This window comes from Nelumbo nucifera, chromosome 8 (genome assembly GCF_055504915.1).
Source record: "Nelumbo nucifera cultivar China Antique chromosome 8, China Antique-T2T, whole genome shotgun sequence".
In the NCBI taxonomy this organism is placed as follows: Eukaryota; Viridiplantae; Streptophyta; class Magnoliopsida; order Proteales; family Nelumbonaceae; genus Nelumbo; species Nelumbo nucifera.
The window spans coordinates 53,712,531-53,784,619 of record NC_142656.1 but is presented as its reverse complement, the minus strand read 5'-3'; the positions used below and the strand labels follow the sequence as shown (position 1 = coordinate 53,784,619).

At 36.6% G+C, this 72,089-nt stretch overlaps 3 protein-coding genes across 4 annotated transcripts in view; 2 read left to right on the top strand and 1 right to left on the bottom strand.

Moving 5' to 3' along the window:
* Positions 1 to 5,718: 5,718 nt before the first annotated feature.
* Positions 5,719 to 11,554, bottom strand: LOC104601611 (uncharacterized). The gene is made up of 4 exons (XM_010265011.3): positions 11,222 to 11,554; positions 8,824 to 8,982; positions 7,825 to 7,925; positions 5,719 to 6,894 (listed from the first exon to the last, which is right to left on the bottom strand). Exons 2-4 carry the CDS (start codon positions 8,919 to 8,921, stop codon positions 6,392 to 6,394), a joined length of 702 nt encoding a protein of 233 aa, XP_010263313.1. The 5' UTR covers positions 8,922 to 8,982; positions 11,222 to 11,554; the 3' UTR covers positions 5,719 to 6,391.
* Positions 11,555 to 26,201: 14,647 nt separating this feature from the next.
* On the top strand, positions 26,202 to 65,780 carry LOC104601609 (pyrophosphate-energized membrane proton pump 2). 2 transcript variants are annotated; one of them, XM_088893454.1, is made up of 16 exons: positions 26,241 to 26,347; positions 26,450 to 26,549; positions 27,767 to 28,094; positions 43,589 to 43,792; positions 49,863 to 50,014; positions 50,162 to 50,309; positions 50,386 to 50,518; positions 58,936 to 59,108; positions 59,764 to 59,884; positions 61,573 to 61,760; positions 61,968 to 62,405; positions 62,522 to 62,686; positions 62,775 to 62,930; positions 63,011 to 63,122; positions 63,618 to 63,837; positions 65,352 to 65,780. In XM_088893454.1, exons 3-16 carry the CDS (start codon positions 28,002 to 28,004, stop codon positions 65,449 to 65,451), a joined length of 2,403 nt encoding a protein of 800 aa, XP_088749580.1. In that variant the 5' UTR covers positions 26,241 to 26,347; positions 26,450 to 26,549; positions 27,767 to 28,001; the 3' UTR covers positions 65,452 to 65,780. The 2 variants fall into 2 exon arrangements, with proteins under 2 accessions (XP_010263309.1, XP_088749580.1); XM_010265007.3 differs by lacking the exon at positions 26,450 to 26,549 and having other exon boundaries at positions 26,202 to 26,347.
* Positions 65,781 to 68,080: 2,300 nt separating this feature from the next.
* Positions 68,081 to 72,089, top strand: part of LOC104601608 (HrpN-interacting protein from malus protein) — a 4,229-nt gene continuing 220 nt past the window's right edge. Inside the window, exons 1-2 of the mRNA XM_010265006.3 lie at positions 68,081 to 68,299; positions 68,395 to 68,504. Coding sequence (XP_010263308.1) covers positions 68,224 to 68,299; positions 68,395 to 68,504 — 186 coding nt within the window. The 5' untranslated portion in view covers positions 68,081 to 68,223. The remainder of the gene's footprint in view (positions 68,300 to 68,394; positions 68,505 to 72,089) is intronic.

Sequence of the window (72,089 nt, the reverse complement as noted above, 5' to 3'; positions counted from 1 at the left end):
TAGTGATCATCATGGTACATCATCAAAATCCATCAAAAATCCAATAAATTCTAAAAATCATATGGTATTTGCACCAATTTCAAATAAATAAACCAACACATTTGAATTACAATATTTTAATAAATACATATAATTATTTTAAAATACTATAATTAATTAATAAGTAGTATAGTAGTTAGAAAATACCGTAATTATTGAAATATTATATTTTTTTTGAAAATATGGTTAATTATTACTCTTAATTAATACTACTAATTAATAAATATAGTAACTAATTAAATATTGTAATTAATACTATTAATTAATAAATATATTATTTTTAATAAAATACTATTGATCAATTTTGATAATTAATAAATATTGTATTTATTAAAATAGTATAAATTATTAAAAATACTATAATTGTTTAAATGTAATTAAATATAACTTTTGATTAATTATAGTTTAAAAATAATTATTGTTAATTATAAATAAAATAACCATAGGTTGATTTTTTTAATTATAAAATAATTATGATTAATTATAAAAAATAATTACTACTAATTATAGTTGATTTTTGTTTATCCTATTTTCAGAAATATAGTTATTTCCTTTTTGGTTATTTTTTGATATTTATAGCTTAAATTATAATTATTGTTAATTACTATTAATTAATTGTATTGTATGATGCACGGTAGGTACGAATCGTGCACAACACGGTTCAGGTTTGAATGAACCCGTTATAATGGGTTTCGCAAAACCTATTTTCATCGTCTTCTTTGCTCGAGCATTAAAATAGGTTCTGCAATGACACAGTTATTTATTTTTCATTTTTATTGCTTTTTTTGTTGTTTTCTCTACTTTTTTTGTTATTCGTGAGTCGATTTTACTTGTTTTTGGTTATTTTTCATCATTTTATAAAAAAAAGTAGAGAAAAAAAGTATAAATGAATTCTGTTATTGTTTAACATTTTAGCATTGTGCTCCATTTTTTAAACCCCCCCAAAAAAAAACTAATAATGCACCTAATATTGCAAAAATCAAATCTATCTATCACAAAAAAAAAGAAAAATTAAAACTAATACATACCTGGTCTAAGCAAGCAATTTGAAAATGCAAAATAATATTGTGATGCTTCTTCCAAGCTAAATCACGTCTTCTAAAAAGTCAAACCTAAAGAAAAACGTTGAAGATATGAGAAAAAAAATTTTTAAGAAAAAAAATGAAACAAACCTAATAAAAGATGTTCCTAGAGGAGGCTGTAGAATTCAAATATTTGAACACAAAGGAAAGGAAGAAAGAGAAGACATGTATGGGAGTCCAAGGGTTTCAAACTTTTGTAGAAAAGCTTTTTTGAAGGCTTTCTATAAGATTTAATGGCATATGTGGGCAGGAGACACATTGGAAGTCCAAACATTACTACATCCACTTTATTTCACACTTGTTTGATTCTTTGTTGGGATAATTACGTGGATTTAAAAAAGAATAAAAAATTTAGAAAATTAGAATGGGGGTTTCCTACAAGGAGAAACGTGTTGACATGGCATGTCCCATCTTATTATATAGATATAGATAGATAACTAGATTTTAAATAGTTAAACTAACGAAATCATGTAAGAAATTTAAGAAAAAAATCTAAAAAAATAATTATAACAAAATATTCAAATGAATAATAATATTGTAAATAACTAATTTCACTTATATGAAGTAATAATTTCAGAAAATAACTTTCAAAAAATTCATATTTATTAATAATAATTTTAAAATATTAATCTATATTTATTATATATTTATCTATACCAAAATTAATATTTATTGTATTTCAAATAATTATTTATTGTTTATTGTGATAAATATATTTTCAATAATTATGTATAAATTATTTTTTGTTTTGTTAGTTAATAAAAAAATTTCAATAATTATTAGAGATTAAACTACTACTATTTAACCTTTAAATTTATTTTATTGTACTTATTATATTTTTGTTATAATTTATTGATTAATATTTAGTAGAGATTAAACTATTTATTGACTAATTTAATATACATTTTTAGTATTTATTGTATTTTTATTATCAATGTATTTTCAATAATTGTGTATTTTTCGATAATTTTTCAATAATTATTGGAGATTAAACCATTGTTATTTATTAAAGATTAGACTATTAATTTAGTTGAAATTAGGATTGTCCACAGGTTGGTTCAACTTGTTTATAGGATGTTTGGCCAACCAAATTGACTAATTAAGTTGGGGAATTGGTCACCTGAAACCAACTAGCCATTAGTGACAACCGACCAAATGGGGTTGTATCAGTTTGGGTCAATTTTCGGTTTGGTTAGTCAGTTCAAAAGACTTAAACTTAGAAATTTAAATTTAAATTTAAAAGTTATAGTGGTATATTAAAAATAGTTTTTAAAAATTAAATTTATGATATAAAATATCTTAGACTAAACAATATGGGAATTTTACTACTTTTCCATATTAAAAATTATATTGAAAAATATAAAATATTAATATACATCTATAGTTAAGTCATTTGATTTTGGTTGATTTACAAACAGCCAAAGCGAAACTAATCTAAGATGATCAAATTAAGAAATTGTTGAACCAAAGCCGACTGGAAATTTTAGAAAACTGACCAACTCAGGTTGAGTTGGTTGGGTTGGTTAGTTTCATCAATTTGATGAACAACCCTAGCTGAAATTAATTGTTTTTATTTTTGTATTATTAAATATTATTAAAAATAGTATATAAAACATAAATAATCATTAGTTATTTAAAAAAATAAAAATATAAAACAATTGTATATATTTATATTATTTAACAAAGCACATACATCATTGTCTAAGTATACCCCTTTTGTTTGATTATTGTCTAATCCTTTTCAGCTTGTACACAAATAACGTTTGTAACAGTGCCCTTCAAGTCCACACAACCATTGTTACTCGGCTTTTGAGTCAAAACCAGTGGATAATGCCCAAGAATCCTTGCCCAAATCTCCTCATTTCTCTCCACAAAGAACATAATCACAACAATGACAACGAAACACCTTAGGGAAGAAGCAGAGGCACCTTCTTCTCCAATGGAATCTCCGAATTAGGGAGAAGCACCGGCGACCCTTGGGGAAAGCACTAGCATCCTCTGCTTTGATGGAATCTCCAAATTGGGGATAAGTACCGATGTCCTCTACTCTAGATTGGAATCTCGATGGCTTGCTTGCTTTCTCTTGGACCAGTGACACTACGATCTGCAAGGTACAATTTCAATCACTTTCTCACTCTCTCCCACTACTGCCCACTCGTTAGCTATGCTCGAGACCTCGTATCCCCTTTGGCTAGAGCTTTCCGCCGAGATCTAACAAAGTTCATCACCCTGACCTTAAGCTTCCATGTGAATATCGTAATGCTCCTTTGGCTAGAGCTTATCCTTACTTCGCATACAAAGCAAACCCAGAGCAAGTTCCACTTGAACCTCCATTATGACAACATGCTCTTCATTAAAATCAATGTTGTATACCCAGCACTCACTTCGATGGGTTACAAGAGTTTGTCGTTGTAGATATCTAAGACAGGTTGGCCTTTTAAAGGGGACAAAGATGAGTCTAGAGCGACGCCAAAGAATGCATAAAGTATTATGGAGAATCTAATGAAGTTAATTTCACGGAAATTATAGCCATGCCTTGCTTGAATATTCTTTCAGTTCAAGTTTTAGTGTTTGGATCTTAGCCGTTAGTGTTTATGGGCAAAGATCTAATCAGTTTAGACATACTTTTTCCTAATCTATTACAGACATTTGAATTCGTAGGGAGCTGGGTGGCGAAGACCAAACCATGGAAGACGAGCTTCCAATTTGATTTAAAGGTTAAAATGGACATTTCATCCCTTTCGTTAGTATTTTAACGGTAATAGTAAATTTTCAGAACAATAGGGATAACATTAGGCAATAATCAAACAATAAGGGTATATTTAGTTAATTATCTAAACCATAAGGGTAGTTTAAGAAATTTACCCTTTATTTAATTTATATTCAATTTAAATTACATTCAAAATACAAAAATAATAAAAGACCATTATTTTTTTAATCATCAACTAGTGAATGACCCCATACTAAGTATGGGGAATCAATAATGTTAAATTTACGTTATGAAATCAATACTATTAAATTTATATTTATTAATATTTTAAATAATTATTAAAATTTCAAAAAAAATATTTATTTCAAAAAATAGTTTTTCAATAATTATTAGAATATGGATAGTTTTCTTTTGTTATGATACGTAGAGGGTTAATGATTGAGTGAAATTGATAGAATGCAGATATAAGTGATTATCCACTTCTGCATTTTCTGCATTTTTTTTAGGAATGGAGTGAAAATAGTGGTAGTGTGTTATGGGCTTTACTAGCAACTTCTCAGAAAATGCCACATGCTTTATAGAAAAATAAGAAGGCCATGTATTTGAATGGTGGGGAGTTGTAGCCTGGTAGTGAATTATACGTTTTAGCAAGAATCTCTTAAAAATTGCTACTTGTCTGAATGGTGGAGGTTGTAGACTGAAAGCCTTCCTTTATATATATAGATTGAAGATGTCACATCCTTTTGCTTTAATTTGGATTAAGAAAGTCTTGTTGCACATAGTATAGTGACAAAAAACTGTTTTAGCTCCAAAGGCCCATACCAATTTTCTGCATGGATCTACTCCAGAAGTTTACAACCCACATTGGGAATATCTTCCATGTCATCCATGATTACATGTTCCCAGTTGTGGCTGTAATATTTGTTGGGAGGCTAGTTTGGAAGCGTTGGATGATAGATCTGGTTTCCTACTCCCCAAGTTAACAACCCACATTGGGAATATCTTCCTTGTCATCCATGATGACATGTTCCCAACTGTGGCTGTAATATTTGTTGGGAGGCTAGTTGGAACCGTTGGGTGATAGATCTGGTTTCCTAGATGCCCCATAGACAGAAAGTAATTTCTAGTCCAAAAACTAGGGGTGATTATTTCAGCCTGTCCTGGCTTAGACCACATACATTTAAATATGTGTTTTATAATGTATACATATATGTATATGCTATTTTATGTTATATTATATGTTATATATAAATATTATAATACTACACTTAGAATATATACTATAATAATATTTTATATAATGTATAAAAACTATATACATAGCATATGGCATTTAATATATGATATTATACATGTAATAGTTTATATACAAGGTGTAGGCCCAAACGGGCTGCGACATAACTGTAGCTGCAAAACCCAGCCCGACCCGGCCCAGCCCATGATCTCCCCAGCTAAAAATAATCCTCAACATTAATAAATTCTGCAAACCACCCATGGGACTGCGATTTGCTACAAAACAGAAGCATCAAAATTACCTAATCAATCAAGAATGAATATGTACAGGCCTTTCAACCTCTGGATTTGCTACAAAACAGAAGCATCTAAAATCACCTAATCAATCAATAATGAATATGTCAATGATCCGTATACACCTTGATTGATTACATAGTCTATGGTGCGTTCACTCTTGATTGGTTATATAGCTGATGTACGGGCCTTTCAACCTCCGACATAGGGATGGCAATTTCTATCCTATCCAGTGGGCACTTGCCCCAACAGGAAGTTTTTTTTTTTTTTTTCTTTAAAAAACGCCTACCTGCTACAGGTTTTGGGGAGGATACAGGTTGGAAAGTCTAAAATTTACAAAACTATCCGTGAAACCTGCCCTATTGCCATCCCTACCAGCAAGAACGATAAAAGATTGGTTGTTTGAAAAAAAAAGCCCATGCTGTTTAGAATCATACAACGCATTGCTGGCCACATTCACACAACTGTACATCAGGAACATCAGTAATATTAAGTGCAAAAGATATCCCCAATGTGTGGCTGTCTAAACGTGGCCAGCAATGTGGTCTGGTCAGCAGGTTAGAACTTACCAAGTACTGCCAAGACTTACACAAGGGCATATTGCTCTTGTGATTTTGGACAGTTTGGGCTCTTCAAAAGCTTTGTAATGCAACAAAAAATATAAGGGTCCATTTGGTTTGTAAAAAACAGGGGTCTAAAATCAGAATTGGAATATGGGCCGCCAACTAATTGATTGGATAGAATTGAATCTAATTTCCATTCCATGTGGAATGACATTCCTCCATTCGAGGGAATGGTCATTCCCTCTCCCTCGTACATGAGAATCCCATTCTAGCTGATTCTGATTATAATTCCATCTGAACCAAACAAGCAGGGGAAATAATCCATTTTGATTCCTATTCTGATGGATTTCAATTCTGATTCCGATTCCAATTCTGAGTGTGAACCAAACAGATCCTAAATACCCTCAACTTTTAGAGAATTGGCACCTCTAACTCTTCACCCAATTAAAAAAAATGCTGTCAGGAAGAGATCAACTGATCCTCCTCCTTTTGTACAACCTCATAGCTTTTCTTAAATTACCAGGCTTGCTAACTTGAATATGCCTTGAGTTGCATGCTCGAGTAGATTCACCCTTAACACGGACTGACACAACACTTGCCTTCAACCTCACATTATGATGATGACTATGACTCCTGTACCCATCTCTCAACCCCTGCCTCACAGGATAAAAAGACATTTGCATTTGATCCTTCCTTCTCCCTTTAATTGATTTCCACTTTCTTTTGGTACTTAAACTTCCATATGTCTCTGAACAATCACCATCATCAGTTGAACCACATCCTTCTTCAATATCTTGGAAGTGCCGGCAACGGTGCACTCGCTTGGTGTTCTTTAGCTTGTGCCACAGAAAACAGGTGATATGTTGTAATGCACGCCAATATGCCTCGCATGCAGCCCACCTCATTTTACAGAGGCTTCTTCCCACACATTGGATTATTCCAATTTTAAAGAGGAGGTAGATGAACATTATACCTGAATCAAGAAAGTAAAAGAATGATTGGAATTTTTCAAATAGTGCGCTTAATTATCAATAAATAAATAATTGCATGTCACAGTAGATTAAGCTGTCAAACTTAAAATAAAAGTAAATGAACAGTTGGAGCATTTCAAAGGCATATAACTCACATAAGCTGTAATAGAAAGCATAGGTTCCCCAGATGCTTTAGACCATCTATTTCCTGTTTCTTTTATTTTGTTTTTGAGTTCGACTATGTTGCTGGAAAGACATCTGGAAACTTATAACTGATCAACCAACATCATAAAAGTGATAACCAATCAGGTGGGTTTTTTAATCAAAATTCATGGGTGGTTTTGATTGGTCAAATTCTGGCATCATAAGTTCCCCTTTCTTTTTTACTCATAAAAGAAGAGGCCATAATATTTGGCATAGTGTTGTTGAGTGTCTCTAAGAGACATAAAAAAGTTATGCCAACAAAGCTGCCAACTTTTTTGCAGATTTTCTGTCATTATATAAATGAAATAATGTATGCTTATAGTTTCTTCATAGAGTACTCTAGCACACTGAAATAGGAATGCTAGGAAACATATATACGCAGATTGTCAATCTCTTTGATTCAAAACCTGGTCAAGGTTTGTTTAACCCCCAACCCTCCAATAAAAAAATTAAACAAAGAGAAACTAATTGACTGTTGAAGATAAAGTTTTCCATTTCAAAAAGCTTGAAAAAGTACTTGGTATGTATGCTTGTTAATAGGGGAAAATTTCTCTCTTGTGTGAGAAAATGGGTTCAAATATAGTACATCTGTATTCAGTGCATCCCTCCCAAGACCCCAGATATCTTGACCATTAGGCCCTTATGCTTTTTAATATATAGCAGGGACTAGAGGATGCCCAAGAAAAGCTAATAAGACATGGACAAAAGTAAATAGAAAAGAAACTTACTTATATAGGCAAGGCCCAAAACCATCAACAGTTTGACCAGATTGGAGACACAGAAATGCTCAATAAAACAGATAATATCCCATGTTCCCAAGCAAATGCCCCTGCAGAATCAACCAGATCAAAAGTTCATGCCCTCTACTAAAATGAAAGCAACAGTTTGATAAAACAAGGATTATTGAATCTATACACAATAAATTATGACATTATTCAACAATGTAAATATTTATAGGAATCAGCTTGTTAACAAATTTCTGCAAATCAGAAGACAAAAAGATTTACTTAGAAAAGAATAATGTATAGTGGGGAGAAGTTTCAACAACCAAAGAACCCTACTCGATCCAAACAGAAGTCCTGATAATTGATAACCCTTTATCTGTCAGAATGGTTTTCCACTGCCCAAAGTTCAAACCTAATGATCTTAACCTGCTAATTTAGAGGTAAATCTGGATGGCTACTTAGGGATAAAAAGTCGGTAACAAGCTTCAGAATCCATTGACTGCTTAGTAGTTTCAACTGATGAATGCACATCAAAGAGCTTAATATACCAAATCAAGCATATAAATGGAAAAGTTCTGTAAGATGTATGATACGGGGCTTCAGGATCATTTAAGACTAGACACTGCATATGAAACAAACAATTAAAGGGATGATACCATTTATAGTTTTTTTATACTCCATGTTATTTTGGGTTTGACTATGATACCAGAAATACATGATATCCAAAAAAATTGTGACCAATCAATTGGTATCATAAATGTATTAACGAATCAGGTGAAATTTATCTAAATTCACGGATGAGTTTTGATTGGTCAAAACTCTTCTGGTACCATGTCTTTCTGGCATCATATATTTGGGTGAGTTTTGATTGATCAAAACTGTTCTGGTACCATGTCTTTCCAGCATCATTGATTTTCCCTTTTGTTTTTCAATTTAAACCTGAATTATATTTATGTACAGTTTCACAACAATGAAATATGCATGAGAAAGATGTGTCCTTACTCGCATGATCCACCAAAAACTGTTTTAATTGGAGCCACAAAAGCATTTCCAAGAATTCCACCAATGCCTGTGGCAGTCTTACTAATAACAGTTCCCATTCCAAAATGTCCACATTAACACTCCATTTAAACGTCTAGATATATTGGCACTGAATTCACCCTGTTCATTTTGAGAAAAGGACAAAAAATCAAAATTTTCATGAAAAATAAACATAGTATTTTCAAAGAACATAAAAGATGATATCAGAAACTTAAAAGTGCAACAAAAGATGATATCATCAAAAATAAAATTGCAACCGCAGTCACAATGTTCATATTCTGATAAAACTAATCATATAATCTAGTATGTAGCATGTCAAGTCAACACCATGTTGGATTTGAAAATATCACATATTCCAGAATTTGTTTTTTTTTTTAATTAGTAATTAATTTACCAGTTTGAGAATTTAAATCTGTATATCCTGAAAATAGTCAAAGTTTAAATACTTGAATGTTTCCGCAATAGAACCAGTTATGATGCAATAAAGCATATGTATCCCCATTTTTGTGCACCAAAGGTTCTGGAAATAGTCAAAAGTCTCTCGTAGATATTATTGAACCCAAAATTAATTTGTAACATGACCTCAGAAACCCAATTACTGATTAACCCAGATAACATATCGTGGTTTTCCCTTGATTCTCTGGCTCTAGGATATTATGTCAAGGGAAAATTACAGATAGGTACCCTGTACTTTGGAGGTTGTGACACTTAAGGACCTTAACTTTCAAATGCAACAACCGAGTACTCTGAACTTTCAAAAACTAATAAGTCCAGCACCTTTGACCAATGTTACAGTGAATGGTGAAATTACCAAACTGCCCATTTTAAATTCCTTTTATGTAGCCCTGATGGTGAATTTGTTGAACTGGTTTGGGAGAATGGTCAGATTATGATGCAAGGTCAGTCTCAAAAAAACCTCTTGTGAAGGGTAGTTTTGAGATTTTGAAATGTTTCAAGGTACATATGATATCACATGCTGCAGATAATTGATGGAAAGCCAATGGGTGGACTTGAGTGTTGATTTTTAAAAGTTCAGGGTACTTAATTGTTGCACTTGAAAGTTGAGGCCCTGAAGTGTCACTACCCCTGAAGTACAGAGTTCTATAATTTTCTTGCTACACCAGATACATATCATGCTGAGTGCACTGCTATGTTATTCTTGATTAGGAAAAGGAATTGATCTAACCAAGCCCAATGTAAAACTTCAGAAGTTATAACAACTGTATACTTATTGTTTTGAATCTTCAAATGATTGTAGCTCTTATAAGAGTAAATATGTATTTTTATTCAGGTTAAAAAACATACTTTCATTTTGGGGGTAGTGTTCTGAGCCAATCTGCTTACACTTTTTAGTGGGTGAGATAGGATAAATACCTATGTACTGATGTACATGAAATGGATATTCAAAGGATTTTACCAAATTCTAATCTATAGAAGAAAGTACAGATAGATTCTTATATCATTCATGGGTCAAGTTGCTCTTACTCAGTTTGGTAAGAGTACAAAGACAAATATGTACAGTGCAAATACAAGGCTTATGAATACAAAATAATACATAATACAAGGTTTTGCAGTGTAATATTTGTATTTGTACTCTTCCCAAACTGAGCCGGCCCTATCTCTAAATGCAAAAGTCTATCATTCCTTGTTAAGATATCACCATTAAACCATGGGCCTCCAACAGTCTACAAAACCATGGAGTTCAAACAAGTGAAGAAACTTCCTTTCCACAAGGCAGAAGAAAAAAATGGTTGTCTTCATGAATGAAACACAGTTATTAGTATTTTTTTTTAGAGTCCAACAACTATCACGTAGGAGAATAACAACTTTATAGATAGGAAGCATTTTTTTCCCTATAACTCGACCCACCAGAAATGGAATCAGCGCCATTTTTAGGGAGAATTGCTTTTCATCCATAAACATGTTCCTGCGTAATTTAAATCGTTCAGAATGGTGGCTATTAGTCTGGGAAGAAACTTTTGATGTAAATAAATTGAAAATCATGAATGAAGTCTGCACTTCTATCAGCGTCGAGTTACATAGACTATCTGTTCAAAGGAATACATCACCCACTTAACATAAATAACTACAATGATTTCAATTACGGTTCTTGACACAAACCGATAATGTCTATTTTTCTTGAAGACATTATATCGAACTGGTTCATTAGCAATATATCTTCTAGAGTTCAATTGTTATGCATTTTTTAAGTGGTTCCTTAAAAATCTCACTTCAGTCAATCTGCTAAGAACACATACAAAAATAAGATGCGGAGAAGAAAAGGGGTGCCAGCAAAATCTAGAACCGAAATGAAACCCTAAATTAACCAAGAGTTAAAATGACAAATCTGTTAACGAACCTGGGCCCTGTTAAAATGAGAAATCTGTTAACGCCTGGCTGCAGGTTTGAAGTCACAAAAGGTTTTCCATTTTATCTTACATACAAGGAGATTTCCAGTTACGTGAAAACGGTTTTTAACGGTCGAAATTCTCCAAGTCTCAAACCGGACGGGTGCTTTCTTCACCAACGGCTCTGAAAGTATGGCATTTAGGCCCTGTTTGGATGCACCAGAGACAGCTTTCCTTGATCTTTTGGGCTCTAGAGAACCTTCCCTGTACAACAGCTTTAAAGAAGTCGGGGTACGACACCAAATTGATGAATTGATGCTATTTGGGAGTAGGGGTGAGAAAAAAAAAAACAAAAAACCGAATTGACCGAAACCGAACCAAAAAATTGGTAAATTGAACTGATCGGTTTGGTGTTAACCGAACTGATTGGTATACATATAGTATATATATATATTAATATTTTTTATATTTTATAAATTAATAAATATGTATTATATATTTATATATATTTATAACAAATGATATACTATTTATTAATTACAATATAATATTTTATATATATTTATATTTTTTGTATATTTATATAATATATATTATAAAAATCAAAAACCAAAAAACTAACGAACTGAATTGATGGTTAATTGAACCGGTCAACCAATTAACCAACTTATTTCAATTCAATTTTGATTACTGATTTTCCAAAAATCGGTAGTACCGGATCGGTCCTAAAAAAAGCCCACTGAACCATGAGCAACCCCTATTTGGGAGGGCTCTCATGCAAAAGCCTCTGACTTTGCAAGTGCGCTCCACACGGAAAAGCCTAGAAGCAATTTGATGAAAAATCAGAAAAAGCTGGAATACATTTTAATTCAATTAATAAAACAACTTTCAGGTGAATTTATCTTCCCAAACCGGCTTTCAGAGAGTTGGGTCAAAGGTTAGGGAAGATTATTTGATTATCACCTTGTTATAGGTGATAAACCCAGCCTAGCCCATGATCTATAATATAGCTGTCAATAGACTCTGAAAGTGTAAAACCCAATACTACATTTGATCCAATTATTTCATATGTAAATATTAAAACCTACATCTGATTAATAATTAGATCAAATGCGAATTTAATCTCATTAATCCAACTAAAAATGGATATATATATATATATATATATATATATAAAGATATATATACACACACACACATTCATAAATACATATATATTTATATCATTTTATAATCAATAAATTCAACATTTGTATTTAGGGGAAACTATAGTCAAAGCGGGATAAACATTTAAAATTAGGCTGCAAGTTGGTATAGAAACCAACAAAACTCTGATAACCAATTCTATATTTCAAATTATAAAACCCTGCCTTGTCATCAGAGGTTTATGTGACTATTACCAACATAGAACTCTTAATCCCTTTTGGACACAATAAAAATCTTATACTGAAATTATCTTTCATGTTGGGTGATTTGAAAATAAACAAGAAGGGTTTTCAATTTCTCTCCCGCTCCCTCTGTCTCTCCCACTCTCTTAGCTTTAGTCTGCAGAAAAAATTAATAAATAAATAAAACCTTTGTTTCTTTCCTGCTCTATGTGTGTGTGTGTGTTTCTGTGTTAATCTATCATTTTCCTTCAATCTCTCTCATTCTCTTTTTGAGTCGATCTCTCATTCTCCCTTAATCTTTGTCATCTTCCCTCAGTCTTTCCCCGCTCCCTCTTGCATTCATTTTTTTTTTAATTTTTCTTACAAATTTATACGGTATTTGATGATGCATGATCTGGTAGCTCCCTCCTAGAGGGCAACTTTGATGCCAAACTAGCTAGTTCGCTGGGTCGAGCTGCAAATACACAGTGTCAGAGTGCTTGGACTGCTTTACCTGGGATAGGCACTCTGATGCTTAAGTCAGCGAATTGAAGATTTTTGAGAGAGCTAAAAGTGAGAGTGCTAGAGAGCTGCAAGAGATAAATCGTGCGTACCTTTTGAGGTTAGAAATGAGGCCTTTATATAGGCATACGAAACCGGGAGCTTCCTGTAATGCGTCTAAGATTCTTTGGAAACTACTTCAACCATGTTCAAAGGAGAGGGATAGAGTCTGTTAACGGTCAATCATCGTGGTCCTGGAGAAGTCAGAAACAATAACTTGCTTTAGGAAGAGGTCGGCGAGCACGTCCCGTAGGTCGCCACATGGACCTCAACCAGGTCAGCAAGTCCTCGAGGAGGTCACTCTTCACGTTGTGGTCCCTTGGAACGGTAATAAGGAGGTACTATAGGTTGGCCCTGGACGAGGTGTTGCTACTGCCCTGCCGAGTTGTGTATGAGGTCGCTAGCTGGGTCTCTATTAGGTTAGCAGAGGTAGGTCGCTAGGTCGGCGAAGGTAGGATGCCAGGTCAGCGGAGGTAGGTCATCAGCTCAACGGTGTTAGGTCTAGGGATGCCAAATTTTCCTATTTCCTTGATCCCCGCCCCAAATAGGGTAGGGATGGGGGTCATTTTCTCTCGTGGGAATGGGGATGGGGAAATTTTCATCCCCGTTAGCGGGGATTGGAAGAGCACTCCCCGCCTCGTGGGATCCCCACTAATATATATGTATATATGTACACATATGTTATATATGTATATATCTACACATACATCTATATATTAATATTTTTAAACATATGGTTGAATATGTTTTAATCTTTTCTAATAGGATTGTAAATTTTAATTATGTTTATTTTTATTTCTTTTAATAAATCAAAAAACAAAAACAAAAATATTTAACATTATTAAAAATCACGGGGATGGGGAAGGGGATAACCTTGTCCTCATTAGTGGGGACGGGGATGGGGATGGGGAGAAGCTCCCATCCCCGCCCCTCCCCGTTGTCGTTCCAAGATAGGTCGCTAAATGGCTCTCCGTTAGGTCATCAGAGGTAGGTTTCCAGCTGGGTCTCTAGTAGGTTGGCAGAGGTAGGTCGCTAGGTAGGTTTCCATCAGGTCGCCAAAGGTCAGTCTCTAGGTTGGCGGAGGTAGGTTGCCAAGTCTTCCTTATTTTGGCTAAAGCAAGTTATCGCCAAGGTGGTCTCAGGGTGTCATCCATTTGTTCTAAGATGCCACGTGTCATGATGTTAGTGGAGGGCCAAATCTACCCTCATCAATATTAATCAGACAGTATAAATGAACATAAGACCAGTTTAGTATGGTTCTAAAACGTTGTTGTCAAAATAATAAATAGAAGGCATAATAGAACTTATCGCTTTCACTTTCCAAAACCAAACGCAATAGTGTTGTAAAACTATTCTTAAGAAATTGAGAAGTCAGTAAGCGGGCTGAGTTGTGCCACTTGGTCAGTATCCTTAAAACCGCATTTACCCCTATAGTGCAACTAGGTGAATACAAATCGGTTGCAAAGACAAAATAGCCCACAATCTTTTGGAAGGAGTGCACTTGCTTATGAGACCTTCGTAAACCAAAATGAATGATGATCAGGGGAATACAACCACAAAGAACAAATAAGAGACTGTGTTGTGTGTGTTCTGGTATGTGTCACTGGGTTGACCAACACTCTAATTATAGAGTGCTCTCAATCACTCAAATGGACACAAATGTGACAATTCAGAGAGATGCCTCTCCAGAATAGTGCACCTGTTCGAAGAGACACTGAGAGAGACACAAGAGCGAAAATCCACCAAGATGAAACATTTAAAAATTAAAACAATAATCAACCTGACGGTTAAGAGATCAAATGGTTAAATAGTTAAACGTTAAGGCGTGGTGTGCGTGCACACATGCATGCTCGTGCCCATGCTTGACCTAGCTTAGCATGACTATACTCAGATTGGCATGGATGTGTGCGAAAAGCACCCACAATGCCTCCCCTTAAATGCATGTAGTGGTATATAGTACTTTCCTCTTGTGGGACCTTACCCATAGAGGAAGCAAGTATACTAATATACTCAAGTCCATCTCTTTCCCAAGCACTGGGTCTTTACCTACATGCAAGAGGAAGAGGAAAGAAAGAAAAGACAAAAGGCAAAAGTAAAGGGGAGGGATATGAGATTCTTGAAATTTTGAATCTCCCTCCTACAATCATTTCACCAAGTTGGTCAAGAGTTTTTTTTTCTAAATATTGTCAAATTTGTATAACGATTTGTGAATTTTATCAAGTTGGTCCTATGTTTATTTATACGGTTTGATTAATATCATAAATTTTATTAAGTTAGTAAAGGGACCAACCACTTGTACAATCAAGTTAAATTTCTATCAAGTTTGTGTAAATTTCCTAATCAAGAGTTTCTTGTGAATTTTATTAAATTGGTGCAATAATTTTAGAACCATACAAAGTTGGTCTCATGTTCTTTTATACAGTCTAATTAATACCGTACAAGTGTGTGAGAAAAATAAAAAGTAGAGAGAGAGAGAGAGAGCGAGAGAGACTGAGGGAAAACGATAGAGATTCAGGAAAAGGGAGAGATTGATCGTGAAAGAGAATAGGAGAGATTGAAGGAGAATGATAAATTGACACACACACACACATAGAGGGGGAGGGAGAGAGAGAGAGAGAGAGAGAGATTGGAAATCCTTTATTTTTATTTTTAAATCACAACATTAAGGGAAATTTCAATATAAACTTTTTGTTGTGTCCAACATGGATTAAGAGTCCCATGTTGGCAACAACCATATAAACCTCCAATGACATGGCAGGGTTTTTTATAATTTGAAATGTAGAGTCAATTGTTAGAGTTCTATTGGTTTCTGAACCACCTTGCAGCTAATTTTAAATGTACAACCGACTTTGACTATAATTTTCCCTTATATTAATATAATTTATATAAATAGAATTTGATTGTTTATTTATTTTAAAACTTTTTTTTTATTTTAAAATAGGATAAAGCATATTTGTATTAGTAGTAAAAAAAACTACCCTAATCAAGGTGGGGAGAGAGGAGCCTTGACAGGGTGGATCAAATTGTCATCTAGTCAAAATTCTAGTTAGAGTATCCTAACTAACTAGTAGGAAAATTTGGTTTGGTGCTAGGGGTGGATTCAAGCTGAGCCGAGGTGAGGTCTAGTAGCTTGTGCCAAAGCTTGGCTCATGGCCACCCCTACTTGCTGCATGGGTTTTCTTAATTCAATTGGGATTGTTCTAAGGTATTTTTAAGCCCAAATAGAAGTAAAAAAGAAGGCGGGGGCATCCAACTCTATTGCCCTCACCACTTCTTCCTTAAGGCTACGTTTGGAAAAGAAGCAATTAAGTGTGAACACAAATATGTATAGTGTAAAACAGTTCATATAAATTGCAAAATTGGGTTGGTTTTGCACTGGCAAATTTACCTTCTTCCCAAACACTTTAGACTTTTAGCTATAATGGATGCAATTTTTTTTATCAAAAGCCCACTTAAATGTAAATTTACTTCTTTTTTATTGATGTACTTTTACATCTTATTATATCAATGTAAATATCAAGGTTTTAAAAAATGACTTGGAAAAGGAACCGTTATGGCCACTGATTTCTGGGTTGACAGTTCGACCACCTGGTTTGAACGAACAACCTATTCTGACAAACAAATTAAAAAAAATAAAAAATATTGGGTGATTTGAAAATTATATTTGAAATTATAGCTAACTCTATTTTTCAAATTATAAAACTCCGCCATGTCATCAGAGGTTTATGTGACTATTACCAACATAGAATTCTTAATCCCTGTTGGACACAATAAAAAGCTTATACTAAAATTATCCTTAATGTTGGGTGATTTGAAAATAAACAAGAAGGGTTTTCAATTTCTCTCCCACTCCCTCAGTCTCTCCCACTCTCTTAGCTTTATTCTGCAGAAAAAAAATTAATAAATAAATAAAACCTTTGTTTCTTTCCTACTTTGTGTGCGTGTGTGTGTGTCTGTGTTAATCTATCATTTTCCCTCAATCTCTCTCATTCTCTTTCTTAGTTGATCTCTCATTCTCTCTCTCAGTCGATCTCTCCTTCTCCCTTAATCTTTGTCATTCTCCCTCAGTCTTTCCTCCGCTCCCTCTCGCATTCCTTTTTTTTTTTTTAATTTTCTTACAAATTTATACGGTATTTGATGATGCGTGATCTTGTAGCTCCCTGCTGGAGGATAGCTCTTATGCCAAACTGGCTAATTTGCTGGGTTAACCTACAAAGAGACAGTGTTAGGGTGCTTGGACTACTGTACCTGGGGTAGGCACTTTGATGCTTAACTCAGTGAATTGGAGATTTTTGAGAGAGCTCTAAGTGAGAGTGCTAAAGAGCTGCAAAAGATAAATTGTGCATACCTTCTGAGGTTAGAAATGAGGCCTTTATATAAGCGTAGGAAACCAGGGTCTTCCTGTAACGCGTATGAGATTCTTGAGAAACTACGCCAACCATGTTCGAAGGAGAGGGATAGAGTCTCTTCAATCAACTTTGATGCAAACAATATGGAAAAATGAGTATAATGGTCTAGCATCATGGGGATGTGGATGGGGATAACATTGTCTCTGTTAGTGGGGATGGGGATTTTCACGGGGATGGGGATGGGGTACCTCCGGTGACTTAATGGAGATCCATTTAGCAACCTAAGTAGGAATGGCAACGGTAGGTCTCTAGTAGGTTGGTGGAGGTAGGTCGCCAGGTAGGTTTCTATCAGGTCGCCAAGGGTAGGTCTCTAGGTCGGCGGAGGTAGGTCGCCAAGTCTCCATTATTATGGCTAAGGCAAGTCACCTAGGTGGTCTTGGGGTGTCATCTAGTTGTTCTGAGATGACACGTGTCATGATGTTATTGGAGGGCCAAATCTACCCTCATCAGTATTAATCAGACTGTATAAAAGAACATAAGAACAATTTAGTATGGCTCTAAAATTGTTGTTGTGAAATAATAAATAGAAAGCATAATGGAAGTTATCGCTTTCACTTTCCAAAACCAAACGCAACAGTGTTGTAGAACTATTGTTAAGAAATTGAGAAGTCTGTAAGAGGGCTAAGTCATGCCACTTGCTCATTATCCTTAAAACCGCATTTACCCCCTATAGTGCAACTAGGTGAATACAAATCAGTCGCCAAGATAAAATAGCCCACAAGCTTTTTGTAGGAGTGCACTTGCTTATGAGACCTTCGTGAACCAAAATGAATGATGCTTAGGGGAATACAACCACAAAGAACAAAGAAGAGACTGTGTTGTGTGTGTTATGGTATGTGTCACTGGGTTGATCCACACTCTAGTTATAGAGTGCTCTCAATCACTCAAATGGACACAGATGTGTCATTTTAGAGAGATGTTTCTCTAAAACAATGCACCTATTCGAAGAGACACAAAGAGAGACACAAGAGCTACCAAGATAAAACATTTAAAAATAAAAACAATAATCAACCTGACGGTTAAGAGATCAAATGGTTATATAGTTAAACGTTAAGGCATGGTGTGCGTGTAGACATGCACGCTCATGCCCATGCCTTGACCTAGCTTGGCTTGGCTCGGCTCAGATTAGTATGCATGTGTGTCAAAAGCACCCCCAACGCCTCCCCTTACATGCATGTAGTGGTTTATACTCAAGTCCATCTCTTTCCCAAGCACTGGGTCTTTACCTACATGCAAGAGGAAGAGGAAAGAAAGAAAAGACAAAAGGCAAAAGTAAAGGGGAGGGATATGAGATTCTTGAAATTTTGAATCTCCCTCCTACAATCATTTCACCAAGTTGGTCAAGAGTTTTTTTTCTAAATATTATCAAATTTGTTTAATGATTTGTGAATTTTATAAAGTTGGTCCTATGTTTATTTGTACGGTTTGATTAATATCATAAAATTTATTAAGTTAGTAAAGGGACCAACCACTTGTACAATCAAGTTAAATTTCTATCAAGTTGGTGTAAATTTCATATTCAAGAGTTTCTTGTGAATTTTATTAAATTGGTGCAATAATTTTAGAACCATACCAAGTTGGTTTCATTTTCTTTTGTACAACCTAATTAATACCGTATAAGTGTGTGAGAAAAATAAAAAAGCAGAGAGAGAGAGAGAGAGAGAGAGAGAGAGACTGAGGGAGAACGACAAAGATTGAGGAAAAGGGAGAGATCGATCACGAAAGAGAATGAGAGAGATTGAAGGAGAACGAGAAATTGACACACACACACACACACAGATTGAAAATCCTTTATTTTTATTTTTAAATCACAACATTAAGGGCAATTTCAATATAAGCCTTTTGTTGTGTCCAACATGTATTAAGAGTCCTATGTTGGCAACAACCACATAAACCTCCAATAACATGGCAAGGTTTTTTATAATTTGAAATGTAGAACTGGTTGTTAGAGTTTTGTTGGTTTTTGAACCAACTTGTAGCTAATTTTAAATGTACAGCCGACTTTGACTATGATTTTCCCTTATATTTATATAATTTGTGTATATAGAATTCGATTGTTTATTTATTTTAAAACTCTTTATTTTTATTTTAAAATAGGATAAAGCATATTTTGATTAGTAGTAAAAAAACTACCCTAATCAAGGTGGGGAGAGAGGAGCCTAGACAGGGGTGGGTCAAATTGTCATCTCTAGTCAAAATTCTAGTTTGACTATCCTAATTAACTAGTAGGAAAGTTTGGTTAATAAACTTGGTGCAAGGGGTGGATTCAAGCCGAGTCGAGGTGAGCTCGAGTAGCTTGTGCCTTTGTGCATGGGTTTTGTTAATTCAATTGGGATTGTTCTAAGTTTTTTTTGAAGCACAAATAGAAGTAAAAAAGAAGGCGGGGACGTCCAACTCTGTTGCCCTCACCTTTTCTTCCCTAAGGCTATGTTTGGAATAGTCGCAATTAAGTGTGAATACAAATATGTAGAGTGTAAAATGGTTCATATATATTGCAAAATTGGGTTGGTTTTGCACTGAAAAATTTACCTTCTTACCAAACACTTTAGACTTTTAGCTATAATGGATGCAAATTTTTTTTTTTTTTATCAAAAGCCCACTTAAATGTAAATTTACTTCTTTTTTATTGATGTACTTTTATATCTTATTATACCAATATAAATATCAAGGTTTTAAAAGATGACCTAGAAAAGAAACCGTTATGGCCACCGGTTTCCGGGCTAATAGTTCGACCACCCGGTTCGAACGGATGACCTATTCTGACAATAAAATAAAAAAAAGATAAAAAATATTGTTTGTTTAAAAATCAAACCAGCTAAAAACCATCTTTCATTGGGACATAAGACACCTTGGAAGACGTGCAAGTTTGTTGCATATTCTTCTTTCACAGTAGAGAACCAATTGGAGCTGCAAGAACATAGGTATGCTACTTACACCATCTTCCTAGGTTGTATGGAGACGGTGATAGCTTGGGTGTGAACACCGTGCAATCAATTGCCCTTGTGGTTGAATTTCTTATTTAAGTAATATTTTTGCTAATTGAGTTTCATATGATGTTGTAAACATCCCAATTTTATTTGGAGAGAGAAATAGTTTCTCTAGGAGAAAAATTGTATTTTGTAGTTTTATTAGGTTAAAATGTTCGAAATTTCCCTACTGCAATTTACATATTTTTACTCCAAATGTTTTAAACTCTAATGACACAAGTACATTGAGGACTTATTGTACGGAACCAGTAACGATGCATGATGCTAAGTCATCTTCAATTCCAATGATCTCTTCTGCTCAATACTCTCTTACTAAGAGGGAATGGCTCTCCAACATCATTCAGTAGTGTAGTGTTATGGAGATTCATGGTATATGATGTTGAATAAGATTGAAAGCTCCTTTGGAGTCAACAAGGCCTTGCAATTTCTCAATGCCCCAACAATTGAAAGATGACCATACAACATCTTATCTCCGATGCCCCAAAACAAGCCGTTTTGATGCTAATCATCTAAGGATGGGTTTCTTCTAATGCAACCCCAATGGTTAATAGCATTGTATCATGACCTTATAGTACATGGATATGGTAATGCGTTACATGAAAAGCATTGCTTGTTTGCCAATGGAGGATTGTGCTAATAATGGTGATGATAGGCAACTGCTTGAATGAGAAACACCTAAACACTTGGGCAAGAGATAGTTCGATATATCTAAAAGAGGAATTGACATAAGGATATGGCAAAGACATAACCAACCCGCATGTTAAGCCTCCCCTTCCAATATGAATCATGGTACCAATCACGCACTATCCCCATGAGCAAGTGTGTGCTCACCATTTGATATTAGCCAAGGTAGTCCCTATGTTGGTATTAGGAGTGCTAAAGATAGGCACCCAAGGAGGTTGGCCATCCCTTTTAAAGGGGACGTTAAGCCTTTTGAAGGTCTATCTAAAGAATACATCAACATAGTCCAAGAGTACCAAACATATCAAGTCTATTTAGATTGTTCTCTTGTTAAATGAATATTAAGTTTCTCGGAGAGTGCTATCACCCATGACCTTGTTATTGAAGATGTTGCCTCATTACTCTTGTAGCCTTCTCAAATGTTGATTGGGCAAGGTTATCACATAGTGATTTTTGTATATTTTTGGGCCTCAACTTAAATTCTTGGCATTTACATAAACAAAATATTGTTTTCTCATGGAGTACTGAATCTAAGTACTATAGACACTGCTACAACTAAACTTATAAGGGCTCAATTTATTCTTTGTGAACTTAAATACTGTCGAACTACACCATTCATTCTTTGGTGTGACAATTTGGGTGCTACTTTTCTCACTTCTAATCCAAATTTTTTATGCTTTCACAAAGCACATATGGACTAAATTAAAATGGGTTCAAGCCAAATCATTACGTGTTCTTTTCATTCACTCTCAAGATCAAATCGTGTGCATTTTAATGAAGCCACTCTCAGCCACTAGCTTTTGCTTCCAAAGTTACAAGCTCACTATGGCTATGTTTGGTTTTAAGGAAAAAATAGGAAAAGGAAGGGAAAAGTAGAAAAACCTTTACAAACCTCTTATGGGTTGTCCTACCTTTCATTTCCTTTTCCTACTTTTTTCCTTCAAACCAAACACAGCCTATGGGTCTAACCCCATCGGTGGGGTGTTGAAGGATATGTTGGCCAAGCTTCACATGGCTAGATCGTTTCATGATGAGTTTCAATAAAAGATGTGTAATAGTGAACCATTGTGTATACTCATTTTATAATAATAGTCAGTTCTATAGTATAACCCATATTCAAATGTATACTTAAAATATACTGATAATATAATACGACACTCAGACTTATTGATTATCTTCTCAGATTATTCTCTTATTCTCTCTCAGTCTTTTTACACAATCCTTGTTGAAATATCAACTTTAAGTGTTGTCTCCTATTCTTCTTCCTTTTTCAATAATGAATCATTTCATAGTATAGTTCATTAGTTGACATTTTGTCAAATACTAATAGCTAAGAGAGAGAATTTGAATAAATTTGTGGATATGTATGCATAAGAATTATGTAGGCTGTATGCATGAGGACTGTGTAGGTTGAATTTAGCTTTGACAAACTCCAATGGATAGAGATATGCACCACATATAAAATATATTGTCCACAATAATCCAAAACTTAAAACCTTTGGGGCAAAAAGACGAAAAAAGTTAGGAGGGCTTTTTAGTGGAGTTCTAGTTGGCTCCATATAGACTCGTCCTACATGTGCCCCACACCACGTACATCTCACCATGCATTTGGAACATCTCTTGTATTTTCAAGTGGAGGTGTTCCCAATGCATGATTGGGATGTGTGGGGCACATATGGGGCATTTTGTGGGAAGCCAATGCATATTCTTTTATGTTGTGTAGGGGTGGATTCGAGCCGAGCCGAGCCGAATAGTACCAGGCTCGAGCTCAGCTTGAGATTATTCTATAAGGCTCGAGCTCGAGCTCGGCTTGAGTCAAAAGTTTATAAGTTCGAGCTCGGCTCGACTCAGTTCGTTTTATATTTTATAAAAATATTTATTACATATTTTATTATAAAAATAAAAAGTATATGTAAAAAAATTATTTTATATTTAAAAATTAAGAATTATAATAATTAATAATTATAATATTTTTATTATATATATATATATATTATTTTCTATAATTTTATTATATATATTATATATATTCGAGTCGGCTCGCGAGCCTCACAAGCCGAGCTCTAGTAGGCTCGAGCTCGACTCGTTTATTAATCGAGCCATTGAATTGGGCTCGAGCTCGGCTGAAACCAAGCCGAGCCGAGACAAGCTCGAGCAACTCGTGAAAATCTCGGCTCGTTGCCACCCCTAATGTTGTGTCACAAATGCTTTTGACAATAAATCAACAAAATTTATAATTATCCTATTTAATTACAAGGTTGAAGCGGTCCCAAAATTAGGAGCTATTTTGTGAAAAACTTTTAGTTTATTTTCTGTCAAATCAAACACAATCTTAGGTTAAAAATAAACACAACCATCATTTCTCCAAGGGAATATTTATTAAAAGATTTTCTATATAAGTAAATAGTTGTCTTTTTGAAAATGTTCTTGTACGTAGTAAGCTTGGCTTCAAATTTATTAGTAATTTTAGAGCAAACAATTTCAAACCATCAACTTATTCACCACTTTATTTGTTTCCTTTTAACCATGAGATATGATTTTGATGATATCAAGTATGAGTTGTAAGTTTTCTTTAATTTTTCTCCTTTAAAAACTAGCACTTTGATATCAGCCATTACATTAATTCTCGGGTTGGATTTAGATTGTATATGTTTGGTAGAGCTTTCACTTATTAACTACACATTTGTACTTGATTCGTCTTCAAAACCAAGAAAAATAATAATGTCAACTGTTCATGACAAGTAGGCGCCATTAGCGCCACATCAGCAGAACATTGTTAAAATGAAACTTTCCCCAACGGTAGCCGTACACATAAATCAATGCCAAATTTTGTGAGTATCTATGCATATGGATCACCATGATGGGCTAAATGTTGATTTGACAATGTCATGACAGTGTTTTGATAAACACCTATTACAAAATGTCTATGGAACAAAGCGCACACATTAAAAGGTGGAATTGGAAACAACAATTCCTGGAATCTCTTTATTCCATAGTTTGAGCGTGTTTTCTATTAACATGAATTGGGATGGATTCAATGCACATTTCCTATTTTCAAATGAAAAAACAAATATTTCATAGTGAAAAGGTCATTTAAGTAAATAGGCTGCAAACTATAAGAGTGTTTCAATAAAATTAAAATGATAAGTTTAAGTAAATCAATAAAACTATAGAGGGTGTTCTAATAAATGACCCTTATTTTTATTTCAAAATTTATCTTTTTGTTTGATTGCAGTACAAACCAAATAAATATAAGACCTGGAATAGAATAAAGTAAAACTCAAAACAAAATTTAACCAGAATTTGCATTATTTTGATTTGCACTCCCCTACGTTTGTACCAACACAAATAAAATTGCACTGCAACCAAACATAGATGTTTGTAACTATGATTTGTATTTGTACATGATATAAAATTTGTACTCTTTCTTGTCTAATTGCATTCATTGAAGGTGCAAATTCGCACTTTACTCTTACCTCAACTTTTCTCTCTCACACACACACACATACCTACACATGCATCATATAAATGGGAACCATATCATCCACCACACGTTATCACATTCAGTCCCTTGTTATCTTTTTGACTATCGGAATATTGATTGTGGATATTCTTTTACCCACATCCATGGCCACGTTATCACATTCAGTCCCTTGCTTATCTTTTTGACTAACGGAATATTGATTGTGGATATTCTTTTACCCACACCCATGGCCATGGTAACATCTCAAGTACATATAGAGAAAGCTCAAAAACAGCTTGGGCACATTTTTTCAAATTCCAAACAGTTAATGTTTTCCCCTCGTATTTCCATTTTCTTTCCAATTAAGGAGGGACCACTTTCATCTTATTTCTCATAAACAAATTAAATGAAAACAAAATCTAAAGCAAAACTAAACCACAATTTACGTTTAGCCTATTCACACTCTCATACATTTACACCTGTGCAAATAAAATTCATATGTTTTTAATTAATTCTAAAAATAACCTAAAACAAACCAAAATTTACACTAAATTTAAACGTAAAAAAAGCAAATTTTAGTATAATCGTGCCCTTAGTGTCTCTTTCATTTGATGCGAAAAGGTTGAGAAATGAAGGAAAATATAAGAAAACCTATACAAAATTTATAAAGATTTGCCTACATTTTCCTTCAAACCTAACAGCCTAGGGTAATTAGCCATCATCGGGCTCCATATAAATCCGCCGACAGCTGAAAGTCAATCCACGATCAAATGCCAAATAAGGTTTCCATCTTGTTATTCATGGATTGGCATCAACAATCTTAAAGGTGGGCCCCCGGTCCCACCCCGATTATTTCATGAAACAGGTGTCCATCAATCACGATGCTTTCCCTTATCATCTTGATCATTTGACTGTTGGTAAGGAAATCTTTTAATGGGTCCCACGATCCCATTAATCAACCGTTCTGGTTGACAAAAATAATCTAAACTATTGAAAACTTCTCTACTCTTATAACGGCCAGATTTGCTCCACCTCACATACTCTGAAATCATTGGATATCGAAATCTGACACTGCACGTCAGCGACAAATACGTGGCTAATTTCAGAAAAGCATTTAAAGTTTCTGCACGGACGGGGTAAAGCAGAGAGGGATTGGGAAGCAAAAGCAAACCCAAATCCACCTTTCCCTGCACGAGTCCGTTCAGTGTTCTCAGTCTTTCAGCGTTAGAGGGGGTGTGCTTCTAAGCTCGCAGCGCGCATCAGGAACACGTTAGAGATAACTGATGACTATTCAAGAGAGAAATTTGTTCATTGGCACACTAATCAAACTTTAGGCCCACCAATTTACCAAACTCCACTACTGAGAAAGTTCCCAAATGGTGTTAGAGATAGACGCGTCTGACCAAGTGACCGGTAGCGTAATGTGCACGGATACGCGCTATGTGCACTCTAGTAATGTGATGCTTTTCTTGCTATCTTACGCTGAAAACTGAATTTAGATTTTGCGATGGCCATTTTTTTTTGATTAAAATAGGAATGAAGAAGAATATTCTCTTTTCTCCTTAGTCTCTGCAAATTTACAGCGATATATTAGAACTTGAAAGCCCTAGAGGGCGAGCTTGAGCTTCTGTTAATGGCGGTTACAGAAGTTCTGCCCTGTCATTGAATGGTAAGTAGTCGAAGTAAAATTTTCTAGTTTGATGTTTTTTTTTTTTAATTATTAGTTTATTTAATTCTTGGATAGTCCGTTTTAAAGTCAGCTTTTCCTTAGTCTCTTTTTCTGTCACTCTCTTGGCCTCTCTCCCGAGATCTGGTTTCGATCGAAGAGAAGGATGAAAGTGTGGTTTATGTATTGCTGTAGGAGAGAGTAGGTAATTTGATGAATGTGAACTCTTTCTGATTAGTTCTTTTTTTTTTTTTTGCATTAATTTCTGGATGAACGCACTGAATCTATGACCTCGCATTTAGATCTTAGCATTTGCATGAATCTAATCATGTGAATTTTAGTGAATTTTACGGTTCTGTGTCACTTGGAACCTTGGGATGAGAATTATTTTGTGATACGAATGCATTTCTTTTGATTTTAGTTGGATTTAGAAATTTCGCGCTTTCGTGTTTGGGTTATTTAAGGAGAGGTACATGAGATTCTCTTTCTCTCTCTCTCTCTCTCTCTCTCTCTCTCTCGGCAAAAGAACTTAAGTATAAACAAAATGGAAAAATGATTGAGCTGCCGCAGAACGGATCATAACTTATTTTCTTATATCATGAATAGGATGCCTCCGAAGGTTAAGTGAAGTAGAAAGTAGAGGCTTGATGGGTGTCTATCAGTGCTCAATAGTCTGCATCCTCGTTTGCTTTCCCAGAAAATTAAAGAGATTCAATACATACCATGGATGGTTTTGAAATGAGTGGGAGGGTTTGATATATAGACCAAAGAGTTCTTCATTTTGATTAAATGAGATCAGAAGCTTTGGGTTTGCTTTAGATATCCACTTATCGAAAGTTTTTGTGATGGGAGGACTAGAGGAGCTCAGTATCTTTCTTTCCTAGTTGATTGAATTTAGAGTTATGCTGCAGTCCAGTTTTTATAGATGTAGATTCAAAGCTTTAACTTTTAATCCTTGATTCATTTCTTAGGTTTGTATGTTTAACCTTATCTGATAGGAAAATTTGTTCGTTTTCATTTTCTATTATTAGTTTTAGAATGTTTAATATGGAGGGAGATTTGATGGTTAAACTCATTTTCATTTATGGTAGGCACTAAAAGGGTTACTGGAGTTTCTAAAGTTTAGCCTCCTTCAACTCTAGGCCTGGTAGATTCATTAATAACATTCTACTTAATAAATGTGTTACTGTTTGAGTCCACCATGGAGAAAGGAAAAAATTTGGAAAGAAAATATAACTAGGAATTAAGTTAATGATTAAAAACTCTTGGGAGTTAAGGAGTCCATTTAATATGTATGTCAATTATCATTAATTTGCACCAATGCAGTTAACACTACAAATGAAAAAGTATAATTAATTTTGTTATTCTTTATGGTTATGAAAGGTCAATGCATGATTTTTATGATGGCAATGGCATTTTCAGGAAAGATGATCAGCACAATCTGAAACCAGAAAATTTACAACAATTGGAGGACATTTGATCTGGAAATAACACTTGATATCTCATATAGTTGCATGGGATTAACTTCCGCACTTCATTGTTCATAATAAGATCATACAAAATTCAACGACCAGGTTCAGGGGGTGACTTGCCCCAGGGCGGCGAGTATAACCCTTTCTCTGTAGCCCGAAGAGTGAATTCCTCTAATGCTGTTGCGATGGAGGGAGACTTGGAAGATGGCTCCATGCTTTCTTATCAAGATAGACCTAGGACCTTCCCTACAATGCGTAGTAAACCTTATAATCCATTGGTAAGATTTTGTCATTTGTTCTTCTGTACTTGTGATGTTTCTTATTTTATTGCAAAGGTTGCAAATAAAGAGTACATTTTCTTATTTGTTTTTAGCAAATTAGTTTTCTTTTTTTTCCCTTTATATACATCTATTGTGGAAAAGGACCTTTCCTTGATAATATGTCTTTGAAAAAGAACAAATTTAAACAAAATTGGGGTGGCTAATGTGTCAGGATTCATGTAGCCAACCCCATATAGTTGGGACAAGGCTTGGGTCATGATGGTACTTCCTCTGATTGCTTGCTTGCATCACTTTTGGGTCTCTTTTGAGATTTGATCTAAAGAAAGTTCATTAACAAAATAATTATCTAAGATGGTTGGTAGAAGTTGATTGATCTTAAGAGATTAATGAAACATTCATCACAACGACCTGAATTTGATGCTATGCTATCCGGATACAGCAAGGATATGAGTGGATGTGGTAGTGGATATGAAATTTACACTAAGATTTGAAGGATCTAATATGACATGATACCCTAGTACAGGTATCCAGGTAAGTAGGTAACATAGATTTGATGATTTGGACTTTTAAGTAGGGTGTTGACTAGGGCAGATCAAGGAAGAAAATATTGATATGCCTGATACCAACAATTGGGTAATGGTGTGTATCGATAAAACCATTAGTCTTGACCTTTATTTTTTATTTGTTTTAATTTTATCAGCATGGGGGGGGGGATGCCTTCTATCATCCCAAAGTTTGAAAAACCCCCAACCCTGTGTATATATTGGTCTATTCATTTGTCTCCATGACCACCAGTATGGATATGATATGCTTGATATGAGGCATATTGTCTCGATATTTGATCCTTGGGGCAGATGGGGGGGTCTTTCTAGAAGTTTTAGAATGGGGAGGGTTGATAGGGTGGTTACCACTGAAATTTGCAGATGGTACTTTTTTTTTTGAAGGTAAAAGTTATTATTATATTAAAGATAAAAACTAAAAGTATATAGAGCTGCACCTCTAAGGTAAAGAAGGCAAGCTCAAAAAATGAGACATTGAGAACATGCTCTACGATTCTATGAAGCCTGGCAGGGATAAACTAGGAACTGGGGGAGGGGTGGGGGCATAGCAGAGTGTGCACGAATTTTTGGGATGTCAAGTGGCTACAAGACTGCTTAGGTATTTTGGACTTCCATTGGGTGGGAGTTGTCTTTTTGGGATGCGGTAGTTGAGATTTTTTTTTTTCAAAAAGTTGGCTGCTTGGAAGAAGAATTGCATATTGGTAGGGTGGGAGTTGTCTTTTTTGGGGGTATAACTCTGCTAAATCTGTCTTCTGCTATCCTGTATATTTTCTTTCTGAAAAGATACACAACAGCATTCTACAAAAGCCTTTACAATTTTGTAGAGAGACTAGGCTGAATGGGCCTAGTGCACTATTGTCTTGTTATTAGTGTTCCCTAGTTGTTTTGTTTGATAATGGGCCTGTTAATCTTTTTTTTTTGTGTCTTTTAAGTATGTTGATGAGCCGGTCACCCACTTAAGGGTAGACTTGTAATTTGTTCAGTTTTAGTAAGATTAATAAAAGATATTAGGATGCCATGGAGGGAGGTGTTGAAGGTAGAAAAAATCATGAGGGATTTCTTATGGGAGCTTGGGGAAGGAACGAAGGATCATTTGATTAAATGGGAAGTTGTTTGTAAGAGTAAGGAACAAGGGGGATTGGGAATAGGTAACTTAGGAAAGAAGAATATAGCTTTGCTGGGTAAGTGGCTGTGGAGGTGGCCATTGGAGAGGGAGAGACTTTGGCATGAGGGATGGTGGAAAGCATTTATGGGTGAGCTGACAATGGTTGGGATTTAGGTGTATCTCACGGTAGGGCTGCAAGTCGGGCCGGGTTAGGTCGGATTGAGGCCAACCCTAGCTCAACCCTAAGTTCTAAACCCCCAATCTTAACCCTAACCCTAACCCAACCCGACTTTCAACCCGACCTACCCAACCCTAGCCCTAACCCTAACCCTAACTAAATACCTCCAACCCTAACCCAACCCAACCCAAGTTGGGCTCAGGTTGGGCCCAACCCAACCTTCTTCCCATTCCTTAAAATCTTGTAGAACTTCTTAATCTAAGATCTTAACTCAACTTTCACCACATATATTAATCCTATGTTTTATTAGTATTTGTTTGTTGATATTTTTATTGGTTCTCTAAGTGCAAAATTTAGAAAAAAAAAGTGTTTGAAATGACTATAGTTTATTGTGAGTTATGACTTATGATAGATCTTTTATAGGTAGCAAGCTATGGGTGGCAAGCAACAGAGAGGAAAAAAGAATAAAATATTCAAAAAACATAAAATATGTTATTAAGGTTTTAGTATTTCCAATTAGGATTAAGTGAAGTGATTATCTTAAAAGAAATAAATGATAGTATGTGGTGGGGGCTATACAACTATCATGCATCTAAACAAATCAATGTATGATATATATATATATATTTATTTATTTATCTATGATATGTACTATAGAGTCGGGTTCGGGTTAGGTCGGGTTACCCGAGGGGTCAACCCTAACCCAACCTGAAGTAAAGTCGGGTTCATAAATTTCAACCCCAACCCGAGCGTCAACCCATCCCAACCTAACCCGACCTTTTTGGGTTGGGTTCGGGCCAACTTGGCCCAAGTTGCAGTCTTATCTCACAGGCTACTTTGGCTTCTCCCTGAAAGCCATGCATGGTATTCTCCCCCAGTTCTTAAGCCTAATAAGGTATGACACTTGTATTTGAGATAGTTTTGTTTTGGAAGATCTTCGGTTGGCAACTGTACTCTCAAGGATCTATTTCCCTTTTTATACTCTATTTTAAAAATATATAATGCTTTGCTTCTTTCTCCCCCTCGATTGGTGTTAGTTGGGATTTAGGCTTGAGAAGAGGATTGAGGGACAATGAGTTTGATCAGGTTGCCTTACTCCTAAAAGTCTTTGATTCTTTTTCTTTTGGAGCCACCCATTCAGAAGATAGGTTTGGACCCCTAACCCTAAGGGCCTCTTCTCTTGTGCTTCTTTTTGTTCCTCCTTGTTCTTGGATACATCTTCCCCTGTCTTCTCCTATAATAAGTTTGGTTAAATCCTATTCCTCTCAAGGTTCAAAATATCAACACGTATCGGGAGCTTCCCAATACGCCTCTACAGAGTGTTTCGGGGTTTTGACCGGTTCAGGGGGTGGATGGACCTTAAACCGGCCCCTCTGAACTGGATTTGAAAAAAAAACTAAAAAAAAAACCACCAATATTGCTTGATATGTCTCTACTGGCGTATTGATATTTTGAACCTTGATTCCATCCAAGGTCGGACTTCGGAGCTCTTTGTTGGGAAGCTTGTCATGGAAAGTTAAACATTTTGGACAACCTACAAAAAAGAATACCCTTCCTTTGTCTTTCCCTTGGTGTATTATTTGCAAAGCTAATGGTGAGAGTTGCTTCCATTTGCTAATCTCTTGCCCTGTTTTTGCTGGTTTGTGGGAAAGGTTATTTGCCCTATTTGGTTGTAGGTGGTCTCTGCCTTTGTCAATCAGTAGTCTATTTGACCCTACAACCTTCAGATGGCCTAAAAGAAGGGATGGGATCTTGTGAAGATGTGCTAGGGCTTCTTTGGCGTGGACAATGTGGGAGGAGAGAAATGTTAGAATTTTCAATGATAAGGAGAGGAATGGGGAGGCTATCTGGTACTGCATTTTAAGTAGGGCTCTCCATTGGGCTAAAACTTTGGACATTTTCCCCTTTTTTCCTATGATGATATTTGGAGGAATTGGGGAGTTGCATCTAGGAGCTTGGGGAATTTGGGACCCTCAGGATCAGGGATTGGTGTTTTAAGAAATGCGGATGGGAGTATAGCTGCTTTATTTTCAGGTCCTATAGGTGTAGGGGACTGTATTCAAGTTGAGTGTCAAGCTGTTGTGCAAGGGGCACAACTTGATAGAGAGTTGAACATTGATAGACTGCTAATTGAAGTGGACTTGAAGCTGATAACTGGGTGACTAAGGAATCAGGATACTGTTGTTTAGATCTACAGGGAAGCTATGAAAAGATTTAAATGATTGACATCCAATATGATAGTAAGAATTCAGTGGGAAAGGAGATCGACTAATGGGATAGCTGATTGTTTAGCTAAGCAAGGGGTGCATAGGGATCATCTTTTCTGGGCTCACTTCTGCAATCCCGCTTCCTTATGGGAAGCTCATTGTATAAGTTGTTTCTGCTGAATTATTAATAATTTCTTTTCTATTCTTATAAAAAAACGAAATTGACCCAAGACAAACTCAACTACTTTAGGACTAAGATGAACTCATAGGTGACCCATATAAAAATTCAAATATAGATTCTAACTTCTAAAATAAATTGAATAACCAATTAATAATCCTATTAAAACTAACATATTTTAAAGACATTTGAAATTACTAAAAATGATAAATCACTATTTTACTTGCTATAAATGATAATTATGGAAGAGACAGGACGCGCTCAGAGGATAGGTGTGACTTGGAATGTCCAGTTTCTTCATGTTTGGAAGAGACTGTTCCTTCTAAAGTGGAGAAATTGGAAAGGGGGGAGACAATGCCCCGGAAAGAGATTGCTAGTATCGGTGCTGAGCCAGGAACTGAAGGCAATGATGGAGGAAAGGAAGACTTAGCTGATAATGATTCTTCTGGTGGACAGGTTGAAAGTCAGGACGAAGATGGCTTATCTTATGAGGAGGTTGAGATTGGAAGACTGGGTGTAGATCTGGGTTGAGGGAGCAAAATGGAAGAGAAGGAAAATTAGAATGATGGGATAATCAACAAGAAATTACACAATATGAGAAATCACATAGTTCATGTGACACAGAATTTTTCTAGACTGAAACTCAGCTCGGCAGGGGCAGGACCTACTAAAAAATATAAATGTGTGTACAGAAGGAAAAGAGTGAGGGTTAATGGGACATCTGGTGCTGATCATGGGGGGCAATAGTGCAAGATCAACTGCTGTCCCCCCTATTGTTGAAGGAACAACTGGTCAATAAGGTTTTTGATGCCAAATCTGAATCTGGTGCAACATGGTTACTACAGGAGAATGAAATTGCTGATGGAGTTACGGTGAGGTGACTATCCAAAAATTAGTTGATAGGGAGGCCACAGTCGGGAAAAGCTTGGTTTTATTTTTCTGGGGTGATGAGGAATTTGCTAGGAGGGCTTTTGAAGAATTTGGAAGAAAAATAAGAGGAAGAGAGAGCGAAGACCAAAGCGCATTTGAAAGGGAGCAAGGAATGGGACGAGGAATTCTCAAATCAAGAGGATGTTGTTGAAAGCTTGTATTTTCCTAAGTATAGTACCGCAGGGGTTCTATTGTCCTTTTTACACTTTTATTTTTTAGTTGCTGTCACCCTAGTATATATAACAAAATAGCTGGTTTTGACTCTCAATCTTTTCTCCTCTCTTCTGCTCTCTTTCTTCTCTCTAGATCCTAAAGAAGAAATTGAGCACAGCTTCCCTGTCTTCTCCATTCGCCAGATCCAGATCGGACTGAAGTACCCTCTCTCCCTTCTTTTTTGTTTTTTTATTTTTTTCTGGTCGTGTGCCAGAACAGAACCTGTAATAGGTTCAGACAGTTAATGTGAGGTGAGCAGTCCCTTTTTCTTTCCTTTTTTGTGGAGTTGGCTGATCCCTGTAAAACTGTAGGTCGTGAGGACCTTTTGTGGGCTGCAACAGCAGCTTTTATGGTGAACTGGAGGTCAGAAAGTGACCTGTACTTGCTGTAACAGATTTTTTGTGCTGCAACAGCAGCTTTTATGGTGAACTAGAGGTCAGAGTGTGACCTGTACTTGCTGTATTTGCCTTCCTGTTGATGCGTAGATTAAGAGATGACCTGTATGCATTGTGGCAACACTTGTGTTAATTCTGTAGGTCGAAGGATGATCTGTTAGTGCTGTTACAACACCTGTGGCAACACTTGTGTTAATTCTGTAGGTCAAAGGATGACCTGTTAGTGCTGTTACAACACCTGTATTTTACAGAAAAGAGGTGTCTTCTGAAAAAAAATGGTTCTCCTTGGTACCCTATGTTGGGATTTTATTTTTAAGGCTGTGTACCCTTCTAAGAGTGTTTTATTGAATATGAAATCATGCGTGGTGAAGATTCTGCTACATCTAGTGTTTCCTCAATGCCGAATGGAATGAGTGGGGGTGTGGACCTATCCTTTCCCATGGCTGTTATTCCTCTCGACGGTTTAAATTATTTGGAATGGTCAAGAGGGATCAAGTTATACATTACTGCAAGGGGGAAGATAGGTTATATAAATGGGAGAATCAAAGAACCCAATTCTGTGAGTGCTGAATACGACAGATGGAACTAGGAGAGCAGCATGGTTATGTCCTGGCTTTTAGTGTCTATGCAACTCCAAATAAGAAGGAACTTTATGTGGGCTGAAACGGCAAATGAAATTTGGGAACAGGCAAAATCAACCTATTCTGAGCTGCGTCACTATGCAAAGATTTATCAGTTACAAGCAGAATTGTCCCCTTGTAAACAGGGGAGAGGTGTCTTTCTGTGTACTATTCCGACTTGACCTCTGTCTGGAAGGAGCTAGATCATTATCAGAGTGTTGACTGGAAGTGTGATGAAGATGCAAAATTATACAAAAAGCTTGTATCTCAGCAGAGAGTGTTTGCTTTTCTACATGGCTTGAATCCAGCATATGAATCCATTAGAGTTCAGATCCTAGGTAGGAAGGATCTTCCCTCCGTCAAGGAAGTTTATGCTCTTGTACAATCAAAAGAAAGTAGAAGGAACTTGATGAACAGTTCTGGAGGAAATGCAGTTGGGTTGGCAGCAAAAGGAAGTGTGATTACAGGTGGTGGGAACACTTTTAAGAGAGGGGACTCAAAAAAGGGCGGATGACAAAGACAAACTGTAGTGTACTCATTGCCAGAAACCCCGACACACCCGAGATACATGCTGGGATCTCCATGGGAAGCCAAAATGGGCTCAAGATTTGAATAGGAAGCAAGGTTCAGATCTAAATAAAAAGTTAGGACAGCAAAGTACAAGAAAGAACACTATGGCAAACATGGCCTCTCAAGAAAATCAGCCCCCCATTACTACTATGATACCGACTCATGTCTCTGGATCCGATCCAAAGGAGGATATTATTAATTCCTTTCATGACCATTTAGAGCTCTATGGTAGAGGAATTCATCAGACGGATGCTCCTCCCTTAACGTCATTTGCGTTTACATCAGGTAACTCTGCCACAACCTTCCATGTTGCATCTCATACCCCTGATACTCCCTGGATCATTGATTCTAGAGCGTCTAAACACATAATTGGTACGCCCTTTTACTTTCACACCTATCACCTCCTTTTTGGAAGAGACAAGGTGAGACTAGCTGATGGATTATATACTATCATAGCTGGTCAATGAACCATTTCTCATCCTTTTGGCCTTACACTCTCTAATGTTTTACATGTCCTGAAATTTCCCATTAGTTTGTTCTCCGTTAGTAGTATTACAAATTCCTTAAATTGCTTAGTTACCTTTTTCCCTTCTTACTGTGTGATTCAGGATTTGGTCTCGGGGAAGACGATTGGTAGAGGATGTATGGTGGATGGACTTTACATACTGGAGAATAAGGCTGGTCTTCCATGTTGCCACAACCTTCCATTGTCGTCTTGGTCATTTATCTTTTGAGTCTTTAAAAGTGGTGTTTCTAGAATTGTTTAAGTTAGTGTCAGTTTCAGATTTTTCTTGTCAAACTTGTCGATTGAGTAAGCAGTGTAGAACTCATTTTTCTTCAAAGAATAATAAATCTGAATTTCCTTTTCACATTGTTCATTCTGATGTGTGAGGCCCTGTTACTTTACCATCTGAGAGTGGCTACAAGTATTTTATTACCATTATTGATGATTATTCTAGATATACATGGGTATATCCCATGCGGACAAGGGATGAAGTACCAAAAATTATCCAAGACTTTCTGCGGATGATTTTCACCTAATTTCAAACTGAAATCCAAATTTTTCAATCAGATAATGCCAGAGTTTTTTCATAGTGATTTCACTGAATTTTTTTCTTCATGTGGTTCACTTCACCGTAGCTCTTGTGCTCGAACACCACAACAAAATGGTGTTGCCGAAAGAAAAAACCGACACTTCCTTGAAGTGGCTCGGGGTTTACTAATCCATATGAATGTCCCAAAACGATTTTGGCTTGAGGCTGTCCTTTGTGCTACCTATCTCATTAACCGTATGCCCTCTCGTTGGTTAGAGTGCAAAGCCCCACATCAGCTTCTTTTTCCTAAGGCTCCCCTTCTTTCCATTCCTCCTCGTGTGTTTGGTTGTCGTTGTTTTGTCCAAAATCTGTCACCCACTTGTGGAAAATTACACCCTCATGCTATTCCTTGCATCTTCCTAGGGTATTCTTTCACTCAGAAGGGATACTGTTGTTTTGATCCTGTTTCTCGGAAATTTTATGTTTCCATTGACGTCTCTTTCTTTGAGAGAGAGCTTTTTTTCCCTGTTTCTCCTCAGGGGGAGTGTAGGAATGAGGAGAAACTGGTTCAGCTCCCTCCTCTTCCTTTTTGTGTCTTCTTTCGTCGTCACAAAGGCCAACCAAGTTCAAGAGCTGTGGAGAACCTAGAAGCCGTACCTCCAATGCCATCAAACTCCCTGGGAGCGGGTCATACTCATTCAGGTATCTTGGTTCCTATCGATGTCTCTAACCCTATTGCTATTGATACCTCTGTTGCTAATGACCTTGACCTTCCTATTGCTCACAGGAAATGTGTTAGATCTTGCACCACTAAACACCCCATTTCTCACTTTGTTTCTTATGAAAACATTTTACCCTCTTTTCGGGCTTTTCTCACTTCCATTGACAGTGTTCCTATCCCTAAGAATGTGGCAGAAACTCTTTCAGTACTTGAATGGACAAATGCTATGAAGTAAGAAATTAATGCTCTACATAAAAATGGCACATGGGAACTAGTAGATCTTCCTAAGGGAAAGGATCCGGTTGGATGTAAATGGGTGTTCACAGTCAAACATAGGGCTGATGGCATTATGGAAAGGTATAAAGCTCGTTTAGTGGCAAAGGTGTTTACACAAGTGTATGGAGTTGATTATGCAGAGACTTTTGCACCCGTTGCCAAGATGAACTCCATTAGAGTCTTGTTCTCCCTTGCTGCTAATCTTGACTAGGATCTACATCAGCTTGATATCAAGAATGCATTTCTGAATGGTGACCTTGAAGAAGAAGTTTACATGGTACAATTCCCTGGTTTTCGGGCTCAAGGCAATGAACAAAAAGTGTGCAGGTTGAAGAAGTCTTTATACGGGTTGAAACAATCATTGAGTGCCTGGTTCAGCAGAAAAGATACAAGCAATGCCAATCTGATCACACATTGTTTGTGAAAAGAGGGGAAGGGAAAATTGCTGCTTTGATAGTATATGTTGATGATATAATTATCACTGGCGATTGGAAGGATGAAATCCAAAAGTTGAAGATTTTTCTTACTACACAGTTTGAGGTAAAGGATCTAGGTCCTCTAAGATACTTTCTTGGAATTGAAGTTACCTGCTCGCAAAAGGGTATCTTCATTTCCCAAAGGAAGTATGTCCTAGATCTACTCCGGATACAGGAAAATTGGGAGTGAAGCCAGTTGATTCCCCTATTGATCCTAACCACAAATTAGGTGACTGTCAAGGTGAACCTATCAAGGATGTGAAACAGTTTCAGAGACTTATAGGAAGATTGTTATATCTTTCTATGACTTGCCCCGACATTGCTTATGCAGTTGGTGTTCTTAGCCAGTTCATGCATGCTCCCAAGACCACTCACCTTGAAGTAGCAGAAAGAGTTCTCAGATATCTTAAGAAGTTCCCAGTCACTGGTTTGTTGTTTCAAAAGCACGGACATTTGAAAGTTGAAGTGTACATTGATGCAGATTGGGCAGGATCCCTAAATGACAGAAAGTCAACTAGTGGCTACTATGCTTTCATTAGGAGTGGCTGGGCAATGGCTCATGGAGTGGCTGAAATTATGTGGCTAAAGAATCTGTTGAGTGAGTTGGGTTTTCCAGTGAACAGACCTATGACCCTATTCTGTGATAACAAAGCAGGCATAAACATTGTTGCTAATCCAATGCTGCATGATAGAACTAAACACATCGAAGTCGACAAACACTTTATCAGAGAGAAAGTTATCACAGGGGAAGTGTGTACTCCTTATGTCAGCTTTGAGGATCAACTTGCAAAATCTTTACAAAAGGGCTACACCATTCTCGACATCATGACTTATGTGACAAGTTGGGCATGATTGACATCTATGTCCCAACTTGAGGGGGAGTGTTGAAAGCTCGTATTTTCCGAAGTATAGTACCACAGGGGTATTATTGTCCTTTTACCTTTTTATTTTTTAGTTTCTGTCGCCCTAGTATATATAACAAAATAGCTGGCGCTGCCAGCATGCTTTTTGACTCTCAATCTTTTCTCCTCTCTTCTGCTCTCTCTCTTCTCTCTCTCCTCTCTCTTCTCCTCTTCTCCTCCATCACTGCATTGATAATTTACAGATGAAGACCGATGTTGGCAGCTAGAAAGGTTTTGCTTTTGTTTTAGAGTTAGGTGGCGGTTTCTGCTTTAAGGGTGTTTGTATTGGGTTCCTTTTTTTTTTTTTTGGAGTTCGTTTTGGTTTTTAGCTTGTGAGGTGTAGTATGCTTAGGCCTGTTTGGGTTTCCCGTGGGTGCTTCTTGCTCTAGGTGATTTTTTATCACCTTCTGCTGTAATCTTTTTTCTCTTCAATAAAATTTCCTTTTATTCTTCAAAAAAATATGAAAATGACTATAAATAGTAAGTTACCATAAATAGTATTCCTATGACATCAACAAACTCAAAACATCAAAATCTAAAATGTTCAATAATTATTGCCATTTGAAAAGGAATTTGGAGAATGACTTCTTTCTCCACGGATATCTGTTGGTTCTTTCCTTGCTTCCATGCTTAATTCCTTCCTGGTTCAGAAAACTCGTCCTTGAGTTTTGAAGCGTGGAATGATAAGGATCGTATCAAGAACTCTTGAAGAAACTACATAGCACTATCAACAGGATCAAGTTTGATTTTGAAAAATTTTCAAGAGCAATTGAGATTTCAGCAACAGGAACAACCATCTCAATTTGTTGAACTTCTTTTTGAACTTGTTGAATATCCATATTTGGCTTGCGAACTTCCAAGCCACAGTTTAGATCTGGCAGGAGCCCGCATAGGCCACAGTTTAGATCTGAAATCTGTACACTGTGCCTATCCAAGTTAATTCTCGACAAGCACTTATTTAGTGCCATCACCCAAACCAGAATGTTTGACTCAGAAGGGGCTACAGTTTGGATCTGATATCTGTACACCACACCTATCCAAGTTAACTCTTGACAAGCACCTATTTAGTGCCATCACCCAAACCAGAAAGTTTGACTTAGAAGGGCTGACTGAGTTCCACAGTTGCTTACTTGGGAAACCAGAGATATTTGTTTTACTCAGATTTGATGCCAAGGAGGTCCAGTAGCTAGTCCATCTCCCAATCAAAAAGATTTTATCTGAAGAGGGGGCACCAGGAGATTGAGTTCCCAACCACGTCATAGGAATCAACAACAGAAGCCTCAGGACTAAGAGCAGATTGAAAGAGAAGAGGAAAGGCTTTAGCAAGAGGAATGTTTGAACACCAGGGGTCCTCCTCCTTGCAAAACTTCAATCTATTCCCCTACCAATCCTGAGAGCTAGACCACCAGAAGTAACAGGAAAGGATTTCATAATTCCTTTCCACAGGGAGCATCCCCAACTCTGAAATGGATATAAGGATTTCTAGTTACCCCAATCCACCCCATATTTAGAGGCTATTAAGGTCCTCCATCAAGCATTCCTTTCAACACCAAACCTCCAAAGCCACTTACTGAGAAGAGCAGTGTTAAAGATCTTTAACTTATTCCCAAACCTCCTTCCTCCACAGGTAAACAAACCTGATCCCATTTGACAAGATGGATTTTTCTTTCTTTTTTCCTGTACCTCTACAGAAAATTTCTCTGAAGGGACTCTCCAGCTTCTTTGCTACTTTGGATGGATTGGGAAAGAGAGAGAGGAAGTCGGTAGAGAGATTTGGGAGAGTACTTTTTAAGATGGTAACTCTGCCCCTCGAGGAAAGATACTTAGCCTTCCAAGAAGCTAATTTCTTTTCCATCCTCTCCACCACTGGGTCCCAGATAGCACTAGAAGTACATTTGGCCCCAAGAGGGAGCCCAAGTATCTCCTGGGGAGATGATCCACTTGGTAGGCCAGAACCTTGGTGGCCAAATCTTTCAGACAGTCAACCTGGCCCACTAGAAAAAGAACACTTTTCCCCAAATTCACTTTGAGCTTAGAAACAACTTCAAACCAGCAAAGGATGCCAAGCATAATCTCCAACTGATCTCGAGATGCATCAATAAAATACAAAGTATTATCTGCAAACTATAGCATGTGCACTTTTTCCCCCTTGGATTGAATTCAAAACCCTTCCACTAGCCTTCAGATACGACCAACCTACTGGATTGAAAGAGTACTTCCATAAGACAGATAAAGAGCAAGGGGGAAAGAGGCTCCCCTTGTCTAATACCTCTCGAGCTCTGAAAGAAGCTTGCAACTTGTCCATTAACCAAAACAGAGAACTTAGGGGAAGTAACACAAACTTTCATCCAGTTCCTCCACTTTTGCCCCAAGTTCATTCTTACAAGCACAAAATCCAAGCATCTCCAATTTACATGGTCATAAGATTTCTCTAATCCAATTTGCAAATCATGCCTAGTGTCCCAACTCTTCTCCTAGAATCATTGGGCTCATTTGCTATAAGTACACTGTCCAACATCTGTCTCCCTGGAAAAAAGTACTTTGATTTTTAGAAATCACACTAGACAAGACTTTTTTCATCCTTTCAGCCAGAACCTTTGCCAAAATTTTATAAAAACTGTCGAGAAGGCTTATCGGCCTAAAGTCTTTGATATTAACAGCCCCAGCAACTTTAGGAATAAGGGGAACAAAGGTGGCATTCTTCCAATGAATGTTGGACATCTTTCCAATTCATCTCTAGGTTTTGTTCTAATAGCTCTTGATTTGTCTTTGAAATCAATTTGATGTAGGATTGGAAGGAGAAAGTCCTACTGGGTTTAAAATGATAGGAAGAAGAGAGATAGAGAGACAAAATAAAAAGAAGATCACTCCGTTACCTGTGGTCAATTTCAAAATGAACTTTTCATTCCATTAATTCCACTCAAAAATTCCCAGTTACAAGGACTTTATTTATAGACTCAAAATATGAATTTAGATGTCCTTTTACCCATAGCTAACCCATATGGATACACAAATAAGGGCTCTAACTCCCAAAACAACTCTAATAACCAATAACTAATCCCCTTAAAACTAGCATATTATAAAGACACTAAAATTACTGAATCACAACTTTACTATAATAGTAATTATGGGAATTACTATAGATAATAAGTCTGAAGTTCACCATAAGTAGTAATTTTGATTTTTACTGATGATAGGCAATTTGTAGAAAACTGATACTTTATTCCTAAGATATCAACAAACTAAAAATACCAAAATGCAAGAACATCCAACAATTTTGAAAATTACAATTTCATAAGGAATTGGGAGAAAACTGACTTCTTTCTCAATGGAATATTCCTTGCTTCCATGCCTGCATCAAGTTGCAAATCAGTGTTTTAAGGATCAATTTGTGAGAATGATATTGTGGCTTCTATGAAATTACAATTTTCCCACCTGGTTTGCTGCTATATTTTGTGATCAATGAATCATTGTGGGTGGTTGGCAATTGTACTTCTTAATCTAATGTTTTAATGAAATTACTGTTTCCAATAAAAAATAATATTTTGATCAATGATCCAAGGTTCAAAGTATCGATACACCCCAATATGGTGGAAGAGATGTATTGGTACTATGAACTTTCCGTTTTTTAGTTGTTTCTTTTTCCAAAATTTCAGAAGTGTGTCATAAAAATGTTATTTAACTATTAAAACAAAGCTTTTCTTAAAATCTGTTAAAATAGGTGTGTCAACCACCTGGTTAATGATACACCCGATTTGGGGCGTTTTGTGTCAAAATTTTGAACCTTGCAATGAACCATGAAGTTCATGTTTGAAAAGCTAATTTACTATGTTATATGTCGTAGCTATGATTTTTAAACTTTATATTGTAGGACTTGAACCTACAAGGCATGAAGGCAATAACCTTCATGTTAATAGCATAATGCTCTAACCAGTGTTGCATGGAATCTCACAAATGGATGACATCTATGTTGTGCACACAATGGAGTCTGACACTCAATGAATTTTTTATGACACTTCTATGTAACATTTCCTTTTCATCTCCTAGATTATTTGATATTATATATTAGTGAACAGTGAACAGCTAATGTATAGGATTGCCATTTTTCATATAAAACATCACTTAGTAAGGGAGGCAACATTTTTGGCAGGTACATAATGCTAGAATTTTGAAAAAAATATGAACTTTTTTAATTACATACTTTTCCATGGATGTGTTTGCAAGTCCATGTTTTCTCATCTTGCTGAGTCAGACTCTTGGACATGCATCAGATTTTGACCCCTGTGCCCATGTCCATGCAACATTGGCTCTAATTAATTGAACAAACAGGGTTTCACTTCTTCCAGAATTTAGATTGCGTATTATTATATATATTGGTGAACATATTGTTATATATTAAGTTTCTTGTTTTTACATTTTTTTTTTCCATAAGTGACCCTTCATTTTGTACCTAACCATGGATTTCATGCCTCAGGATCTAGGGATACCTTGCATTCTAGTTGCACATCTTACTTTTAAACACTGGTGGCAGCATACTACCCAATTAGTTTTTGGTGTTCGTTTTGCTTTACTATACATGCTATTATGTACATGTTGCTTTTTGATATATGATACAGTACTGTCAGGAAAAAGAAAGGAGTGTTTGACAGAAAGCATTATTGTTTATTCTTTTGCATGCTTTGAAGTTCTTTCTCTTCATCCTAATAAGAAGGCATGTATATTTGAGAATTTTGTGGCTTCTATAATTTTTAATGGCAATACTGGTGCTAGCTTTACAGGTCTCATCTGTCACAGAGCCCATAAACCACAGAAGGAAAAACTTAAATGTTTTTCTTTTTTTTTTTCAAACATTTTTTTTTTGGTGATTTAAGGTTTCCGTGGTGGAAACTATTGTGACAGTGGCATTGGTATAATTGGCAACCATCTGCTATATGGAAACTGAAATCGAGAACATTGATGTCTTGGCCCTTTTACATTACTAATTTTTCCCCTCCCTTTTTCAATATGAGGCTTTATTATGGTGATGTTCTTAATGTGTTCTGTCGTGACTTACTATTACCTTTGATGATATTTTTATGCTAACTATTGCTTTATCTGGTATTTTTTTGATTCCTTTGTTTATGCAGATTTTTCGGATTTTTATGGGTTTGAATGTCCGTGTCCTTTTTGTTCTTCTGCTCTTGGGCTTCGGAGCTGTCTTTTATATTGGAGTGAGTACTTCTCCAATTATTGTTTTTGTCTTCTCCATATGCATCATCAGCTTCATTTTTTCCATTTATCTTGCTAAGTGGGTGCTTGCAAAGGATGAGGGGCCTCCTGAGATGGCTCAGGTACATTTCATTTCCTTTATAACCTTGTTTTATTTATTTTTGATAAGATGGTAACCTTGTTTTATCAATTGACAAACCAATATGCCAAATATTAAAAGTTCATAAAATTGATAAAATAGTAGCTTTTTTAATCAACTTCTTGAATTTTTAGTATTTGGCATACTGTTGTTATAGTAACTCCTTTGGACGGTTATCTCTATTGGGATTTTGTTTATTATTTGTTGTATAATTGAGCAGTTGAATATAATATGATATATTGACCTGGTTTATACTTATAATACATCCATATCGACTAGAAAGTAAAGGAAAAATGTGGACATTTCTTGTCCATAAGTCATTATTTCAGTGTTTTAAAAGTGTGCAATGAGCTTAGGTGCATTTATTTTTGATAAGATGGTAACCTTGTTTTATCAATTGACAAACCAATATGCCAAATATTAAAAGTTCATAAAATTGATAAAATAGTAACTTTTTTAATCAATTTTTTGAATTTTTTAGTATTTGGCATACTGTTGTTATAGTAACTCCTTTGGACGGATTGGGATTTTATTTATTATTTGTTGTATAATTGAGCAGTTGAATATAATATGATATATTGACCTGGTTTATACTTATAATACATCCATATCGATTAGAAAGTAAAGGAAAAACGTGGACATTTCTTGTCCATAAGTCATTATTTCAGTATTTTAAAAGTGTGCAATGAGCTTAGGTGCATTTTAACTTTTTAAGGTATACACCTCACTTGAACCCAGGTGGCATCACTTTCAAAAGGCATGTGCCTAGGCATGAATGCACACACTTAATATGTTTGTTTTTAGTTATTTTGGGTGTATTCTTATGTGTTTAAAACTTTGTATTGATCTATTAACTTCGAAGTGGACCTCTTATTGTTGCTTGTGTACTAGTAATGGTATACTAACATTTAAAAGAAGATCTTTTGAATACCCAAAATCCTAGTTGTTATGAGGGCTGTGAGAGTTGATGTGAGTGAGGTGGGGAAGCTGGAACTTTGGAAGAAAGGATGTGGGTTCTCTGAGCGAGCTTGGTGGGAAGGTTTGTGGGGATGGAGCTGGATGTGGAGAAAGTCGAGGCTTAGGTGGCGCTCGAATGGGGAATGGAGAGGGTGGTGGGAGTGCAGAAGCTGTACGGTGGCCTGTTATTGTTTATGTTTCATAGCAAACAAGCTGCAGAATGGGTGCTTGGTTGGGAGTCATCGAAGAAAAGAGAAGTTGATCTCAGGTTGGATTGGTGGTTCCTGGTGGCAAGGGAAATCAAAGAAGAGATGCTTAGTGTGGATAGGAGTCTTGGGCATACCTATGCACACGTGGAGCATACTAACATTTGAAGAAATCTGTTGAATGTGTGGTAAGTTCTTAAGCTTTGACCAAAAAAACAGAACTTGGGAGAGGGTAGATATGGCTCGAATCCTGGTCGAGGTTTCTGATTTGTCTTCCATTCCAAGTGGTCAGGAGTTGCAGTATGCAGGGCAAAGTTACAATCTGAGGATTGTGATTGAAGGGGCAGACAATACAAACTCTCAACCTTGAGGGTGGGGTCTAGGAGTTGCCTAGAGAGAGAAGATCATTGGCAGATGGGGGATTTGGAGAGAAGGTGATGTGGGCGCCGGCAGCAGCAGTAATTTAGTGTTCTCAGCAGCAACAATTTAGTGTTCTCATCCTATCTTATCTATTCAGTATTCTTACCTTATCTGCTTTCAGTAGCAGGGATTAGTAGGAGTCTTATCTATTCAGTTATCTTATCTTATCAGTTCAGTAGGATAGATTAAGGGAATATTATCTTATCTAATTACAGTTCTTATCTTATCTTATCAGTTCAGTAGGATAGATTAAGGAAGTCTTATCTTATCTTATCAGTTCAGTCTTATCTTATCAGTTTAATAGGAGAGAGTAGTCGATTAGCAAGGAGTCTTCCTAAAAGTAGGATTCTACCTCTTGTAATCTCCTATTTAAGGGGCTGATATTATTCAATAAACATATCAAAAATTTCAGTCAAGAAAGAGAGCAAGGAGAGTTAGGTGATCTCTTGGACAAATCACCATTAGGGCGCCAAGATAGGTTCATCAAGAGCAGGGAGGAACAAGGGAAAACAGGAGGTTTTCCCCATGGACCGACCCGTGACGAGATCCTATTCCCGGGCCCATAACAACTTGGTATCAGAGCAAGGCGTCATGGGTGACCTTGAGCGATTGACGTCTAGGGTTCATGATCTGGAGCACAGACTCGTGGAAAACAGCAAGGAGGTGCGTGAGATCAAGGACGGCGTCTGAGAATTAAGGCGCTTGATGGAGCTGTACTTTTCCAGCAAGGAAAGGAACCCGGAAGGGGCTGCAACCACAACCGGCCGCCGACCAGACATGGCAGAATCGTCCAACGAGCAGCAGGTCGTTGCCCTAGTGCAAGTTAGCAACACCCAGAATGTTCCGATTAAGTAGGAATCCGGTGTCATCGAGGATTCCATCGATGAGAGTTCAAAGAAGAATAAGAGCAACTACTCCAAGGTCGTCATCGCTGGTGAAGGAGCTTGTATGCCTCATGTTGTGGCTGCAAATGTTGCAAAAGAGTGTTTGTTAGCTGCAATCAGATCAGATCCTAGGGCTGCACATATCTGGGTGAATCTTGCTAATGCATACTATTTGGCTGGTGATCATAGAAGTGCTGGAAAGTGCCTGGAGAAGGCAGCAAAATTGGAGCCTAATTGCATATCAACTTGATATGCTGTTGCGCTTCATCGTATCAAGAATGCAGAAAGGTCTCAGGATCCCACTGAACAACTTTCATGGGCTGCGAATGAAATGGCTTCAATACTCAGAGAAGGGACTCTACAACAATTGAGCTTCAGATAGCATGGGCAGGACTTGCCATGGTTCACAAGGCTTAGCGAGCTCTGTACGCACTAAAGCAGGCAATAGAAGAGGATCCAGATGACGCTGTTTAGTGGCACCAGCTTGGCCTTCACAATCTTTGTACTCTACAGTTCAAGACATCTCAGAAGTACCTTAAAGCTGCAGTTGCCCGCGGCAAAGAATGCAGCTATGCATGGTCAAATCTTGGTATCTCACTGCAGCTGTCTGAGGATGAACCCTCTTCATTGGAACCCGATCCAGGAGGGCAAAATCATTCCACCTATCCGGGATTCCTTTGACTGTGTTTCAAGACACCCATCCTGAATTTGAGCTTGAGGACAAGCTCGTAGTCTAGGAGGGGAGTAATGATGTGGGCGCCGGCAGCAGCAGCAGTAGTTTAGTGCAGCAGCAGCAGTAATTTAGTGTTCTCAGCAGCAACAATTTAGTGTTCTCATCCTATCTTATCTATTCAGTATTCTTACCTTATTTGCTTTCAGTAGCAGGGATTAGTAGGAGTCTTATCTATTCAGTTATCTTATCTTATCAGTTCAGTAGGATAGATTAAGGGAGTCTTATCTTATCTAATTACAGTTCTTATCTTATCTTATCTTATCAGTTCAGTCTTATCTTATCAGTTTAATAGGATAGAGTAGTAGATTAGCAAGGAGTCTTCCTAAAAGTAGTATTCTACCTCTTGTAATCTCCTATTTAAGGAGCTGATATTATTCAATAAACATATCGAAAATTTCAGTCAAGAAAGAGAGCAAGGAGAGTTAGGTGTTCTCTTGGACAAATCACCATTAGGGCGCCAAGATAGGTTCATCAAGAGCAGGGAGGAACAAGGGAAAATAGGAGGTTTTCCCTGTGGACCGACCTGTGACGAGATCCTATTCCCGGGCCCATAACAGAAGGGAGGAAGGAGACAATGAGGGGAAAGGTGAAAAGCTTTCTAGCTGTCCCCTCAGTTATCTTTATACTTAGTTTTGTAGTACAAAGACTAAACAGCCTTTCATAGGGTGTCTGGAACTAAAGGGGTCACAAGCTGCTTAAAAAATAAAAGAACAAGTGTGCTTAACCCCAACAACTAAAAGAACATAATAGGTAATAAAAACATAAAAGATAATTGGGCCCATATAGCTATCCGGCCACTAGCTGAACTGTCAACACCTTTCACCTTAGTTCTTTGTCTATCAAAACCCTCAAACTTCTATTCTAATGAGCTTCTTTTCGATTACTTTTTCTTTCTTCAAATGAACTGTTGACGTGGCTTGTATCTTGAGTGAAACATGGGCTAGCCCCCTTCTCATTTTTAGTGGGCTTTAAAATATTAGCACCCAACCCAACAACCAATTTTGATTAAAATTCAAAATTCCACTGCCATCCTTTAATCTTCGGGAAATTACTTTTTTTACCCCTGCTAATCCCTGTCCTTTCAACTTTCTCCTTCCCTTTCATCCTTGACTTTTCACTTCCCTTGTTGTCCTGTGAAACCCTAACCATCTCCTTCAGTTCTCTTTTCTCTCTATCCCTTTCAAACAAGTTATCAATTGAGACAAAAGTTAGATTTGCGGCTTCCTACCATTATCTGCAATTCGTAGGCTTCCCCGGCATGGACCAGATTTGAATTTTCTGTTTCAATTAGAATCTTTGCAGATTGCACTTGTTCTCAAAGTCTGTTATGGAAGTCATAACGCTTGAACCTCTCACAAGCATTCCCTATTTCCTTAAGAGTCTGAGTGCTCCATGCACGTAGAGGTATTCTAAAAACCTCTAACCATACAAATGTTTTCTGCTCTGTGATTTGCGCAACATGCAGAGACCACTCATCCAATCTCAGTTCAGGTATCTTGAGGACCCCTCCCTTTCTAAGCATGGGCCAACTTTGTCTTTTTTTTTGGTTATTTGGACCAATTTGGTCGACATTTCTGAAATATAGGAAATGTCGACTGGAATAATGTAATTTTTATATTACCATCCATTTTCATGTTGGTGAGCCTTGACATTGACATATGTTGGGCGACATTAGCGAAATGTCACGACATTTGAAACCATGGTAATCATCCTTTTTTATTTTAATGAAAATTTCTTTTTACTATAAAAAGTCTTATTTCTTCATGACATTCACATTGGTCATGTGTGTGTGTGTGTGTAATAAACTTCATTAAAGAGGGATTAATATACACATTTAGATTATGAATAGGTATTAAAATATATTTTCTTAAATAGTTTATTTCAATTTATCTCAATTTATTGTGATAAATTGATACTTAAGTTGTTTTTCTTGGTGCTCTGTCTTAATAGACCTTTTTCAGTCAACTTTTTTCAATCCACAAGGAAGAGATGGAAACTAACGTGGAGATGTTCTGGAGCATCTGTTTTGTGGTCTATTTGAAAAGAAAGGAATAGGAGATTGTTCAGAGACAAGATCCAAGATAAAAATACGATCATGGACATATCAACATAAAAATTGTCCCTCGGCTCAGAACAGTGGGGTTTTTGAAAGAGTTTCGCCACTGATATCACCCATGGCTGACATTTGGATGGCCAACTCCTCTGTATCTAGGGTTGCTGTCATCTCTCAACTGAACCTCAGAACAGTGGATCAAACTTAACTTTGATAGTTGCAGCAAGGGTAACCTAGGCCAATCAGGGATAGGAGGAGCATTCAGAAACCATATTGGAAACATTCTCTCTTTTCTCTGGAACAATTAGGCTTCGGAAACCCAACAGGGGCTGAGATACTAACTGTTTTACAAGGTCTAAGGTTGGCTAAAGATCTGAACTATACTGATTTGAAAATTGAAGGGGACTCCAAAGTGGTAGTGGACTGGTTGCAGAATGAGGATAAGGTTTCTTGACAGTATAGAAATGTAATCAAGGAAATAAAGGAACTCAAAAAAACAGAAATACTATTGTAGCATGGGTCCTTAAATTGGCTAATGGGTTGGCAGATGCATTGGCAAAACAAGGGGTGAATAGAGAGAATTTATTTGGGGTGGGGAAGGGAGTTTTTGATGTATACTATTTCTTATCTGACCATCCTAATCTATGGGATGTAGCCAGTTGTATATTATTCTTCTCCACTTCTGTTTTAATGTAGTTATGTTACTCTAAAAAAACCTTGTCTGTAGTTTCTGTTTTAAAGTTCAAAAAATGAAAATTTGAAACTGTGAACTTTAGCTGAGTTTACCATTCTCCTTTTAGATATCAGATGCCATACGGGATGGTGCAGAAGGCTTCTTCAGGACACAGTACGGGACAATTTCCAGGATGGCATTATTGCTAGGACTGGTTATTCTTAGCATATATCTTTTTCGCAGTACAACTCCTCAACAAGAATCATCTGGCATTGGGAGGTACTGTACCTAATTTCTCTCTATTAGGTTTTATTATTAGTTTCTGACATTTATGTTCCATCATTAGGATATTACGTTTTTGTTTCATGTTTTTATAACAATTTTCTTTTGGGCTTTTCTTTTTCTTTTTTTTTTTTTCTGTTTCAGGTCAGCATCTGCATACATTACAGTTGCTTCTTTTCTTCTTGGTGCTCTATGTTCGGGTATTGCTGGGTATGTTGGAATGTGGGTCTCAGTACGTGCAAATGTTAGAGTGTCTAGTGCTGCAAGACGTTCTGCTAGAGAAGCATTACAGGTATTTGCTCTACTTACTCCTTTATCTGTGCTCAACTGAAAACACATTATAGATTTTGATCATATTTTGTGCACAGGTGGCTGTCCGTGCCGGTGGTTTTTCAGCCATTGTTGTTGTTTGTATGACTGTGGTAGGAGTGTCCATCCTTTATGCCACATTTTATGTTTGGTTAGGAGTGGGTTCACCAGGTTCAATGAAGGTCACAGACTGTAAGTGTTGACTTAACCACCACATTGATATTTATTTGTTGTCTGTTATGATGAGGGCTACTTGCTAGAAATGGTTATCTTTTTCTTTGTTACAATTCATGTTCTATCAAAATTGAGGTACCCTTGACAAGTATATCTTTTTGATCACGCTAGTGGTGTTTTGTCCAATGCAAGCCACTAGACTACCCTTTCTTTAACAGTTACAAACTTACAATCAAGGAGATTCTTATAATAATGGTATATAAAAAAAGGACAGAGTATAATATTAGAACTTGGACATTGATAAAAAACTAATGGTCTGTTCTTTTATATAGGAGTGGTGAGAGCACCCTGTTTCTAGTGAAGGGTGGGTTAATGGGCTACAGAGATGGTTAAAAAACGTGTCTGTTTGATAGATTAAAATAGGACTTGGAGCTAGTATGATAACAAAATGTTCATTTTGGAAAGCAGTTTACAAAAGGTGAGATTTGGGCTTTAGAAGAGATGCAGGAAAATAGTTGATTGAGTAGAATACGATTGGCTGTAGATGTGAGATAGGTAGGTAGGTCTCCAGATGAATTGGATACTGTTCCAATTCAAATTTGCATCTGATCCGCTTAATCTGGATTTGTATATCCATTTTTTTTTAAATAATCGAACGATGGAATCAAATCCAGATATTACATGATTCGATCTGCTAAAAATGGGTTCTTTGGGTGTTTTGATTTTGATGATGTTTGGTTTGGTGGTTGGATACTTGGATCTGCCATTGCACAGGCTCCTGCAAGTGCTGCACCGAATAAAAAAGAGCTCAATCCATATTCTCTGAACCCAGAAAAAATTTCAGTTCTGATGATATTTCTTTGAATTTTTGTATTACCGGTGGCTGGTTGTTTCACTTGTTCACTGTTCTTCACTCACTCACCAATTATCATCCTCACAAATTTGGTGAATCTGCTAATCAGGTATATTTGACTCTGAACTGATGACCCTCAACTCCCCCAACAACTCTAGAGCTCTCCCTCTTAAGTCTGTCTCACCAACAGCCAGCCGCCTCACCACTCTTCGCTTGCCATTCCTTATAGAGTCGCAAGCAGTTTCACCCATTTACGACTCTTCACTCACTAGCCAACCACTATCATCACAAAGCTGATACTAATGTCTCTATTAGTCTTTTTTTTGTGTTGGTATTTTCCATTTTTCTTCCCTTAAGGCATAGCCAAGAAGATGACCAAATTTCAAAACCCTACACCTCTTTCACTGTTTTCAGATTTGCATAATATATTTGTCTGGAGCGCATACCATTATGGAGCACTGGATCTGTACATTTTCTACAAAACTTGCAAATTTTAGAGCATGAGTATTTAGTATTTTTAGAGCACTGAAATTTCATATCTTCTTCTCCTTGTGATCATTTTGTAGTTGGGTGTAGTTTAAAGAATTGCTAGAAAGGGCAACCCAGTGCATGAGGCATTGCTATGACATTCAAATCAACTTAGATTGGAATTGGATATCTAATTATTAAATTGAATCAAATTCAAATCAGGAGATCTGTATATCCATTGGATGTGAATCAAATTATGATATCATGATTTTCTTATTGAGTTGAATTCAGATATACCCCTATCTGCATTTGATTCAATATATTTGCAGATCATGTAGGATTTGGTCATGGTTAGATAGGCTGTTTTAAGCTCAAAGTGGAAATGAAAGAGATCTGGACAGTATATCAAAGATGCTGAATTGCAATTTCAACAACAGGAAGTATAGAAATGATATAAGTGAGGAGGAAAGAGAAATATCTTGCCATGTTAGAACTTAAGCAGAAAATAGAGAACAAAGAGACTTGGGGAATAGGACTAAAAAGTTCTTTGATTTTTCCCTGAAATTCAATGTTTCTCTTCAGCATCTGCAAGCATTTCCTTGAACAGTATCAATAAAAACGATTGGATCTATGGTATGTAGAAATTACAAAATAATAATACATATGATGAAATTATAAAACATGAGTCCATTGCAAGCTGTAGATGCAGCTATACAAGATTTCCATGACAAAGAAGAAATTCAGGATTTGCATCTGTTGTGTTTCTTCCAAACCTTTTCACCATCCAATAGCATTTGAGGAACCTTTCCAATTAACAGAAAGAGTTTTGTGTTTTTGTTATAGGTGCCTGTTTATGGGCATTTTTGTTTGTTTGTGTTCTATACTAATTGAGGTTGTTTGTGTAATCTTGTACATTAGTATATAACCTAATGAAGTAAGCCACGATTGATTTTGAGTGACCTTCTAACAAGCTGCTTCTTCTAAACATTGTTCTATCACTATCTAGGAAAAATGTGGGATTGGAGAGAGAGAGATGAATTTTAGGGCACATCTAAGTGTGCCACTACTCGGTTCTAGTTAATGGGGTTGTTAGGGAATATTCCCTTATGCATAAAAAATGGATTTTTCCCTGCTAAAAGGAGTATTAGATAAGGAGACTCTTTATTCTTTTTTCTGTTTACTCTGATAGCAGCTGTGCTGAGCTGGTTAATTTCTAGGCTGACAGTTGTGGTTTCAACAAAGGATACACAGGTGATGTCATTTTGTGTTGCAAGGATAGGGAGAGCCAAGAAATTAGAAATCTTAAGATGTTGATCAACTGGTATGAGAGGCTATCTAATCAAAGGGTCAACGTGGGGAAGAGTTGCATAGCAAGAATGTCAGGGAAGAGGTATTGCAAGAATATACTTCAATAATGGTGTGTGTTGTGTCCACTTGCCATTTAAATACCTAGGTCTCCTCTTGTGTGGCAATCCAAAAGCTAACCTTTTGGGAGTTGATAGTGGAGAAATTCTCTAAGAAGTTGGCAACCTGGAAGGAAAACTATCTATCCTTGGAATGAAGGATCATCCATATAAAATCCACTTTGGCTAACCTCCTACTTACTAATCGTTTTTAAGATCCTTGTTAGGGTGGTGTTGAGGTTAGAACAAGTAATGAAAAACTTCCTTTGGGAGCTTGGGGATGAAAATAAAATTCACCATGGCAATTGGGGTTTGGTTTCTAAAAGTAAGATGGAGGAGGGGGTATGTTTAGGGAAGTTGGTTTAGAAGAATATTGCTCTACTAGGTAAGTGTAATTGCTAGCATACATAGGAGGGGGTATGTTTTAATTCTATTGGAGTGGGGGATTCTGTTAATGCAAAGTCCAAGCAATTCTACAGGAGCAGAAATTACTAAAGAGTTGTGCTTTGAATAGTTGCTAATTGGAGGGGACTCAAAACTGGTAATCAGGTGGTTGCAAGAACCAGAGCCCGCACCTTGGTCCTATAGGGGGGGCTTTGAGAAGATTCAAATGGCTAACCACAAATACAACAGTCAGAATTCAATCGGAAACGAGATCTGCAAATGGGTTGGCAGATTTTCTAGCTAAGAAAGGGGTGCATAAGAATCAGTTATTTTTGGCTTGTAATTTTTGTCAAGGTTTAAAATGTCTGTCGATGGAAGTGTCGCTTACCAAAATATAGGACATATGTCGGAAATGTTGAGGGGAAATATTGTAAAAATTAGAGGCATTGTGGAAATATTATGAAATATGCAATGATAATTTGTAAAATGATAAAAGAAACATTAATACATATTTCTAGACTATTATCTTATTCCCAACCATTATATAAAGCTAAGAAACTAAGATCAATAACAAATTAGTAAATGACGATTTACTGATTTATTATGCATTTTGATGTTTCTTCAAGGTTATCCGATATTTTCTTTTCTTATTTTTAATTCTGATTTATTATAAATTCTAATATATTTATTTCACACTAGTAAATAGAAATACATTTATTCTGATTTTTTAAATATTAAAGTTATAATGCATTATGTTTTATTATAAATTTAATAAACTGATTCTCCTTTTTGTAGTATTAAGATTATGATAAATTCTGATTTCTTATAAAACTTAATGAATTTATTATGATTTTTAATACTAAATTTATAATAAATTATGATTTAGTATAAAATTTAATAAATTTGTTCTGATTTTTATATTAAATTTAGAATATAATTTATTATAAAATTTAATCAACATTTTCTGATTTTAATAAATATTTTAAAAATACTAACTAGTTAGTATTTTATTACTTGAAAAATATTTTATGTTTTATATTATAAAGTAATTAATTTATTCTTTTATTTTTATTTTTTGTTAATTATTTTTTATAAATATTTTATTTGTATTAAATAGAAATTATTAATAGAATAGTTTATATTAATATACTGTATTATATTAATATAATATATTAATGTACATTAGTTGACATCCTGTTGACATAATAGGAAAAAAACCATCTTTTTTTTTGGTTATTTGGACCAATTTGGTCCACTCCGAAATATAGGAAATGTTGACCGAAATAATGTAATTTTTATATTACCATCTATTTTCATGTCGGTGAGCCTTGACATCAACATATGTTGGGCGACATTAGCGAAATGTCGCAACATTTGAAACCATGATTTTTGCTTTGTTTTGAGCCTGCATCTTGTGCCTCTTTGTGGGAAGCGGTCATGTTGTATCTTTCTTATTGATCTTTAGTAAAACTTCTATTGCTTGTCAAAAAAAATCCTGTTCAGCATAATCATATGGAGCATATAGAAATAGATAGGCACTTGTACATTAGGAGGTTTCTAGTGCAGAGGTTTGCCAATTGTTTTGAAGGTCAGGTGGTTGACTAGTTGATTTAACCAAAGGAGTCCCTCAGTTGAAGTTAGAATGAAATTTGCACAAGCTAGGGATGTACAACATTTTCACCTAGCTTGAGGGGTGGTGTTGAGAGATGCTTGTTTATGGGCTCTTTTGTTTCTTTGTGTCTTACACTAATCAGGGTTTTTTTTGTAACCTTTTACATTAGTATAAAACCCAATGAAGTAAGCCATGACTGATTTTTTTTTTTCTTTTTGAAAGAAGTTTAAAGTATTTCATTAATATGAAAAATGAATACAGTAACACAACTGCATAAGGCACTGTGCAGAAGCATTATATCTCCTATATAGATCACCCTATAAGATTAGATACAAAAGTGCATTAGAATCAAACATGGAATTGTAAGGAACATCCTTGAAATAAACTTTCTTCTCTAAATATTGTTTTATCTCCATCTACACTCACAAGTATTCTTGAGCATCAAATTATTATTGCTTATTGGAACTCATGTTGGTAACTGTTAAGTTTTATTGCTTTTTTTTTTGTGAATGATTAGGCAATTTTGTTAAAAAGATAAAAAGGGAAGTACAAGCAGCCTTTGAGGCACGAGATGCTACCTCCCCAAAGGAATGAGTACAGACCCAAAGCACTATAAGACTATAAATTAGCCCAATACAAAGATGCCCAAGAAACCCCTTGCTTAGCCAAAGAGTCTGACAAAGCATTAGCTGATCTGCTGACCCATTGGAAATTGACTGCCATGTTGTAATCCATTTTACTTTCCTCAGAAGATCTCTGTAGCCCCAATTGACAGTCCCAATTCTGCAGCCAGCTAACTATTACCTTGGAATCTCCTTCAACTACCAGATCTGTTAAGTTTTATTGCTTGAGCATGAATAATAAAATATGTACGATGTGCTAGGCATCCCGTGTTGTGGGCTGGAAAATGCTAAGCAGCCATCATTTTTGTTGTCAGGATTACAGACTTCCCCCATGGGAAGTAATTCCCCAAAACAATCTTTTCCTGTTTGTTTCTTGTTTTGCTATGCCATTGTCTGATCTATGTGTCCATTGAAATCTTTCTCCCAGCTCTTCAGATAATCTTTTTACTTCCCTATCTTTTGCCTATATATCCATGGGCTTGTTGATTGAATCATTGAATTAGTGCACTATACCTTAGAGTTGCCTTCTTCCACTGTGTTGTAGTTCAAGGTTTTTTCAATCCTCAATTCCCGCAAAAACAACAATTCAGCCCTTTTAGAGTTCCCAATGCCTATAGGTCCAGAGTATAAAGCTAATGCAATGCTATTCTTGTCTCTAGACAACCTATCAGCGCCTAAAATTCTGGGGCTTCCCAAACTGCACTCATCAAATTTAAGTTTCTTGAGGCTTAGTTCTGGTGGGATTTAGTAGTTTATCATGATCACCTGTCAATGATGAATGTGCAACAGTATGTCATTTCTGAATAGTGTCATTTGTGGAGAGAGGCCGGAAAGCTTCCATTGTTTTCACCAAATGAGTTACCTTAACTGAGATTTAAAAAGTAAATTTTAGCTGAAATGACATTGAACATTTAAGAACATTAGGAATTCTCAAGATCCCCTTCCAAACTGGGGCTGTTCTATCTGGAAAGGAATTATGAAGAACCTTACTGTTATCTCTGGAGGTTTGGTTTCAAGGTGAGTAGAGGTGACAGGCTGAGATTTTGGAAGGACCCTTGGTGTATGGATAGTCCCTTGGTCGAGGCCTTCCCTCTCCTCTTTCAGTGCGCTGCTAACCAATATTGTCTCGGTGGCTGACTCATATGCCTCTGATAATTCTGTGATTTGGACTCCTTAGTTTAGAAGAAACCTGTTTGACTGGGAGTTGGGTGAGGTGTTGGAGTTGCTGGAACTTTTTACATGGGCAGGGTATTGATGTCAATTGGGAGGATGAATGGATTTGGAAATGGAGCGAAGATGGCTATTTCTCAGTCAAATCCCTGGCTAAACTCAGCAGCTCAGGCTCTACTGATTTCCCTAGCAAGCAGATTTGGAATCCAATCTCTCCTTCGAAGTCTAACTTCCTTGTTTGGTTTATGGTTTTAAACAAATGCCTTTTCTAGAATCAGCTTGGAAAGGAGAGGTCTGCAGCTTTTGGATTTATCTTGTGTGGTCTTTGTGGACTCAATGCCCGAATCTACTGACCACCTTAGCATCCATTGTTCTGTTTCTTCCAAGGTGTGGGAACACTTCCTCAATGCTGTTGGGATCTGCTGGGTCATGCCAAGTTCTGTCAAAGATCTACTGTTTTGTTGGAAGATCCTAGGCTTGAAGAAAAAAGGAAAGCTGGTTTGGAAAACCATTCCTCCAGCTGTCCTATGGTCAATTTGGTCTGAAAGAAACAATCGAATTTTCTGTGACAAAATGAAAAGTCCAGATGAATTAGTACAGTTCGTGGTTTGTAAACTAGTGTCTTGGGTGTATATAAATCTTGAGTTTAAGCACCTGAATGTGCCTGAGTTGTTTCGGTCCCAGGCCCTATGGAGTCTGTAATCTGTGTTGATTCCTGGCTAGTCTCCTTGTGGCAAGGAATCTGTTGCATCTTTTGCTCCTCTTATTAATAAGTTTTTTACCTTTCAAAAAAAAAAAAAAAACATTAGGAATTTGTAAGAGCACTACCTAGTATTTTTCTTAATAACCTAGAGTGGAAAGAGTCTGCATGGTTGAGTCTTTGTAAATTTTAGTTGTAGGTAGGGTAAGGCTTGGTTGGGGGATGGTCTCTTTGAAAGACAGAGAAAGACCGAGAATTTGGAGCGAGAGTCAATTTCAGGCTAGGGTGCTGGTTTGAATGGTAGAGTTGGGAGTCCAAGGCTAAGAGTGCTTGAGTGCTGAATGACTTCCAATACGAGGAGGATCTCTATTTATGGGGGAGATCCCGAGATCCTAAAAGGTAGGAGATAAAGGTGCTTGTCACTTATCGGGAAAGGGAATATTGGATTTGCTGTCAATCATTAAGTGCACCACTGGGGTTTTGCCACATGTCTCGTGAGGATCTTGCTGAGGATCGACTTTCCTTTCACTCAGGAGCCCTCATTACTCACGTGTGCTACCACCTCTTGTGTGCCTTACTTAATTGACGTGGCATTAGTGACGTCACTGCTTGGCGGGCAATGCCTTGTTAGCCCTACGTGGTGTCTTGATGCATTCCTTAACGGGTAGAGGGTTTATCGCAGTTCTGAGCATGTGCGGGTCTCGTCGCGTGTTTGGCCCAGGTTTTCCTTGGCTCGGGCTGCGAGTGGGCTCGTCGAGAGCGCGCGATGAACCGTGGGTTTATCGCGGTTCTGCAATGTGCGATGTGGGTTCATAGCAGGCCTATGGTGCGTCGTGGGTTCATCGCAGGAGGAAAGTTGACTGTGGGCTGTTCGCATGCGTCCATGTGGTGTCAATACAGTGTTTTAATGTTCTCGGAGGGTTTGGATGAACACTATATACCTACAGTAATAATCTTTTATCTTGTTCTTTTCTTTTTCCCTCCTTTTCATGCACAAAAGTGTATAATAACTTCCGCTGATAAAAAAAAGTGTATAATTACTTCCAAGTTGTATGTAAGAAACTGCAAAATTGCTCTTTCAAACTCACTGTACTCTGGTTCAACTTATAGTTTTACAAAAGTATCCAATACTAATGGCAAACTGGTTTTTTGCTTTTTCTAACCAGTTGGTTTTGTTATTTTCTTTGATCTGTTGTTTGACATGTATATAATTTTGTTGTAGTGCCTCTTCTCCTAGTGGGCTATGGTTTTGGAGCTTCATTTGTTGCTCTTTTTGCTCAGTTGGGTGGTGGAATATACACTAAAGCAGCTGATGTTGGAGCTGACCTTGTTGGAAAAGTTGAACAGGGAATACCTGAAGATGATCCACGAAATCCTGCTGTCATTGCAGATTTGGTATTTGAATTTTTGGCTGAAGTTTATCTTTATTGGAAAATTTGTTGCTTCAGTGCATTATTTGCTGTTGTTCATAATCCATGATAACTAAATATTTTGAAATAAAAAAGATTACAAAATTGAAGAAACTACAATGCAAAACAAAGAATGTAGCAACAGAATAAGTACTACACCAAGACTAGATGGCTCTGGCCAGCTATGCTTGCAAGAAAATAATGCACTTCTAATTACCACCAATTGGGGTTATAAGAGATAAGGAAGGTATTGTAATGACACAATACTTGGGACCTTTGGGAGTTGGGGATGCTGTTAAGGCTGAACTTTATGCTGTTCTACAAGGAGCTCAGATTGCAGAAGATTTGAACTTAGAGAGTTTAGTAATTGAAGGTGATTCAAAGGTGGTATTGGGCTGGCTCGCTGAACCAGAAGCGATTACCTGGCATTATAGGGATGAAATAAAGAAACTTAAATTTGAGATGGTTCAACCTCAACCAACATTTTATTTAGCTCTGGTCGGTGGGTGTGATATTTGATACTCTATAGCCACCTGAAACATCATTTTTTATGTATCCTTCGCATTTTTTTAATTTTTTTATGAGTGCATTTGTAGGTTCTAGTGGAATGACTTCTAAGTATCTTCATTGTCATGATCAAGGTTGGAGACAATGTGGGTGACTGTGCAGCTCGGGGTGCTGATCTTTTTGAAAGTATCGCAGCAGAAATAATTAGTGCTATGATACTTGGGGGAACAATGGCTCAACGTTGCAAGATTGAAGGCAAGAACTTGCTTCATTTTATTTTTTTTTAAGTTTTAGTGATTTCTATTGCTTCCAACATTAGTTCAAATTTGGAAGTGCTCACCTTTATTGTCTTTTGTTGATTCCCCTGTGAGATAAACAGTCAGATCTTGTCATATACTTGAACATAGCTAGCCTTATTGCTAAAAATGTCTCTTTGGGTTGACATGATGCTCATGGTGGGTAAGGTGTGTGACTTGTGAACAAGTGTGGCATTACAATAACATCTGCTATAGTTGTTTTTCCTTCCTTCTCCTCAGAGTTTTGGTCATATCATGAAGTTTTATTTCATTATAGGATGGTTTAAACTCACTTTTTTACTGATTTTTCATTCATATGTATTTATTTGTTTCTTGTGAAAGTAGAAGCAACATCCTTATGAGTTGCCAGTTTATCCCCAGGTCCCTGGAACCATTTCTGTTTTATTTTTTGGGGAAGTTTGTAGTGCACCAATAAATGTTATATACGTAAAGAGCAGCCATTTTGTGGGTATTGGGGTGAGAAAAATGTTAGGGTACTTGAAGATCAAGAAGTTGACATTGATTCCTTCATTGATCTTACCATGATTAGAATTTCCCATTGGGCGTTGACTGTGATGAATTCAAAGGAATATCAACAAACAGCCTATGGAAAGGATGGCAAATGGTTGCAGCCTATCAAGTTAGGAATCAAGAAAGACGACAAAAGGTGTGCAACTGAAGCAGGGAAGCTAAAATTAAATTTCAATAACTGTAGTTTAGGTAGACCAGGGGCTTCTGGAATTGGTGGTGTGATCACAGACTATGGTAATATCCTCCTCAGAGATTCAGGGCCAGTGGGCCAATGTAGCTTGCTTGAGACAGAAATCATAGCTCTCTTAGAAGGCCTAAAGTTGGTATCAATGTATGGACGCAGACCTAATCATTGAAGGGGACTGTCAAGTTATCTTCAGTTTGATGAGAAAAAGGTGATGACATTCCTTGGAGGTACAGTGTCCTAGCTAGAAAGGTGCAGGGTCTAGGTCACAATCTGAATAACTCGTTCAGACGGGTGAATGGGTCCCTAGATCTACAAATGCTTTGGCAGCTTGTTACCTAGATACAGCAAGGGCATGGCTGAATATAGTCTCAGGTATGAAATTTACACTTAAGAAGTATCTGAAATGGTACAACATCCTTGTACAAGTATCCAGATACCATATTGTATGGGTAACCAAGGAAAATCTTGTATGGCAAATGCCTAGACCAGGAAGTAACTTGTAGTACTTATCTCACAGGTTTCTGCTGCCTTTGGGTTTCTTCTATCCAGATTTTTGGGTAGTATGGTGATGTTATGAATGGAATCTACACTGTTATTTACTTATAGAAATAATATATACTGTTATTTATCAAAAATGTATCTATTTCTTTTTTAGAAAGCAACTATTTTATTAGAATGATTTTTTTTTTCTGGATAAGCACCATTTTCATTTATTCATTAATTATAAACAGAATGTACAATGGATTATAAAGCAATGGAGAGCGTAGAGTGCATTTCTCCCCCAGTTTATCACATGGCAAAACAGCCCAGAAAAATTAATTTCCATGTCCCCTTGCTTCACAAATATCATGCTTTGCCTTAATATTCCTGTTGGTGATTCATCAAAAAAAAAAAAAAAATCTGTTGGTGATAATGTTTCCCCCTTGCAGATCCATCTGGATTTATCCTGTTTCCTCTTGTTGTTCATTCTTTTGACCTGGTGGTATCATCAATTGGAATACTATCAATCAGGGGTACACGTGAATCTGGAGTGAAGTCTCCTATAGAGGATCCTATGACAATTCTTCAGAAGGGCTATTCAATCACAATATTTTTGGCTGTTATTACGTTTGGAGTGGTAATCTCTCATCTACTGCCATTGATTTATAAGTATATTCATGCAGTTGGTGTTATACAAGTGCTTCTGTTCTTCACTTAAATTTATGTATATGAATGCATTTTTTTGAAGACAAAATTTTAACTTAATGTTGCACATGTAAACTTTTTACCTGTATTTGCTTGATGTTATCTGATTTTCTCTTGGGTGTTTTACTTCACTTTGCAGTCCACTCGTTGGTTACTTTATACTGAACAAGCACCTTCTGCATGGCTGAGCTTTGCCTTGTGTGGCTTGGTTGGAATCATCACAGCCTATGTTTTTGTTTGGATCACCAAGTATTACACTGATTACAAGCATGAGCCTGTACGCTTACTAGCTATGTCAAGTTCTACAGGGCATGGAACTAACATTATTGCTGGCATTAGCTTGGGTCTGGAGTCAACTGCTCTTCCCGTTCTTGTTATAAGCATATCTATTGTCTCAGCTTTCTGGTTGGGTCACACTTCAGGCTTGTTAGATGAAAATGGAAATCCAACTGGTGGTCTGTTTGGTACAGCGGTAGCAACTATGGGTATGCTTAGCACTGCTGCATATGTTCTGACCATGGATATGTTTGGTCCAATTGCTGATAATGCAGGTGGAATTGTAGAGATGAGTCAACAGGTACCATCTTCTGAAAATTGGTTCAACCTAGAAACAGTACTGTGTTATATTCGGGTTCTGAGCTTTTGACCTTTTATCATTTTAATTTACTTTAACGTAAGGTCCATCCTTTACAGCCTGAAAGTGTTCGTGAGATCACTGATGTTCTTGATGCTGTTGGAAACACTACTAAAGCTACCACCAAAGGATTTGCCATTGGATCTGCTGCACTTGCATCTTTCCTCCTTTTTAGTGCTTATATGGATGAAGTAGCTTCATTTGCCCATACACCTTTCAAACAGGTATGGTGTTTTTTTAATGATGAAATTATTTCTTAAATTCCAATGCTTTTACATTATTTCTCATTTTCCAAGTGTCAATAATTTACAGGTTGACATTGCAATTCCTGAAGTTTTCGTTGGTGGCTTGTTGGGTTCAATGCTTATTTTCATCTTTAGTGCATGGGCTTGTGCTGCAGTTGGTAGAACTGCTCAGGAGGTTGTTAAAGAAGTAAGAAGACAATTTATTGAGAGGCCAGGTATAATGGTAAGTATATAGTTCTGTAATTATATGTAAAATATTATGAACGTGGATTGTAGCTCTTACAAATGCCACATGAATCCCAGGACTATAAGGAGAAACCAGATTACGGTCGCTGTGTTGCTATCGTGGCATCGGCATCTCTGCGGGAGATGATAAAGCCTGGTGCTTTGGCAATCATATCACCCATAGTTGTTGGTCAGTTATCTGCTATCTTGTTTTGGTTGGTTTGTCCATGCATAGACATTGTTATTGTTACTTTGTTCTCAGTCCTTTTTCGTATACTTCTGTTGTTGCTTTTTCTGATAAAAGGTTTATTACTGTTGTGGAAATTTCAACCAAAAGGATAATGATCTTAAATCTGGACCATTGACATTGATAACTTTTTAAGCACTAAATCATGAAACTTGGTCTTTAAAGCTTCAAATCTTTGGTTGCTTTGGTACCTTTTCAAGTTACAGTGAACTGTGAAATTTGGAGACTGGATCCTGATATTCCCAAGTTGCTTCAATTTAATCTATATTTGCATTATACCCATTCCAGATCCTTTCTGGGTCTGGGTATCATAGTTGGAATCTGAATAGACTGTTTTGGCTGAGTTATATATATGACTTTGTATACTTACTGCCATATTAAACTTCATATGCAAGGATTTGGACTTTTCCTGAATACTCTATGGGATTTGCCTTGCAGGTTTTCTGTTCCGGATATTGGGGCACTTCACAGGACATCCTCTACTGGGAGCTAAAGTTGTAGCTTCCATGCTCATGTTTGCTACTGTATCTGGTATTCTTATGGCCCTCTTTCTTAACACAGCTGGTGGTGCTTGGGATAATGCAAAGAAGTATATAGAGACTGGTGCTTTAGGAGGCAAGGGGAGTGATAGTCACAAGGCAGCAGTTACTGGAGATACGTAAGTTTTGTTTCATCGTCATCACCATCATTGTTATTCTTATTGTTGTTGAAAACTAGATTACAAACTATCTGCATTTTAAACAACCATTTTGGCACTGCAAGCATGCATATGTTGATATGCTTACGGTGGCCATGTGCATGCCTTGTGTACAATAATGCATGTCGCCATGTCCCTTGCATATGCATATCTTGATGGGTAGGAGCTTGTAAATATAATGGTTTTTTCTTACATGGAGAGCTGATGCGGCCAATGCAAGCCATAGATTTGATTAGCAGCATTCCGGATTATCCCTTTTGAAGTTTTCCTCACCCATGCCATCCCTATTCCAACAAATGTTTTTGATGCCTGACTAGGGCATTTAAGATTAATATGAGGCCATAAGTAGACTGATAAAATAGTAAGAAAATGGAAAAAACCAGGACCTGGATGAATGTTTCATGGCTATAGCTGTGCAATTCATGTTTGGGAACATGAAAGGAACTTGGTTCAGGTTGAATATGATTCAACCAGATGGTCATGCCTGGTTTTCAAGACATTGTCCCCTACTGTACATTGGTACCTATTATACATTGCTGGTCAGTTGAATGAGGAATAATATCATTAAGTCAACCATTTGTCAATTGATAAAAAAGTCCATTCCTAGTCAGCATTCCTTGGTTATTGGATGGCTGATATTAATCAAGTTTAGTTGTAACTCAGCTTATGAAAGCATGTTCTCATCTTTTAGTAATAAGAAAAAAAGGCTTTCTTTTCACCACATGGTGCAATACCAGACTCTTTTAGGCTGAGGTAAGGTGACAGCGCACATGGACCTCACTGAACCTGCTATGTCTGCTTCCTTGGGCAAAAGTAGTGAGGAAATCTGAATGCTGTTGACTAAAGAAATCATCATCGTTTATTTATCAAAAAAAAAAAAAAAAAATCATCATCATCATCAATGCCTTATCCCAACAATATGGTTATATGGGTTTGACTGTTGACCAAAGAAAACAAATTTAATTTCTTTTTCATGCAAGTGTGATGTGCTATTGATGTTAGCCTACCTCTTTACCATGACAAATTTAGATTATTGGCTTTTTGTTCTTTTGTCATTATCAAAATTTGCAGTAGGGGTGCAGAATTACCATGGTTGATCCACGTAAATCAATGTCCATCTTGGGTTTGCTTTGCTTTACTATATTCTGTATCCATCCTACTGACAGGATTGCACAAGGATTTATTATGGTTTTTTCATCCCTGATTTTATTTATTATTTATTAAGTTGTACCCGCAATCATGTTAGAAAATTGGTGGTCTTTTTCCCATTTATTGCATAGTAAAATAAGAAATAAATACAACCTTGGTTGCTAATTGTATCTCGGTACATCTAATTTTCTTCAGTCAGTCTATTTGGCAATGTTGTAGTGCCATCTAGGGCTGCTTTTTTTTTTTTTTTTGGTTTAATAGATGTTTTCTCTATCAGACTATGACCCCAGTGTAGATGTCCTAATAGGACCCTTTTACTTTTGCAGGGTTGGAGATCCATTCAAAGACACAGCTGGGCCTTCACTTCATGTCCTTATCAAGATGCTCGCAACCATTACACTGGTCATGGCACCTGTCTTTTTGTGAGGAATTTTTTTTTATACATTCTCTCTTTTATCTAACCTTTAGTGTATGATGCTCACTCCCAATCAAGAGTTGCTGTTTTGAGAATGAAGCGTGCCAGACCCCCCTTGATCCATATTGATGGTGTCCAATTTACAAGTTAACATATAGTACTCCTTTTCTTTTCCTTTCTTTTAAAATAAGTTTGTTAGGACTACCCATTTTGGTCGTGACACTTCTTAATCGAGGAGTATAGCTCATATATTCTTTGCTTAAACACTCTTTACATGGCTGTAGATTGTAGTTGTATGCGGTTATCAAGAATATATAGAGGGCCAGATGAGCATTTCATATGTACGTGTTTTAAGCGACTTGTGTTGAGTTGTGACTTGTCTTGTTTCCCCTGGAAACGGGAGTGGGGATTTGTAAATTAGCTCTCTGTGGATTAATGTCTCCAATCCCTTGCAGTTGCTCTCTAGGTTTTGGGCCTCGTGGCATTTTGAACGAAGTTACGACTTACGAGTTCTTTCAGAGAACTCAAAACAAAATTTAATTTTAGATTTGAAGGTCTTATGAACTCGGCTGTAATGTTGTTTCCCTTTGTTGATGGCCACCGTCCCATGCGGACAAATAATGACTTAATGAGCTTAATTTGGAATAGAAATGTGTCTACCCCATATATATGAAATATTCGTGTACAATTTGGGATAATTCGGAATTGCTAATGAAATATATTGGAAAAAGTGAAGTCATTAAATATAACACGGTAAAAGTTTGGCCAAATATGTATGTATGTTTGATACTTGTGTAAAAGTTGGAAAGGAAAATACTATTCCAAGATGCCCCTGTTCTTCTACATGGCTCAAAGTAGTGACATTTACAGTCCACATTCCTTTTGTGCTGTTTTTCTTTTCAATTCCACAAATATAGCACTGATATTAATGTTTAAACTAGAACTGAAAGGTATCATCCAATATCGGTACAGCCTCTGGAGGCATTTTCTTTTCTTTGCACAAGTTGGGGTAAGCTAGAAGCGATTTCCTATAGTCATAACTCATAACCAGATCAATGGAACCGTACTAGATGAAACAAGGAAGATCTCTAGAGTCTAGACTTCGAACATTAAGACCTTTCTGACAATGCCATTGTTAGAAACTTTCCCGCTAATTTCTCTTAACATCTCATCTCCTCCCTCGTTCTCTTAAACTTTGAGGGTAACGTAATTTTGAAAAAAAAAATGTTCATTTCTTAGTGGCATATTTCTGATACCATGGGGTTTGGCGTGACTGCAAATGTGCGAACCTGGCTAAGTAACCAATTACGAGAGTGAATATGCCAGTCATGGTAAGGGGATCTCTGGAGTGGTTTTGAAATTTAAGGGTAAAGTGAAAATGCGAGTTTTAGATAAAAACTATATACACATATCTGCACACATGCATCCGTACATAGGTGCTTGCATAAAAATAGGGGAGTGAATGCATTTACGGAGTGTTCAACAATTTGAATTGTTTTTCTTGTTGTTGGTTCTAAAATCAAATCAAAATCATCTTTTATGAAAATAGATTGTTTCTTAAAACAAAAACACAAGAAACATGTTCTTGGTTGTATATGTGTTTTTTATTTTCAAAACTGAAACAAAAAAGGTGACTTCAAAAACATGTTTTCATTTGATTATTCAACATGATGTTCTATAAAATCATATAATTTCTATAGTAGAAAATTTATTTTTGTTTTAAAACCCAATGCTTTGTTGGTTCCAAAACATGTATTGTTTTTGAAACAAAATTAACGTGTTTTTTTACTTTGTTAACAAAAACAGAGTTAAGAACATGTTTTGGCCTTTTTGCTGATGTAACAATTCCAACAAATGAAAACAAAAACATTCATGTTGTAAAACACTCCCTTAGTTTCCAAATAAAAAATAAACTGAAATAGTTGTGGATGAATTCAAGTAGACCTATGTTTGATTTTTTTTTCTTAGAAATTCATAAAACCAGAAAATTCTAGAGTTGAAACTTGGGAAGCAATACAAGAAGAGAGAATAATAGGCTAATACATGGTGGGGGTGGGGATATGCTGTGGGACGTTGTAGGGGGCTGATTTGAACTTCAGATATGAAGTTGAATTGGGTCTGGGTTGGGTTAATGTTGCAGATTAGATATGTGTAGCCAAGGCCTCAACCCTATCCCAACCTCAAGTTAAGTTGAATTCATACTTTTAACATAACCCAAGTTTTAATCCAATTTTTTTTTGTTGGGTTCGGGCTAGTCTAGCCCAAGTTGCAACTAACAACTTAATGCAAAAAACCTCAAAAAGCTCAAATTCGCTTTCGTTCACTCAGAAAATTGGCTTTCTGGTGAAGTTTGTTTTAAGAGTTCGTATCGTCCATAGTTATTATTGAGAGATATTTCCGATACACGGTTGGGATGTGATGTGGGGAGCAGATGCTAATTTTTGTTTTAATAGTTTCTTCAAAGCAGCTCAATCAAAACAGCCCTCAGGGGCATTTTTGAGAGTTTTCAGGTGCTTAACTTTGCAAGGTGGGCTCCACCCGGACAGCTCATAAAGAATGTTCAGTGAAAATTTTGAAACTAGTAACTCCTTCAAAGCGGCTCTGCGAAAGCAGCTCAATGAAAGCTTCAGCCCTCCCAAACATAGTTGAAGTGGTTCAAATTCCTTAACGCTAATACCCTGCTCTGTCATTCGACGCTGAGCTGCTGAGGGTTTGGACACCCTTCACCTCGAGAGTGGCTCCGGATCTGCTACAATTTAACTTCTGTTTATTGGTGGCAAAAGATGGGAAGCAGAGGAGTTATTGGGGATAAATGGTCAATGAGGATCCTGTGGTTATGTGCAATCGGAAGTGCCATAGGTTTGTATTGATGCTCCGCAACTGCATTTGGCACCAATTTGATATTCTACCCCCAACATCTTGATTTCTTTGTTTTCTACTATTACTGTTTTTAGGGTTGTGGATGGTCGGTGTAGAAAGACAGACCCAGAACAGGGAACGGATGATGGCTGAAAGATTGAGGGCCATAGACTCAGGCGCAGACAGCCAATCTAGTGGCGAGGAGGTTTGAGAGCTGGGATATTCCTTTTTCAGTGTTTACTATTATATTTTTAACTGGAAACCTTCTTTTAGCTGTGGATTACTTGTTCTTGATACAGCAATTTCCAGTCAGAAACATCTTGTCTGAGTTTTTGTTAATTTTTTTTTTCGGCTTATGAATAAGCAAAGTTAGCTTATGAGAAAGATCACATCCTTGTTTTTGTTTTTAACATCAAATGTAGATCTTTGATGAAATAATCTTCCAACATCACTTCCACAGGCTTATTTTACCTCTTTTTATATAATTTTCACTTTATTGGATGTTCAAGAAGGCAACTGCATCCATATTCATGCTTCTAAACTGGGAATGGTGCAATGGTGGGCATCTATGCCAAGTTTGGCTGCATTGAAGCAACTGTGTTGGAACTGCATGTGAGAAGAATCTTGTGATGGAAATGTTGGAGCTGCCAGCGAAACGTTTGACAATATAACTCAAAGGGATTTTAGTTTGGTGGGCCACCATGACCCCATGTTATACTAATCATGGAAATTTGCAAGCTGCACAGGAACTTTTTGATTGGATGTATCTGAGGGATGTGTCTTCTTGAAATGCATTGCTTATGGCTTACTCTCACAGTGGAGAGTATAAAAAAGTTCTGGTACTTTTCAATTATATGAAAGTGGAGAATGTAGGGCCCAATCAAGTAACCATGGCTGTTGCCATTTCAGTCTGTGGATGCATTGGAGCTCTGAGAAGAGAAAAAGAAATACACGAGTGCTTTAAAAATCATAGTGGCATGGAAATGAATACCCACATCTTCAACTCTTTGGTTGACATGTATGCTAGATGTTGGACAATGATGCTTATCAAGTGTTTGGCAAGATGCCTTCAAGGACATAGTGTGTTATAATGCAATAATTGTAGGTTTTGCTAACCATGGGCGTGCAGAAGATGCCCTCAAACTTGGAGTTGTTAGTTGGTCTTTTGCAGCCAGATGCAGTCACATTCGGGGTGTTTTTACTGCATGGAGCCATGCTAGCCTGCTAGATACGGGTAATTAATGTCTTAGTTGCATGACTGGAGGCTTGAAAATAAAGCCTTTGGTTGATCACTATGCTTGATGGTTGATCTTGTAGACCATGCAAGATTTGTTGAGGAAGCTTATTGGTTTGGTAAAACAATGAAGGTAGAACCTCATGCTAGCATATGGGGGTCGTTGTTTATGTGAAACTTAGTGCGATGCTGAAATTGGTGAAGTTTCTGCAGGAAAGCTTCTCAATAATGGGGCCAGAGGATCCTGCTAAATATGTGCTGTTTTCTAAGATTTATGCTTTGGGCCAATAGGTTGGATATTGTTGCAAAGGTTGATGTTGGATGAGGAGAATCCGAAACATAAGGGGATTGCCCAAAACAGAAAGTTGCAGTTGGATAGAGGCAGATGGGCTTGTCTACAAACTTTAGCAGGTGACAAAAGCATTCCACACCAGAAGCATATCCATGCGACATTGAGAAATCTGTCTTTGAAATTATGTTGAGTATTAGGTATTGATTTTAGTTAGTTTTATATGAGCAGGAGTATTGAACCTGGATAAGGGGATTTTTTTTTTTTTTTTTGTTTTAGATGCCTATATGGGTAAGTTTAGGCTGCCTATCTCCAGAAATGGATGGTCTTTTAGAATTGTGATTAGAAGGATTATTTTGGAGATTGTAGACACTGATTTGTGAGGATACACCTTTGGCTCTGTTTGGGAATAGTGCAAATGACGGTTCAGTGGATATATGTACTCTGGCTCAGTTTTGCTGGTGTTTGGCAAGAATGCATTTGTGTCTTGACAATGACAAAAAAGACAGATTCCAGTACATGTTTGCATTCAAATGAGAGCAAAGATTGCATCCAAAAAATGGATGTAAACTTTGCACTCAAAGTTGATCGATGTTAAAAAGGTGTATTCCAGTTTTGGGATTTGTGTTTTGCACCTATCACAACTAAAAATTGTTTGGCAAGAAAATAACTTTATCAATGCAAAACTAAACCAACATGTACTGGAATGCATGGACCAGAATGCACTCTATATATTTGTATTTGCACTCTTCCCAAATAGAGCCTTTTAGTGTTTCTCTGTTCTCTTTTTCTTATCTTGATTAAATGTCAAGTGCTTCGTAATTATCCATGTTTGTGGAAAAAGTAATTCTTTCTTCTTCATCAACACTAATGGCTGAGGATTTAAAAACCCAACATGATTATGCTCAGGTATATATGATTCTCATTTACAACAAGAAAAGGTAAATCTGATTCTACATTTGTCTGAATGTTGAACAGTTTTGAGTTTTGGGGTCACTCCAGCTGTAAATGATACCCGTGTTCTCTAGGTTATATATGTCTCCCAAGTCTTAAGAATTGAAATCATTTTGGACTTGTTGCGTAGTACTTGCTTATATTTTTTTAATCTTTTGATCCTTAAAGAGTTAATTAATCATATAATTTGAGCACCTAGCCCTTTTTTTTTGGGTTTAAAGAAACTAAATTAGTCCCCTCTAATCTGAATGTTTAAGCATATGTCGATCTGCTGGGACTCTAGATGCAACTCAACAGGCTTTTAATAATTGCAAGCATCTGTTTTCAGACACCAAAGTTTTCATTGTTGGACACCTGTAATTGTCAATTGCTTTGTTAAACAGATGCAGAATTGTAGATAAATGTTCATATGCTATATTTTATATAGTTACATTATATGTTTTAAAAATCATAATTGTATTGTAAATCATAGAGAAAGTTGAATCAAATCAAATCATGAATTATATTGTAAATCATAAAATTGTTTCCATTTTTTACAAATTGTCAAAAAATGAAATATAGATAAGCAAAAAAGGCTAAGTACACATAGAACAGCCTTTTTTTAGGGCTTGGGCTGTTATTGTTGGTTCATCTTCTAGAAGACAGAAACCTGCTGAGATGTGGTCACCCCCATTATGTGACTGGAAGAAACTGAATTTTGATGGGAGTTGTTTGGGTAACCCAGGCCCCTCAGGCATGGGGAGGGCGGGGGGTAATGATAGCCTTTATACTCAGGGCCTGCTGAACGGGGTGGTGTGGCAAGAGCATAACTGTTAACTACAGTATACGGGGTTGAGAAGGCAAAGGAGCTGGGCATCAATAGCCTAGTCATTGAGGGTGATTCGAGAAATGGCTGAAGGAGAGGAGGTGACATGGGGTGGTGGGAATGACTTCAGGCGTTTTAATTGGTTAGCAAAGGATTTGATTATCAAAGTTGAGTAAGAAGAACTGCCAACAGCTTGGCAGATGGTCTAGCTAAGCAAGGGCTACGCAGAACTCAATTGCATTGGGCTCAATTGTAATATCTGGGTGAGGTCAGCTTTTCCATAGCTGTGCTTTTCTCCTCTTTTCACAACCTCTTGTTGTACTCATGCCTATTTTTTATTAATGAAATCATTTCTGTGTTGCTGATTAAAAAAAAAAAAAAACAGTGACTCTACCAATTTTTAATCCGTATCTACTTATATACCTAAAACAATAGTAGTTATCATTTATACAATAGAAGTATAATCAAGTTTGACTTGAAACTCAAATAACTCACATACAATGGCATT

What these genes read in the sequence shown, in the direction of transcription:
- LOC104601609 (XM_010265007.3), top strand. Translation starts at nt 28,002, where the DNA reads ATGGAGGGAGACTTGGAAGATGGCTCCATGCTTTCTTATCAAGATAGA. An exon ending in GGCCTCCTGAGATGGCTCAG is followed by an intron (nt 43,793 to 49,862) that starts GTACATTTCATT and finishes TTCTCCTTTTAG; the next exon opens with ATATCAGATGCCATACGGGA. An exon ending in CCCATACACCTTTCAAACAG is followed by an intron (nt 62,687 to 62,774) that starts GTATGGTGTTTT and finishes AATAATTTACAG; the next exon opens with GTTGACATTGCAATTCCTGA.
- LOC104601611 (XM_010265011.3), bottom strand. Translation starts at nt 8,921, where the DNA reads ATGGGAACTGTTATTAGTAAGACTGCCACAGGCATTGGTGGAATTCTT. An exon ending in GTTTTTGGTGGATCATGCGA is followed by an intron (nt 7,926 to 8,823) that starts GTAAGGACACAT and finishes TTGATTCTGCAG; the next exon opens with GGGCATTTGCTTGGGAACAT. An exon ending in TTTGGGCCTTGCCTATATAA is followed by an intron (nt 6,895 to 7,824) that starts GTAAGTTTCTTT and finishes TTCTTGATTCAG; the next exon opens with GTATAATGTTCATCTACCTC.